The following is a 59,617-nucleotide window of genomic DNA, read 5'->3' as shown; positions in this document are numbered from 1 at the left end:
CTGTAGAGTATGTGCCCCATTGTGCCCTACTGCTGCTCGGCCAATCTGTCTGGCCTTCGCGCTCGGTTTTCAGGTCGTAACCCGACATGGCGCCGGCTTTATTAGGTCACGGCGTGGCACCAGCCTGGCATCGCCCGCACACGCAGGGTTGTCCTGGCAACCATCTGCCCTTTGTCACCACGGCTCCCGCTGGGCATGCCTTGACACGCCAAACCTCCAAAACTGACAAGGTGACAAATATTCAGACTCGAGGAGAGCGACTGAAGCATGCAGATTTCCATCTCTGTTTTGGTTTTGGATTGTGTGCCATGATTTTGCTGTCTCATGATGAAAATCTTTTCATTTAAAAAGTGTATGAACTGATATGCTGAATTCCAATGCTGCACTCTAAAAAATGCTGGGTTAAAAACAACCCAAGTTGGATTAAAATGGACAAACCTAGTGATTGTTTTTTTTTAACCCAGCGATGGGGTTAAATGTTTGCCCAACATGCTGGACAGCTTTATTTAACTCAACTATTCTTTACAAATGACTATATGTCTGGCTTAAAATGAACCCAAAATAGGTTGGAAATTGAAAATCAGACACATCATTACTAGAGGCAACAATAATAATCAAAAGGTGAACATCAATTAATAAGCAATTTTATAAATGTTTATTGTTTAATTATTAGTTGAGTTAAATAAAACTACCTAGCAAGTTGGCCAAACATTTAACCCAACCGCTGGGTAAAACATCCAAACCGCTGGGTAAAACAACCCAAATGCTGGGTTAAAACAACCCAACCGTTGGGTAAAACAACCCAATTGTTGGGTAAAACATCTCAACCGCTGGGTTAAAACAACCCAACCGCTGGGTAAAACATCCAAACCGCTGGGTAAAACCACCCAAATGCTGGGTTAAAACAACCCAACCGTTGGGTAGATGAGAGGAAACTATGACATGACAACCGCTTCAACTCGCTCCAACCTTAATAGCTCAGATGTTTGTGGTTCAATGTTTAATATAACAGTCTTTGATTTGTTCTTTGATTCCAAAACATAATTAAAAGGTATACTGTGTAAATGTGTAAACTGTGTGTTTAAACCGCTGGGTTAAAACAACCCAACCGCTGGGTAAAACAACCCAAATGCTGGGTTAAAACAACCCAACCGTTGGGTAAAACAACCCAATAGCTGGGTTAAAACAACCCAATCGCTGGGTTAAAACAACCCAATCGCTGGGTTAAAACAATACAACTGCTGGGTTAAAACAACCCAACCGCTGGGTAAAACAACCCAATCGCTGGGTTAAAACAACCCAACCGTTGGGTAGATGAGAGGAAACTATGACATGACAACCGCTTCAACTCGCTCCAACCTTAATAGCTCAGATGTTTGTGGTTCAATGTTTAATATAACAGTCTTTGATTTGTTCTTTGATTCCAAAATGTAAATGTGTAAACTGTGTGTTTAAACCGCTGGGTTAAAACAACCCAACCGCTGGGTAAAACAACCCAAATGCTGGGTTAAAACAACCCAACCGTTGGGTAAAACAACCCAAATACTGGGTTAAAACAACCCAACCGCTGGGTTAAAAAAAAACCAACCACTGAGTAAAACAACCCAATCGCTGGGTTAAAACAACCCAACCACTGGGTAAAACAACCCAATCGCTTGGGTAAAACAATTCAATCGCTGGGTTAAAACAACCCAACCGCTGGGTAAAATAACCCAAATGCTGGAATAAAATATCCCAACCGCTGAGTTAAAACATCCAAACTGCTTTAGTATTGTTATTTGCTTTGGTTACTATATCTGCAATAACGAATTTCTACTAAATTAAATTAATATTCATCTTTTTTTCGTTCATAGTCAAAAGTTTTTGGCATAACTGTTGATTAGAAGACAAACAACCATGGAAACTATTTCATGGCTATTGCATCTTTAAAACAAACACAACAAAAACAATATATAAAAATTAACATGGAGCATGAAAGGGTTCAGACAGAATTCATTACAAAATCTTTGCAAATGTCAGATAATTCCCCTGTTTAACTAACAACATGCCATGGAGCACTTGCACATCCCGAAATTCTGGGAAACTGTCCACGAATTTTCTGGTCATCAAGGTCATCTGACTGGATGAGAGTAAACTATGACATGACAACCGCTTCAACTCGCTCCAACCTTAATAGCTCAGATGTTTGTAGTTCAATGTTTATATACAACAGTCTTTGATTTGTTCTTTGATTCCAAAACATAATTAAAAGGTTCACTGTGTAAATTTTGGCTGCATTTTTTGGAAGAACATTGTTTTGGTTGTGCTTCAGCTCTGCATGACTGTGTGGATGAATATGACCCTTCACAATAGATAATAGTTGTGTTTAATACTTTCTAATGCTTTACAATGTACTCTGTTAGATGGCATATGGAAATTTATATGTTCAATAAAATATATCATTCAACTGTTGAGTGATAAATACACCATCTCCGTGTCGCTTTTACAACATTTCAAATCTCTCAGTTCTCGCCATCTCAGAAAAGCCGAGCCTTGTCTTATGTTGATTCTTGTTTTATTATGAACTCTGTCATAAAATTGCAATTGCGACAAAGTCAGAATTGCAAGAAAAAGGTTAGAATTGCAAGATTTAGGGCCCAATTTTAACGATCTAAGCGCATAGTCTAAAGTGCATGTTGCATGTTGCAAGTGCACATAGGGTGTGTCTGAATCTACTTTTGCTAGTTTAAGGGTGGGAAAAATGGTTGGCGCGCCCGGCGCATGGTCTGAAAAGATTGTCCCTGTTATCTTCAGTCATGGTTTTAAGAGAGTCATGGGTGTGTTTTGGGCAAAACGTGCAATTAAACCAATCAGAGTGTCATCTCCCATTCCCGTAAATTTGCTATTGCGAGAAAATGTGAACTCAAAATTGCGAGAATAAAGTCAGAATTGCGAGATAAACTCACAATTGTGAGAGAAAAGGTTGCAATTATCTTTTAAATTGTTTTATTCCATGGCGGAAACAAGCTTCCATTGATGATGTATTGACTTAATTTTAGTTAATTTTGAAAAGAAAAGAAAAGAAAAAAGTTACATGGTGTACCTTTAAAGAACAAAGATATAAGCGTATATAGATATAAACATGAAAATGTTAATCTAATTTCTAATTAACAACTCGTTTGTAAATAGTAGAACATATAATATATAAACATTACAACACCAACATAGGCTAATAATGCTAAACAATACTAAGCCAAAATTTAACTCATGAAAAATAACTAGTTAACTATAAGATACAGTTCACTGAGTGAAAAGTCTCCTGAGCAATACTAGTTTTAGGTGTGCATGTGCATATTTGAAAAATATAGCAATATATACACCATATAGGAAATATTTGTATTATTTCTACAAAATATGTAAATTAAATTTGAGGAATATAATCCACTACCACGAGTTCATCTCCAAACGGCACACAACACTTGACTTATCATCTTACTTAAAAAGCAAAACCCAAATCCTAGTTGTCATGACACTGCTCTCTGGACTCAGAGAACGACAGATTGGAAACCTCTATCATTCCCCCATCCGTCTATCGCTCTCTCATGCCTCCTCTATCATTTCCTCATCTCTCTCTCCCTTCCCCTGGCTAGCGGTGACAGCTTGAAAGGTGTAGACGATCAGAGCATTGGCAGTTCGCTTCCCCACGCTTTGGCACAATGAAACATTACTCTCAGATACATCTTCCGTGTTCAACACTCGGTCCCAGGGCAGCCTTATCGGCTCGGTCCAGAAAACCTCGAGTCAAGCCATGTTATGTTGAGCCTCTCCATGTCCAATGTCTTTTTTAAAATTCAAACACTCCTTTTGTCCGGTGTCTTACAGATGCCTACATTCAACAAAGCGTAATGTGTGAATACGACCTTTTCTTTTTCTCTGTGACCCTGATGGACAAAATTAAAACATTACCATATCAATAAATGACATTTCAAAACCAATACTGTTTAAGGATTATGATAAATGAAAGGAAACTGTTTTTAAACTCAATAAATCCTACTACATGTGATATGCTTTAGTTTGCTAACTCATTTGCTCAATCAATCACTCACTCACTCGTTCACTAGCTCATGCCCGACAGCTGTGGTATTTAGTCATTCTTTTTTAGTTCTTAAGACATGAAGATGTCAACCAGAGGAATTTTCAATGTTTCAATATCGATTAAGAAAAGAGCACTCTCAGCTTCTGGCAGAAACACGAACCTATGGATTGCATTTACGGGAGATTGGGGTAAGTTTAATCAACTCTATCTTTTCTCCTAGTCAGTAATGCAGATATGTGCTAAACATCTAACCAATAACTTTTTTTTTGTAGTCTAAACTTTAAAGTGTTAGTTCACCCAAAAATGAAAATTCACCCTCATGTCATTCCACACACGTAAGACTTTCGTTCATCTTCAGAACACAAATGAAGATCTTTTTGGTGAAATCTGAGAGATTTCTGTCCCTCCATTGACAGTTATGCAACTAGCACACTGATGCTTCAAAAAGTTCATAAAGAGATTGTAAAACTAATCCATATGAATTGAGTGGTTTAGTCCAAATTTTCTGAAGAGACACAATCGCTTTATATGATGAACAAATTGAATTTAGGCTTTTATTCACATATAAACATTGATCAGCGAACATAAACAGAAGCTCAACCAAACCTGAAGCACAAGAATGAACCTCATTGGTTCTTGCTGAATCTCAAATGTGATGCGTAACACGAGAATGAACCTCATTGGTTCTTGCTGAAGCTCAAATGTGATGCGTAACACGAGAATTAACCTCATTGGTTCTTGCTGAAGCTCAAATGTGATGCGTAACACGAGAATGAACCTCATTGGTTCTTGCTGAAGCTCAAATGTGATGCGTAACACGAGAATGAACCTCATTGGTTCTTGCTGAATCTCAAATGTGATGCGTAACACGAGAATGAACCTCATTGGTTCTTGCTGAAGCTCAAACGTGATGCGTAACACGAGAATGAACCTCATTGGTTCTTGCTGAATCTCAAATGTGATGCGTAACACGAGAATGAACCTCATTGGTTCTTACTGAAGCTCAAACGTGATGCGTAACACGAGAATGAACCTCATTGGTTCTTGCCGAAGCCCAAATGTGATGCGTAACACGAGAATAAACCTCATTGGTTCTTGCAGAAGCTCAAACATGATGCGTAACACGAGAATGAACCTCATTGGTTCTTGCAGAAGCTCAAACATGATGCGTAACATGAGAATGAACCTCATTGGTTCTTACTGAAGCTCAAACGTGATGCGTAACACGAGAATGAACCTCATTGGTTATTGCGGAAGCTCAAATGTGATGCGTAGCATGAGAATCAACCTCATTGGTTCTCGCACGTCAAGCAAACATCCTTGAGCTTCGGTTTACCATAACTGATGATGCTGATCAATGTTTATATGTGAATAAAAATTAAATCTGTTTATCATATAAAGCGATTGAGTCTCTTCAGAAAATTTGGACTAAACCGTTCAATTCATATGGATTAGTTTTACAACCTCTTTATGAGATTGTGGTAGTTGCGTATGTAGGGACAGAAATCTCTCAGATGTCATTCAAAAGATCTTTATTTGTGTCAGAAGATGAAAGAAAGTTAATTTTTTAACTTTAAGGTTTGTGTCTAGAAGTTGTTTTTCAGATTTTCAGTGTCCCCATAATCATTTTTTTCTCATTTAGTTTTCATAAGTATGCAGGTTAACACACAATGACAGAAAGCTTAAATCACTGCACAAGTAAATTCACACACAGCCCAGACACTATAGACAAGAATAAAAGTACACAGATGCCAACTCAGAATTAAAAACGGTAAAGGAACCGACAAATAACTGTATGAATTGAACTGCTCTATTGCTTTGTGATCTATCTTAATGTCCAGAACATAATATTGTATAAGCCGACTTAGCTCTTTAATACCACTATGGAAAAACACTTATAAAGGTACAGATTTTAAAGCCAGGTAGAAATGAAAAGATGCAAGAAGGGGGTTAAAAAATAGAAAAAGAGAGAGAGGAAAAAAAAGCAGTCGCCCACAGGAAGAAATTCATTTCCTGTGGAATACGTTGCAAAGAGTATCAGTACGAAAAACCTGGCAAGCCGATAAGAAAGATTCCCTCGTTACATTGATAACCATTTGTTCATTTCCTGACAACAACAAAAAAATTATAAATCTCTGAAAATGAAACGGGGGCCAGTTTTTTCCGCTTCTTTTCTTCCTTCTCTCCTTCACACTGGGTTCATTCCATCCGCAATATGGCAGAGGAATGATAATCGGAGCATCAGTTATCGCTGGGGTATTTGTTCCTTGTGGGAAGAGGCGCGGCGACAGAAGGGGGAGCACGGTTTGACTCCCTCACTTTTGTGTCAGGGCCCTGCACTCTGGACAAGGGTGGATTTGCATTTTAATGGATGCAATTTATAGAGTTCGCCGTCGCATTCGGCACAGCACAAGTGGCATCATTAAGTTAGCTAAGCCGGATTACTCCTGATAGGGGGGGTCAGATAACAGCAGAAGCGAGCCAGCTCCGAGAGAGAGGAGTCATGTTTGAGACGCCAGCAAGTGTGTGTCTGTGTTTGTGTGTGAATGCGAGCATGTATTTCAAAAGCCTTGTTAGACGCATCAAAATATCATTAAAGTGATTCAGGCTGACTTCTTAACTAAAGCTCATAGGGGAGACCGGGGCATGTTGTCACACACGGTCTACTCCAGTGAATGTTTTTAAGGGTGTTTGTAAAAGATGCGAATCTTAAAGCCATGGCTATTACAAAAAAAGCTATTGAACACTTCCAATGCTGTTCAGGAAAAAGGATCCCATGTTGACCTTTTGTGACAACATGCCCCAATAGCTGGTAACATGTCATTAAACAGTCTATTTTAGGCTTTTCAACAACAACGGCAACAAAAACAATTATAACACATAAAACAACTGAAAAAACAGCAAAAATTTAAAAAGTAACTATCAAACTACTGCTTCGGACCAAAAATTGAATTTATTTAGATTTATATATTTTAAATTTATATATATTTATGTTTACATTTCTATATTTCTATATTATATATTTATTACATTTTAAATTATTAGAAAAATGATATTATTCTAAATAATAAAACATTTACGACATCTGCTTTGGACAAAAATATATATATTTATATATATTATATATTTATATATATATAAAAAAAAATTACATAATTATTATAACATATATATGCATGTACGTATGTATGTATATTATATTATATATATATATATATATAAAAAACACAAACATAAAACACATTTTAAATTTTTAGATAATATATAATAATACATTCATAACATTTAAAAAATGTGAGAATATACTTGATTCTGAACGAATGCATGTTATTGTAATTTTATTATGTTCAGGGGTTTTTTTTTTTTTTTACCAAAAAACTAATTTGGTAATTTATAACTTTTTAAATGTAATTTAAAAGAGTTTTGAACTTGATGTTGGAAACCTACATACAAAACCACTACTAAAGAAAACACACATTTGCGTAATTTGTGAACTTTTGACTCAAAACCTTACAGTTACTTAGGTATAACCTTTGTGACAACTAACATCATTCTCCCCTATTTTTCCCTTTAGATTTATATTACATTATCTCCACATGCTGATTATGTTCCCTCCTGTACTATATAGGAGCATAAAGTGTTGTAAGGAGAAAAGAGAGAGGTTAACAGAGGAGACAGCTGCCTGGTCCTGAATTTACCACTGCATTGTGGGTAAAGAGGTGCAGGCTGTCAGTCGAAGAGCAACGGACTGTGGAGGACACACCTCAACAGCCGCGTAAATAAGAGATTATGCATCGGGCAATAAAACTGCAAAGTGCGTCGGCTTCTGTTTGTGCGCCTGTGTTTGTGTGTCAGGCTGAGAGTGTGTATATGTGTATTTGTGCAACTGTGCGTGTACGGCATTATTAGAAATGCAATATTCATGGCTGAGTATGCACTTTCATAGAGGAGCCTCATAATAGTTTGGGTTTACGACTATGTGAGGACTTGGGATGCTTTATTAAACAACTGCGTTTTGTTAGGTGCAGTTTTTCTCAAAAAAAAAAAAAAAGACTATTCAGAAATTAAAGCAAGCCACATATTTAGATTGTTACAATACAAAATCATCTGCCAGCACTGGTGTAACTCCTAATTTGAGAGTACTGGTTGAAAAGTAAAAAAATAAAAAGGCTTCAATTACTAAAGTTAATGCACTAAACACAGAGATTAAAATCAATAATGTTTTTTCACCTTGTACCTGGACATAATAAATCGGATCGTGCATTTAACCCCCATATTTAAAACCTTTCCCCGTTCCCCATTATGATGATACGTGGGCCGGACCCTGACTTCCACCTAATTGTGTGTATTTTAAAAAGCCATTTTCTGTTAGACTGCACAAATCCATTATATCTGTGACTTTCGCCGCAATAATGCGATTGAATTAATGCAGCAAAACAGATTCTGTGGCCTGCAGAGAGAGACAATGACAGATGCCCTTATTGCGAGCACACTACCTCTCTTCCCCGTTATCAATAGTGTTAATAAGGGTGAAGTATTAAAAGCCCTTGTGTGTGTCAGTCAGAGAGGAGAAGTGGAGAGGGCCTCATAGCTGCTGATAAACCCTGACACCTCACAGCAGGGTTAAAGACACAGACAAAGCATGTACAGAGAGACGGGCCAGAGGGGGCCTTATCACTGTGTTAGAGGGGTCCACATTCCCTCCACTTTACTTACAAATAGAGGGTTGCAGTATTTATGTGTTTTGCATGATTTTTGGCCCATTTACACATTAAACAAAAATAGGAGACAAGCCTGCTCGCTTCACAACTATTTACATCTTTTAAAATCTAAATCAGAGTAGAATATGTGTTTTGTTGAAGCAAAATGGTGAGATCTGGAATGTATCAAACACTATAGAAAACTATACAAAAACTATAGTCACTCTGCAACTATATGGTATAATTGGAAAAAGGTGAGACAACTGATACATCACAGCTGTATATATGCAAAGTACTCTGATTTAAATAATGAAATTGTCTCCTTACACTGATAGAACAAAAATAATGCATCTCACGAGCAAGTTATTGAAATCTGTGACACTGATTTCCATTTTCATTGTTATATACATGCCATTATTATTATTTTGTTGCTACATATAGTATTAGCGTTCATCTTAACATGCACACACAGGTACCAACATTATTACATATATCCGTAATGCATTTTTAGTAGTTCATTTTTGATGAATCTATATTTTGTAAATAACCAAATAAAAATATGAAAACAAAAATATTGAAAACTTTGAAACGTTTTAAAGCAGAGGCATCTCAGCAAGGAAAGTGACAAATTTTAATATAAAACTTTTTAATTTAAATGATTGTTGAACTATATATATATATATGTATGTGTGTGTGTGTGTGTGTGTATTCTATACCATATTCTTTCTTTCTATCTATCTATCTATCTATCATATATACAGTATGTATATATATAGGTATGTATATACTTATATATACATACTGTATATACACACATACATATATAGACACACACACAGTATACATGTGTATATATACGAATATAGTGTAATATATATATATTTATATATTATATATATATTTATATATATATTATATATTAGGGCTGTCAAACGATTAATCGCGATTAATCGCATACAAAATAAAAGCTTGAGTTTTCCTAATATATGTGAGTGTACTGTGTGTAATTATTATGTAATTATTATAATAAAAAAACATTCATGTATATATTTGAGAAATATTTACAAGTATATGTATTCATTTATATTTTTACATAATTTATATTATATATAAATAAACATATTTTGTACATAACATATTTCTCGTAAATATACACATTAATTTGTGTGTATTTATATATATACATAATTACACACAGTACTCACACATATATTATGCAAACCAAACTTTTATTTTGTTTGTGATTAATCGTGATTAATCGTTTGACAGCCCTAATTATTTATATATATATATATATATATATATATATATATATATATATATATATATATATATATATATATATATATATATATATATAAACATATATTCTTTTCTTTTTGTTTCCTCAACCACGTTTCCCATTATTGGGTATTTCTAATTATTTTCTATTTCTCTGAACTTGGCAAAACGTAAGCAAAAGAAAAATCTCAAATTAATATTTTTTGTAAAAACTTATTTTGTATATCTTATATTCTGAACACAGTAAAGAGTCTCCGGTCCTGGAAACTTTAGGACGCCTAAACTTTTCTCCCCAAGAAGCCGAATATTTATTAAGTCAGCAGAGTCATTTTCATGCGTGCATATGTTTTGCAGAGGCAAGGGAATTCATTTATGATTGTACCGAATAAATATCAAACATGTTTATTCTAATAGCCAATACTGACTAATAAGATTTGTCATTATGCCTATATGAATATTTAATGAAATTAATATATCTGTGACAGCATATTTCATTTTGCCCATATTACAAATGCGTGCGTTCATGTGTGTGTGTGAGTGTGTGTCCTCTCACAGGACCCTTATCTCCAGGCTAGTGATCACAGAGTTTATCTTTTTAATTATGTGGCAGGTCTCTTCTAAAGACAGACGGGATGCGTGTGTGTGTGTGTGTGTGTGTGTGTGTGTGTGTGTGTGTGTGTGTGTGTGTGTGTGTGTGTGTGTGTGTGTGTGTGTGTTTCCATCCTCAGCAGTAGCGTCCCGGTCGCTTCTCATTCGACATCAAAATCAGCCTATTCCCTCTGCACCCCCTTCACCTTTCTATCAGGACCTCAGTGTTGGGGATTCGAGGTCCCCGTTCGGTCTGAAACGCAGATAAGATTCCTCCTTTTCTCCCCGTCAAGCAGGGTTTACATAATTATTCTCTTTAAAAAAAAAAAAATTGCTGAATTCACCTAAAGATATAATCATTCACATTATGTGTATAACGTCAGTATCTCCTTTAAAAGCTGTATAAGCACTACTGGTTTAGAATAATTACTTTTCTGCTCACAAAGGCTGCATTTATTTGATCAAAAATACAGTAAAAACTGAAATATTGTGAAATATTTTTAAGATTTAAAAGAACTATTTTTTATTTGAATATACTTTAAAATGTAATTTATATTTTGTGATCAAAGCTGAATTTTCAGCATCATTACTCCGGTTTTCAGTGTCACATGATCAGTTTTTCTTTTAAATTGCTATAATTTTTCACAAATAGTACTGTTTTACTGTATTTTGATCAAATAATCATCATAAGAGACTTCTTCCAAAAACAATAATTGTGTTGTAACACAAATCCGAAACCTTAAAGCTGTCATATTTGTGTTTTCCTCACATCAGACTCTATTCTGAATTAGACCGAGGAAACAACAGTGAGTTTCTGTGTGTAACGCAGGAGAAGCTATAAGGAGCATTAATATCAATCATCCTGATATAATGTGTCAAGACTACCTTTAAAATCTTTGCCGCTCAAGGAGGGGTGCTCAGCCGTGCTTTCTGCCCTGACATCCGCTCAATATATTGTCTAAGGTCAGCCTGTACATACTGCGTCGTGGAATGCTAAGACTGTGGATTTCGAAGCCTCTCTCGATTTAGCATTCGGGCTGGAGTTTTAACCTCTTCTGTGAGAGTAATGTCAGGCGTATGCTGCACTTAAGTCACGGGGATCCAGACGGTAGTCAGACACATGGTCCCTCTGTAATCTCCAACATCTCTCACAAACACAGAGGATGCATGTACATGTCAAGACAGGCATCACTACAGAGACATGTTAGACGGGTTATAAATGTCCTTGTTTGCCACATGGACAAAATGTGTCAGGGTTAAAATATTTGTATAAAGATTTGTTTTACTTCATAATTCCACAGGACAAACATTTCCGGACAAATAGTTTTGAAAAATTATATCACAAATAATGCATAAATAAATGTCAAATGTCAACATACTTCTTTAGGAAGAAATATATTCCCACAAAACCGTAAAACTTCGAAAACAACCAGCGGGCCACAGGAAGACATAGAAATTATTAAAATTAATATATTATTAATAATAATTAATATTATTGTTAATATACTAATACTTTCACATTACTTAATGTTTAATATTAATATTTATTTTAAATATAAGACGTAAACTGAAATCATACTTCTATTCAGTTCTGTAACAGTTCTTGAAACTAACAAAATAATTAATTTACCATATATATATATATATATATATATATATATATATATATATATATATATATATATATATAGATATAGATATATATTTTATATATTTTTTATATATTTTCATATATATATATATATATATATATATATATATATATATTTTCATATATATATATATATATATGTGTGTGTGTGAGAGAGCATATACATTTGAATATATACATATATATAAATATACACACATATGTATTCATATGTGTGTGTGTATATATATATATATATATATATATATATATATATATATATATATATATATATATATATATATATATATATATATCAGAACTTATATATATTATAAAATATATATATTATATTTTATAATACAGTTACACTATAAAAAATGCAATAATCACCCATTCTTGCAATGTGATCTCGTATTAAATAAAATTCACAAACAAAATAAATACATTTCAATTGAATTGAATCAAAAACACATATTCAAAGCTATCATTTCAACAATTGCTCCTAGTAGGCAGGAGCGACTCATCTGAATAAATCCATTTTGTGTTCTCTCTAGGAGCTGTCAGCTGACCCTGTGTTGCAGGTTAAGGGTTAAATGGCTGTAAATGGTGACGAGTAAAGCCGTAGGCGGTGGCTTACGGGAGATAACCTCCCTGTGATGCCTACTACCCTCGTATTAACCCTAACATGAGGGGCGCCACCCACCTACAATACACGAAAACAGCCCCGGTGACGACGGAAGGGAATCACGCCATCTGAATAATCAAGCTTTTGGCAAACAGAAAGTCAAAATACAAATTTGAAATCTGTTAAATGTGCAATCAACTGCAACCATAATTGATCATTATAGCAGGATAATGTCAACAACTGACATACAGCAATACAGTCAAAGTTGTAAATTCTACTTTTCTGATCAGATGATGTGTTACGATCTGTGCTTAAACAAAAAAATAAAAGCTCCACTGTAGTCAATTTAGAATATAAAATAGAATTGAAAGACATTTTTGTCTTTGTTTTTACGGTGTCATTGTTACATATGTTACATGCAGTTACTGTAGTGACTATAAATAATGCTTAACCTTAAACCAAACCAATCCCCAACCCTATAGTAAGTGCATGTAGTTACATAATATTACTTGGTACTTAAATATATAATTACACTGCAACAAAGACACCTTAAAATAAAGTTTAACTCCCCCTTTTTAAGGTGTCCTTGTTACAGTCTAACTATAGGGCAACATTTAAGTACTGACAATATTAATTAACAACATGCATGCACTTACATGGTTTGGTTTGGTTTAGGGTTAGTTGCATGTAATGCATAATTTACTGTTATTGCTATAGTAAAAACAAAGACACAAATAAAGTGGGTAACATTTTATAATTGCACTTTATCTTACAGTATGTGCACTTACATGTACTTACACTGTTCTTTCATAAGAAAGTACTGGTTAATATAAAGTAACATGGGTTAAGGTTTTGCAGGTTAAGGTTCAGGGTTATTACCTAGTTAATACCCAGATATTGCAATTATCACTCTAAAAAATGCTGGGTTTGAAACAACCCAAGTTGGGTTGAATATGGACAAACCCAGCGATTGGGTTGTTTTAACCCAGTGGTTGGGTTAAATGTTTGTCCAACATGCTGGGTAGTTTTATTTAACTCAACTGTTGTATAAAAATTACTGTATTGCTTGCTTAAAATGAACCCAAAATATGCTGGAAATTAATATGTTTAATAAATGAGCATTAATTAATAAGATAATGAATAATAAACAATAAACTTTTATTAAATTGCTTATTAATAAATGTACAACTTTTGATTATTATTGTTGCCTCTAGTAATTATGTGTCTGATTTTTAATTTCTCACCTATTTTGGATTAATTTTAAGCCAGACATATAGTCATTTTTAATCAGTAGTTGGGTTAAATAAAACTACCCAGCAGGTTGGGCAAACATTTAACCCAACCACTGGGTTAAAACAACCCAATTGCTGGGTTTGTCCATTTTCAACCCAACTTGGGTTGTTTTTAACCCAGCATTTTTTAGAGTGTATTATTCACTTAACTTGGGTGTTTTTAGCATTTTTACTATAATAGGTACATAGTATGCACATGTGGAACAGTACTGTAAAAACAATGTCCTTCTTACATGTTACGTGTAGTTTCTATAGTAATTACTAATTAATTGTGTATAATTACATGCAACTAACCCTAAACCACACCCTAATCCTAACCCTAGTAAGTACAGGTAGTTAATTCTTATTACTCAGTACTTTAATGTATAATTACACTGTAACACAGACACCTTAGAGTAAAGTTTATCCATAAAGTGTTACCAAATGTTTTCTTGAACTAACTTGTAATACAAAACACAAGCATCTTAAAGCACCTTGACCAGCATCAATCAATTCAATATACTACACACAATGCAACCCACTCTCATTGATATAAGCCCTTATAGACAATCTATTGCAAATACACATTTTTCTTCTAAGAAATTGGCCAGCATAGACCCTTAATGTTCATAGGCATGGGAATTTGGTCAATAAATAAACTTTATCAACAGGTAAAGCTATAGGATTATAATAATCAATCTTTGGACTTGTGCATTCTTGAATTTTTGTCATTTATATGCAGAGTGTATTCTCTATTGGTGCTCAAGAAGACGAATCAGGTGATTGTTCTGAATTTCAGTCACTTCTGAAGTCGTAAAGTCCATGACAAAACTTGAAATGAATGCTTAGGGAGCAGAGCCACAGCACATATTGCATAAAATACAAATAAAAGTTTAATCACTGACATTAACTGAAGTCATCTTAGTGCTTGTACATAATATATTTACAATGGGAATACATATAAATGCCTGAAAGTGCTAAAAACAATCCCTTCAGAGAATCTCCGGACAGATGCTGTACAGTAATACCTCAGAAAGTGATATACACCAAAAGGTTACATTTGGCCCACGGTCTGAAGACTTTAATGATGTTTGAGAAAGTCTGGTAGTGGAGTGGTTCACATTATCCATCCAGGACCTGTGTTTTTGATCTAACTCCCTCACTAGACCTCCATGACTGCAGCATCATAGAGGTTATATGGATGTCAACACTGCAAATCATGCTGTAATGACTATCCCACATGCTTCGCTTGCACTAAATGCTGAATCCATCCATTGTCTTTTAACTGTCCGTTTCCATCTCCCTAACCCCATTAGGATGGATGTGGTCCACATATGATAGAGTTTGGTCACAGCTGTCCTGCTCTGCAATAGTAACCAAAAATATACAACAAAATACACAGAATCCCACCATGAGTGTGGAGACAAGATTAGGGGATTTTCTTAAAAAAAAAAAAAAAACATACTATATTAGTCCACGAGTGCAATGTTGACATCGGCCATAAATAACTATGCGTCTAAGCAAATAATAATGAAACATAACAAGGACTTTGCAGATAGCATTTAGCATTAATCAGCAATTAAGTCTGGGTCACACTTTATATCAGGTGTCTTTAACTACTATGCAATTACAAAATATTTTAGGTACAATTAATGTGTTGAAACACTTTTGCTGCTATTGAGGTGGATACGGGTACACTCGAAAACATGCTGGGTTGATTCAACCCATGTTTGGGTCAAATATGCACAAATCCAGCCACTGGGTTACATTTTTCAAACATTTTTAAAACAATGGTTGGGTTTGTCCATATTTTTATTAAATTGCTTATTAATTAATGTTCACCTTTTGATTATTATTGTTTCTTCTAGTATTTATGTGTCTGATTTTTTATTTCCAACCTATATTTTCCAACCATTTCCAAATATCGGGTTAAAATGTAATTGAAAAATGTAACCCAACAGCTGGAGTTGTCCATATCTGACCCAAACATGGGTTGAAACAACCCAGCATTTTTATTTATTTATTTATTTTTTTGAGTATACCCATATCCCACCTCAATAGCAGCAAAGGTGTTTCAACAATTTTGGGCTCATTTTAAGTGAGCAATACAGTAATTTTTAAACAATAGTTGAGTTAAATAAAACTACCCAGCAGGTTGGTCAAACATTTAACCCAACTGCTGGGTCAAAACAACCCAATCACTGGGTTTGTCCATTTTCAACCCAACTTGGGTTGTTTTTAACCCAGCATTTTTTTTTAGAGTGTACATTTTTAACCCAATGGTTGGGTTTTTCCATATTTGACCCAAACATGAGTTGAAACAACCCAGCATTTTTTTAGAGTGATATGGTTAAGGACAGGTTTAGTGGTGCATTCTAAAAAATGCTGAGTTGAAAACAACCCAATTTGGGTTGAAAATAGACAAACCCAGCAAATGGGTTGTTTTAAGCCAGCGGTTGGGTTAAATGTTAGCTCCAACCTGCTGGGTAGTTTTATTTAACTCAACTATTGTTTAAAAATCACTATTTCCAACATATTTTGGGTTCATTTTAAGCAAGAAATATAGTAATTTTTAAATAATAGTTGAGTTAAATAAAACTACCCAGCAGGTTGGGCAAGCATTTAACCCAACCACTGTGTTTGTCCATTTTCAACCCAACTTGGATTGTTTTTAACCCAGCATTTTTAGATTGTACGGCTAGGTTTAGGGGTGGGTTAAGGGGTAAGAGAAGGGTAAACACTCAACTGTGTAATTATAGATGTAATTACATAAATGTATCACAGCTGTAATTACATGCAGGTTTTTTATTTTTTTAAATACACTCCAAAAAATGCTGGGTTGTTTCAACCCATGTTTGGTGCAAATATGAACAAACCCAACCATTGGGTTTAAATATTTAAATTGAAAATGTAAACTAATGTTGGGTTTGTCTATATTTGACTGAAACATGGGTTGAAACAACCCATCATTTTTTTAGAGTGTACAAGTGCAATGTAAAAACATAGGCCTATATGTAGATTACACAATAAGTGCATTGTATTAAATGATTAATTTAAATAAAGACACTTAATATAATTTTGATTCTCATTAGTGTGATATTTCACAGTTGGATATGAGTCCTTTATTTTAAGGATTTTTATTTGTAACATTTATATTGTTCTAGATTCCCTTCTCTATTTGTACTAACTTAAATCTAAATATCTAGTAAGCATTGTATTTTTTTCCAGAGTGTGTTCTTGTATTTATGCAGCATCTGTGTGTGTGATATCCCAGTGATTCTGAGGCTCTGGGCCTCCCGGTGCACCCATGCTACAGCGATCAGCTTCCTCAAGTGTGACTGCAAGCATTGTTCTGCCAAACAAAGTCCTCACACTGATGTGTAGAACCCGCTTAGCAGACACAACTTTTTTTTTTTCTTTAACTTTATGCTATTAAGCTGCAAAACACAGATATCAAGATTTATGTTACATATGAGAACACAGCAAATGTAGAATTTACTTTGGAACCTGCACCAGCATCTAATGACACAAAATAAAATAAAAAGCCTATATTTTAAGAAATAAATTCACATTCATTCTGTTTACTTTGCATTTTAATTTAAGTGTGTCTTAATATGACAATATTTTCTAAGTATATATGTTCTATTTAAGAACTGATTTAACACATATGAAGATTTATTCTTTTCTTTTTTCTTTCTTTTTTGTGGTGCATAATCACTGGCTAAATTGTAATATGTAATGAGATTGCCATGAACTAGAGCTGAAAACCTCTGTCGGGGGAGAACCTAACATGACTCTTGTATTGTTCTGTAAGACAACATGAGTCATGATCAGATCGTTGACTGACAGGTCCATGGCATTAGGAAGGTTTACAATGGAAATAGGACAGCAATAGGAAGTCCATCTTTCCACCGCCTGTTAATGAGGTATTCTGAGCGCGCTTTTTATATGCCATACAGTGATTTCATTTTCTAGTATTCATTTCTAAATTAAATGCCAAACAGATTCATTAGCATAACAATAAGGGAGACGAGAGATGTAGGTTTTATATTTCCGTGATAGTGTTTATTCTCATTTACTTCAATGCATTTTAAGGAAAGATTATTTAATGTATTTTTATTATATTATAAACATCTTTTACATACTCATATTTGTTTACAAAATGACGCATGCTATTGCACGTTTAATAAATACTAACCCTACTAAACTTATAAGTTAACTAGTTACAGCTTAGTTTGAAAAATATGGTAAAATATAAGCAAAAATGCGCATCTCAAACTCACCATTCCATGCATGACACGAGGCCAAAAAAGAAAGAAAACAAAACGAGCAGAAAATCCAAACACGATTAAACGTAAGTGAATAAGTGAGGACATTTGTAAAATTCTCTGAAGAGGGCGGTGTGTGCCTGAGGCAAGGCCACACAAACACTTCTCTTCTGCTTGATCAGTCTATCTGAGATATAATTAGACCTTAACATGGCCGAGATGGTGTAAACTGAGGTTTGGTTTAAAAGTTTTACACGCGCCCTCTTTTGAAAATTGTGACGCTTAATTTTTTATTGCTTTTGCTACAGAATAATGAAGCGCTTTTTTTTTTTTTTTTAAATATATATAAATATATATATATATAATATATATATATATATATATATATATATATATATATATATATATATTAAGATCCTTGTCTAAGAAAATATGACAGCCTGCCTGAAGAAATACATTTGTCACTTTTCAAGATACGCTAAAAATAGGGGGAAAAAAATACTTGCAAAATATTTTTTTATGTCATTTTAATCAATTATAGAAAAATAGGCTAAAACAAACTTCAATACCTGTGAATTAATAATTTGTACTATATAGGCCCCTATATTCTAACTAATCAGCAATTTATAGCCTACTTAAATTTAGCGTATTTCAAAACTTAATTTGAACCTCTAAAGCTTTGCAAATAAGCCTTTTTTATCTTTCCATTTTGGCATAAAAAAAAAAACTACAATTTTACAATTTATCATTTATAATCAATAGCAAATTTTAATGTCCACATATCTATCAATTTTATTTGTGTTAATCAATGCACAAACTATTAATTTTCAAAAAGTGTTTTTTTTTTTTTTGCGTCAAGTGAGAATATAAGCATGTATAAATCATGTCTTAAATCTTAAACCTAGTAAAAATTAGCAAAGCGATTTTTCAACTCAAATTCATGTTTCTCCTTACACACGCGGTCTATATGCCTGTACGACTGTCTGCTGAATGCAGCATGTTACCTTGTAGTCCTCATGAAGATACAGAAGTGTAGGAAAAATTGTAAATAAGTGACTGTGCGCCACCTCCTGGGGATTTAGAGAAACGTAGAAAACTAAATCACACCGTTCATTTAGAGTCCGTGCCAGAAGATTGCTGATACAGTTCCAGAAAGCTTGCTGTCTTTCTATACACTGTAAAAAACTAAAAGATAGGCACCATTTGGGGTTTACTAAGATTACCACAAGAAGCTTTGGAAAACCTCCAAGTTGGTGCACTCAAAGAATTTCAATGTTGAGCACATGAAAACATTTCCCTGCAAGGTTCTGTTTTGTATCTGAGAATAGTTATTTGGTTGCCTAACAGTTTGACAGTCTAACGGAACCCAAAATGGTGCCTCAATTAAGCATACTTTTTTTTCATTTTACCGGGTTAAGTACCTGTGTTGTGCCGAATTTCGACTCCCTGCCAAATTATGACCCCTCTTGTTGCAGTTGCTACCTGATTGCCTAATCCCAACCTCACCCCTCCCCCACACCTAATCCTAAACCTACCAAGACAAGGGGGGTAATAATTTGGCGAGGGGCAGAATTCGACACAACACCCGCCAACTCATATACGCATATTTAACATAAAATAAGCCAAGTACAAATTATAGGCTAGTAAAATGCATTTCACTTAGGCCTACTAACACCTGCTTAAGGATATTTTGCAGTTAAAACATAACAAAAACATGTCGTAGTACATGAGGCTTTTTCACTAACGCCATCACATCACATGGATGAAGATTGTAGGCTAATTAGCTCGCAGGTAAAGGTGGCATGTTCATTACCACGCCACTACCGCAGCCACTATGCATTTATCTCTTTTTGTAGATCTTTCTCACCGAGGATCGAGGCTCATCGTGCAGGGTTAGGACGAGAGAGAGGGGCTAAAGACGATTCTAGTTACCTTGACACCCTAATAGACCGTCTTTCCTCAACCAGTGCAATCGAGCAAACCAGTGGAGCAAAAATCATTAGGTAAGCAACATAATCACAATCAGATCTCCCGCTTCCATCTGTGTACTTTTGCCCTCTCTCAAGGATACTCTCTGTTTTTATACAACACTTTTTGGGCTTCTGCGTCACTCTTCTCGTCCCTCGTATATTACATTCTCCAGTTAAAAGAGATGCTGACTTCACCGCTGTTTAATCTGCGCGAGGTAAATGACCTCTCGGATGAGCTCGGGTCGCTATCTGCGGCTATAGAAGTATGTTATCACCGTTATTAGAGCACGTTAAACAGTGGCTGAGAGTGTAGAGACACCGGGCGAAATTGGAAGCTTATTGTGATTGATGGGTTCCTATTAGGCGCTCGCTGTTATCGCGGCGGATGGAGGGGAACGGGGCACTGAGTTGTAACACAACAGATTACCTGAGCCTGTAGTCTCCCGAAGGATGTTTAAATAAAACATAGTCTCTCTCCTTTTTTCTCTCCACACCTTCATTTTCACTCACGGGCCACTCCACCTATACCCAACGTCATGTGCAATTTGCCCGAGCCTCTCCACTCAATAAACTGACATCGCGCTCATATTTCCTTTTATTTCCCCGACGATAAAGGAGTGCCGCCGCGAGACTAGTACGGGGAGGGAATCGTATTTTGGTCCGCGCGTTTCCACATACTTTTTTTCATTCCCTTTCTTCCCTTTTTGGCGCACTGTGCCAACATGATTGATTGTGACTCGCAAACCGGGTGTCCAGCTCTGCCCAACAAATGACTTTGGCCCCTACCAGTAGACCTTGACCAGACAGAAATCAATATTTCACCATTAAAATCTATCAAAGAAGAGTTAAGGCTGCAGCTGTCCAAGGCGCCCTTTTGAACATTAAATCCGACACTTGTAGTACACGGGTAATCAATATATAGTGGTTCACAGATCATTTGTGGTCACCTTTTGGTCGTGATGGATACTTGGAGGAGTCGTGATTCATTTTGTCACCCCATTAAAGCGAACTGTGTCAAGTCGTTCCTTCATTTCATCTGGAAGAGATTCCTATTCCTCAAACTATGAGGGAAAGTATATATGGGGGAAAGCAGTGAAGGGGGGTTGTGGTGGTAAATGAAGAGCACCAGCCTCCAGGTTCCCATTTCAATGAGAATCTATAGAGATTTTGTGTCTGGTGGAGTGTGAAAATCCCTTTGAGATAGAACAAACATTCTTGGAGACCAAACCACAAGGCCGATACATACAGAATAGATGGCAGTACATTTACAAGCCATTACAGATTAGGTTTAACCATGGTCAAATAGAATTTCAGATATAAATGGTGCAACTGTGAATATAATCAGGCTGCAATATACTTATTTAGTTGCCTTAAAACCAATTTACAAAACTTGCGTCAGTTATCAGTATGTTTATATATTCTTGATTACTGTTTATGTGTGTGAAGCCTTGATCCACAGCAAGCTTTATTTGGTTTGTTTTTGAGGTAATCCTATGCAGCAAAATGAAAAGGACGAGGTCTGTTATCATCGAGGGAGGGGCATCTTTTCCAGTCAACCTCAAACTGCTGCCTGCATCATGATTACTTGTATTTGTGCTCAAAGACTGTATCCTGCTAACTGTACTGCTTCTCTAAAACCCATCCAGTGGCTGAAGCAATCGTCCCTATAGCTTTCTGAAACCATATGCTACAGCGTACCTGCTGTGGCGAAGATTATTAGTTACAAGCAACTGTCATTAAAAATGGATTTATTCAGCCTCTGCAGGGAACAGGTCTGCCCTCCTGAACATGAGTGTTCCCTTACAGTAGGGGTGGGTGATATGACCAAATACTTATTTCACAATAACAATATATATCACAATATAGTTATTTTATCAAATTTCTGTTATTATGAATTAATAAAAAAAAAATAAAAGGTACAATAGGTTTATTTAACAGTTGGAATTACAGAAATGTAATAATCAAATGTACAAATAAAATATTGCAAAGACTTCACTGTTTGAATATATATAAATTTATTCTTCTTAAGCTAAAAAAGTTATTCAGTCAAGAGCAGTAAGTTATTTTCTCTTTTGTTTGAGCAGCAGTGGATTTATTAGGCTGCTGTCACTTTAAGACCAAAGACAGATCCATTATACTGATACACATCCGGTTTACACCCAACTTTGACTTGAGACAAAACAACTGGATCTCACGGCAATTTGTATGTATTTTACGAGGTGGCTAATTCGAATTCGTAAGTTTTTTGCTAAATCGTACATATTTTACGAGTTGCCAAATTCGTACGAATTACCTCCCTCTTACCCCGCCCCTAAACCTACCCATCACTGAGGTTGAGACAAATGGTATGAATTCATACGAGTGAGTTCATACGAATTCGTAAGAATCAGCCACCTCGTAAAATACGTACGAATTGGTCATGAGATAGCATTGGACAAAACCGGCGTCATGAGAAAGTGAGAAAAAGTTATTGTGATGTCTTGACTATAACATATTTCACTATTGTATGATGTTTATTTTATCAACTGCACAAACAATATGCTTGAAATATAAAATCAATGCCTATGTATTGTATAATAAAACAAACTGGAAACATAACCATGCCTATTTTTTTTTTTTTTTTTTTTTTTTTATAAGGATAAGGATTGTTGCAACATACTATGTTCTGTGAAAGTAATTTAATATTAATTTTACACAATAATAGCAATGTGGTACGGTATATAATATTACTATTAAAAGTTTTAATAAATTAATTATCAAACATCATTAATTTGAAACATGTAATTGGGAACTATATTGGAAGCAAAAAAACACACATAATAAGCTAGCAATTGGGTAGATGTATGTTATGCTAGTATATAAGCTAACTAAAAACAGTAAGAACGAGAAATGCTTGATTTCACAACCTATAGCTTCAGTTATATACTAGTATATGAATCATGCAATTTCATTGTCATAATAACGCATTTTAAACAATAAATTTTGCAGGAATTATAATCAGGCACTGAAAAAAAGGCCATTGAACCAATGTGATCACTCGGGGTCCTAAAGGAGACCCGATTCCTGGGGGGGGGACTTGATTTCTCACCACACTGGTGGTGTTTACATGAATACTGCACACGATGGGCATTTTGACATAATTGCATGTGAATTCGACTATTCAAGTGCAATAAGACGCGAAAGAGAACTGAATATGCGATCGCATGCTGAGAGACGAAGCTTTCTGTGCGCACGCTTGGCTTATTTAATGGCTTTTCAAAATGCAAAAGGTAAAATAATAAAAGCATTAATTAAAATAGCAAGAATAAAATAACAATAAGAAATATCAATATCACTACAGTTTTGGTCAAAAACAAACACTCTCTCACTGGCATGATGACCAATCTAGCATTGACTTTGTAGTTGCCGCCATTTGTCAAAAAAAAACCCATCAAATATGATGTCCACCATGTGCACAGTCGTAACATTATTATTTTCCTTACAGACACTGACCCAAAATCCTTCAGTATCGTTTCCAACTCCCTGATATAAATGAATTCCTGCTTCAAGACATTATGGTTCAAAATGCTTGTGAGATTCATTGCTGCCAAGATAAGGAGATCTTGAAGAGACAATGAATATTTAGTCAGGAAGAGGTAAAACGGAGATGGTACTCCTGTCACATAGAGGAGGAGAAGGAGGAGGAGAAGAAGAGGCTGAAACGATAAGTGATTACGGTCAGACGCTCCATTCATCATCTGCTGCTGTGTGCAGTTTCCAGGGTCTTCACTGTTATCAGCAATATATAGAGCAAATGTCAGTGCCCCTGAATAAATCTCCCTCTCGGCACCTACCTCGGACTGATCCACCATTATAAGACCTTGGTCCTGCTTGATCATCAACCTCTCTTATTGGCTGCTATATGGAAAATAGACATAAAACTTACCTTAATACACATAATATTGGGAAAAAATACCTTTATGCAACTGTCATTAAGTCATCAGATACATAACTCTATATTTTCACTCATTAAGCCATAATAGACCAGGATTGTCTGAATGTCTTTTGATACAACATATTTTGGCTTGTTCAAGGGTACTGGGTTTACATGTGTTGTCTGCAGCCTAGTGGATAAACTAATGAGCTAATGCCAACTATGTCCTGACTTTGTTGCTCATTTTACATGATGGACGATACAGTTTGCAAGCCCATCCATTGCTATAAAGCAGCTTAGTGTCCCTGTCACTCTGTATCAACACCGTTGTGATGATACATGTATAGCATGATGTATTTCTTAACCTCGCAAATTGCCTTCAGAAAGAAAAAAATAGAGCGATAGTAAGAAAAACGTGCACTGAAATGGCTAATATTAGCCTAATATATCAGGGCCAATGAGAAAACAGTGGAGAAGAGATGGACTACTAGAAAGTATGATTTAAATGTTTAGAGAATAAAATATCCTCATAAATGTCAGAATAAGAAGCGAGTGTTTTAACAAATACGTCTGCAATGCATTATTCAGAGACGCCATATTTGATTTTTCAATGATAAAAACGAGCCAGCCTGCACTGTAATTTTTACAACACCTTTTCCAGAGTAGGCTAGCATTTTATCACCAGATATTTTTTTTTATATATAACGTTATATAGGCTATAAAAAGATGTATTTTCAATTTACCTGAATGTAAGTTTAATGATTAGACATTGAACACAGGCTACGTCTTCTCCCTCACCGCCTCGTTTTCATTTGCGAAAAATTAAATATGGCGTCCAGTCGAATCGGGTCCATAACAAGGAGTTCGTTTTGCAGCTGTGTTTGAAAGCTTGGGTATTTTAGTCACTGCAGATTCAGAATAGGGTTCTGCTTGCCTGCGCATCCACTATCTGTTAATTGAGGCGAGGGAGAGAGCAGTTACTAGACCTGTCAGTGTTAATCAAGCCTCATCTCTTAACACAAGCCGCGCTTTGCAACGAGCTGAAGATTAATATTCCGACCGAAACAGATGATAAATCATTTGTACATAATTAGCGCTGGGCAAGGTTATAGCTGACATGAATTTTTATCTTAATTACGGGGGAAATTTGTTCCATTAATTTAATTTGTCGCGCACGGACGCGCCCGCGCCTAACAAAGTTAATCTTACACCTGTCAGTGCTGCTGAGGTAGGTTGTGTCTCCAAAGCTAGTGTCTACTGCGTCCTAAACAGCACTCACCATCATGGAACTTCATAAGTGTCTGATTTGAGATCACAATGTCTGATTCATTAAAGAATCTTTTCGAATTCGAATCTTTTCAATGAATCAAGTGAAACGGCTTGAGGGATTCGCTCATTAGGCTTTTGTAGCCTACTCAATCGGTTCTCGAGTCAACAACTCACTGAACCGAGAACCGACTCGTAATGAGCCGAGAACCGAGTGAACTGATAGTAAAAGCATTTGTAGTGTAGACAGAGGGCTGTAGAGTAACAAAATATTACATAGGCTAGTAAAACATAGGCTAGGCCTACTTAAAAAACAGTGGTGTATAAAGTACTCGAAAACCATACTTGAGTAAAAGTATAGATATCTTACCAGAAAATGACTTTGGTAGAAGTTAAAGTCACTGTTTAGAATGTTACTTGAGTAAAAGTTTTAAAGTATGTGATTTTTTTTTTTGTACTTAAGTACGAAAAGTATTTTTTTTATATATTAAACGTATTTAAGTATTGAAAGTAAGAGTACAAGTAAATGTAAAATACAAAAGATGCAAAAAAATATAAAAAAAAAAATGTTCTATACACAGTTTGAGCAGCAAGATTGTCTTCAGTTCTTTCTTACATTTTGTTTCTTTGAATTAAAATATGGCTAAATGTTTATTGTAATTTTTAAAATACTATAATAATTATGCATTGATCATTTATGTTAATTCATAGTGAATTATAACTAATATAAGAGACAACTTTAAAATGTTAAAATGTAAATGTTAAAATTAAAAATTAACAATACTTTTATTTACCTTATTTAATGTTACAAATGGACTCTTATTTTAGTGTTACCATTTCATCTAAATGCTTAAAAATTGCCATCTTTACACACAAAGGCATAGCATGGGTCTATTATATGCATACTTTCACACATTATTTGCCTCTATTTTAGAAAACGTAATGATTATCTAATGGAAATATGTGTTACAGTGCCGATAAAAAATATCTGAAATCGAATACATTTCTGATTTGTTATGTTTCTGTCACTGCACGATGAGAATACAGTTTAAATATACAACTTCGCTGGATAATGAATGCACAACAGCGAACAAATGGATATAAACTAATGCAAATGAATAATAACAATCATGACATTAAACAATTGGTGTTTTTGCACATTGTTTTAACCGCTTGAGGTAATGTTAGCGTCCTCTCAGCCTCGACGACAAACATACCACTATTCTCCAATAATGCAGCATCTACTCAACAAACTAATTACTTTATAATGATATGAAAACATGTACTGTACTGTACACTGTGCAACATACCGTTTTGTTGTCCGTTTTTGAAGTGTCCCGCTCTGTGCAGCACGCAGCCTCACTTCACGTGTCAAAACAAACTCTACGAAGCATTGGTGATAGTTTTTATTTCGCCTCTAGAGGTCGCTCTTGTACTGTATAATGACAGCGCACTCTTCTCAGCCGCTCCAGCAACAGACACAACCCGGAAAATGAAATCAACCGTGATTGTGCGGCACTTGTTTGCACACGCTTGCTTGCAATCTGTGTTCTTACGCCTATTTTGTGGTAAGTAACGAAAATGCTTTGGGAAAATGTATCGGAGTAAAAGTATACATTTTATTTAGGAATTGTTGTGGAATAAAAGTAAAAGTTGACAGAAATATAAAAACTCAAGTAAAGTACTATAACAAAGTATTATTACTTCGTTACATTACACCACTGCTTAAAAATGACTGTACGATTTAAACGTTTTATTTTTATGTTTTGTTTTTAACAATAACCAAAAATATCAATAAGGAGTTAATTTTAATAAATAGGCTAGCATTTTATTAATACGTAAAGTTTATAAAAACGTTTTAATTATTATTCTGTGTAACTGCAAATCATATTTAGGTTAAATAAATAATTTGGTTCATGACGGCAAATATACAATTAGCTACAACCAAAACCCATGTTAATACAATAGCCTAATTAATTCAATTTTATACACAGTGTCTTCTTCACAAGGCTTGGTAAGTTTCAGCATAACTAGAAATGTCAAAGATGTCACATGGTGGTTTAATTACGCCATAACGTAAGAAAATAGTTGAACGGGTCTTAACTGATTCTTTGAAATGAACTGTTCGAAAGAACCGATTCGCGGAAATGAGTTGTTGACTTCCCATGACTGTCTGCAGAGCATCAAATTAAGTTTTTGCCACCACGTCCCTGTCTCCACATTTCTTTTTATACTCCTAAACTCTAGATCAGTGAATCCAGTAATTGATTCTCGCATTCAGACCAAAGCATCGATGCTATTAGCAATATAAGCTAACAACTGAATCAATATTCCTAAAAGCATTTCCCTCGCTTGAATAACCCTTAAATTCCTCTCAAACTTTGCTTAAGTCTGTTCATAAAGTCTGATATAATGTTCGATATTTCAATTAGGCCTAAAAACAAACGATGCACTTCGTGGCTTGACATTTAAAGTCAAAATCGCCTGAGGTGAAAACGTGGGCCTACCTCAGAGGGGTCAGAAACTTCGACCAAACTGTGGGACAATACTGCCCTCTGCTGGACATAAATTGTTCGTCTTCATTATATTAGCCTACACTTGTAACCCCATAAACAAACAGTGTCTCATGACTTCTGACTTCATATTTGTATCATATTTTTTAAAGCTAATTGAATAGTTGTTTTGCGAAAACAGATGCTCCAGTCTTCCATTTTCAACCTCAGTAGAACTGATTCATGTGCTGTTTTGTCCAACACACCTGCAGTGTTTTGGCGCCCTCTCCTGGTCAATGTTGTAGTCAGCGTTTTCTGTCGCATTAAAATACTCAAGTGGAATTTGACTTCTCAACGTTAATTTAATAGCAAGGTATATTACCATATAAATCTTCCAAATACAAGTTCAACTGAGAAAAAAAATGCATTTATGAAATATTGCAATACAGATTTAGTACAAACATGAAATAATGGAAAAAAAATAAACACTTTTTTTTTTCGGTATTCAAAAACTTGTGCAGTTATGTCCTTTTAAATATAAACAAAGCAGCTTATATTATGAATTCTATGTAGTATATTAACACTTTATCATTTTTAAAGTAATAAATGCTATATATATGCAGTTTGTGAGTTAGTCAACTTAAAGTTGTTGCCATTGTGAGTACTGCTAACATGGGAAACTGAGAATTAAAAAAGAAAGAAAGAGTTGCACCATGAAATGAGGCTCTTGAAATTGGTTTTGTTAAGTGCAATTGTTCAGCATATATAGATATGTTCAACAAGGAAAACATCAAGTATTTGAGCCAAATTTTGTTTACTATCAATTTGAAATAGAGAACCTTTGTTCATGTAGATTTTATCAGAAAAAACTTGAAATTTATGTCTCAAATGTTTTTATCAACCATGAAGGATAAGATATTTTTAATAGTGAGGCCTTTGAAATTGTTTTTGTTTTCTTGAGAAAATTAACCATCTTTAAAAAAAAAAAAGAAAGAAAAACACTTGTCATGTTTCATGTCTGCCATCATAGGAATATTATTTTCTTTCAACAGTACCAGTCAGATCATGTGCACAAATACCTTCCCCTTCAATATTCTTTGACAAAACCAGATTGGCTAAGAGGTAAAGACAGACAGAGGTGTCAAACTGTCGTTCTGAATGAGAAAGAGTGCAGTATTGTACAGGGCTGAGATAGAGAGCTGTCGTCGCTGAGAGGTCCTATAGTGTGCTTGTTCTCTGGTCTCGGAAAGAAGGACTCGCCGTCCTCCTCATATTTCGTTTAGGTAGAGGGTCACACTTGCAGCCTCTCTCTCAGCAGGAAGAGGCACTGATCTTCTCTGATACTTCAAGATCTGATTTGGCGACAAGAAACCGGAGCCGTCCTCCACCCAGACGAATCAGATCCACAGCACTGTGAGAGACGGACACAGCGGGATTCAAATGTCAGGGTTAACAGAACACATTTTTCATTGCCAAGGATCATGCCTGGTGAAAATGTCATGGTATATATTTGATTGCTGATGGTGTTGCTGCCTATATAGAGCCCAAACCTCTGATAGTCTGCTCCAATGAGACTGGTCCCATTCACTGCCAGGATTCTGTCACCAATGCAAAGTCGCCCATCTGCAGCAGCCGGTCCATCTGGAATCAGTGTCCTGATGTAGATTCCAGGAGAGTTCAGAGGGGTGTGCTGTATATACAGAGAAAGAGAAAACCCAGAACCAGTTTTTGCTTCTTTTTAAAACAGAAAATATCAGTTCCATCAGGCTTGTTTTTATTAAAGCTCATGATATGAATCAGAAATTTGTGTTATTGTATGCTCCCTACTGTACGCGTTTATGTGTTTTGAAGGAGGCATAGCTTTGGATACGCTCTGAAGGAGTGGGATCTTAAGCCCAAATATACTTCACTTTTCAAAGCCCGGGTATATTTCATTTTCCATGTTCTGCTCTGTCTCTTGCACAGTTGAGCCTTTCAAAGTATACTAGTAATCACTTGCACATGCGCTGATAGTCCACGCGGCCTCAAAAATTGGGCTGCACGCAGACTAGGTGTGCAAATGTCCGCGGACCCTCCTGATGACGAAAATTACGGCATGCGGACAGTGCGCAGACGTGGTTGGCTGAAGTATGCTTTGGAGTATGCGCATATTGTACGCGGACTGCTGTATTGTTGTAACCGAGCATACTTTTTAAGTCGCACATGCGCATTTAATTTTTTGCATTAATTAGTTTATCCACAAGGTGGCAGCTGTGCTCTGGGGCGTCGATTCACAAGGTAGTCGAAGAAAAACTGCATAAACAGAACAGACTCCCTGCATCCCAATGTGCATACTATCAACCCTATCTGCCCTAAATAGTATTAAAGGTGCCCTCGAATGAAAAATTGAATTTATCTTGGCATAGTCAAATAACGAGTTCAGTACATGGAAATGACATACAGTGAGTCTCAAACTCCATTGTTTCCTTCTTACATAAATCTCATTTGTTTAAAAGACCTCCGAAGAACAGGCGAATCTCAACATAACACTGACTGTTACGTAACAGTCGGGATCATTAATATGTACGCCCCCAATATTTGCATATACCAGCCCATGTTCCCAACATTATGAAAGGCATTAGACAAGGGCAGCCAGTAACGTCTGGATCTGTGCACAGCTGAATCATCAGACTAGGTAAGCAAGCAAGAAGAACAGTGAAAAATGGCAGATGGAGCAATAATAATGGACATGATCCATGATAACATGATATTTTTAGTGATATTTGTAAATTGTCTTTCTAAATGTTTCATTAGCATGTTGCTAATGTACTGTTAAATGTGGTTAAAGTTACCATCATTTCTTACTGTATTCACGGAGACAAGAGCCGTCGCTATTTTCATTTTTAAACACTTGCAGTCTGTATAATGCATAAACACAACTTCATTCTTTATAAATCTTTCCAACAGTGTAGCATTAGCCTTTAGCCACGGAGCACAGCCTCAAATTCATTCAGAATCAAATGTAAACAATATAACAGTATACAGTACTCACATAATCCGACGCATACATGCCGCATGCATGACGAACACTTTGTAAAGATCCATTTGAGGGTTATATTAGCTGTGTAAACTTTGTTTATGCACTGTTCAAGGCAAGTGCGAGCTCCATGGGCGTGGAGCACGAGAATTAAAGGGCCAGCAGCCCTGAATCGGCTCATTTATAATGATGCCCCAAAATAGGCAGTTAAAAATGAATGAAAAAATGAAAAAATCTATGGGGTATTTTGAGCTGAAACTTCACAGACACATTCAGGGACACCTTAGACTTATATTACATCTTTTTAAAAAAAATTCTAGGGCACCTTTAAATATTACTAGCGCCACACAGTATTTAGAATGGATAGTATGCACATTGAGAAGCAGGCACTGGTGTGGTGAGAAATTAAGTCCCCCCTAGGAAAGGGGTAGTATTTTTAATGCCTGATTATAATTCCTGTGTTTATGATTTAATGAGATCGACATTATGATGTATATCACTTAAAATGACTGATTACTGAAAGAGACCTGATTCCTGGAGGACTCGATTTCTCATGACACCGTAACACATGCAAGCTACAGCGACAACAGAGGCCTACACAGATGAGAGATTGTGTGAAGAGGTTAGAAAGTACCCTCATTTGTGCAACTCTACCATGAAAGAATACAAAGATGTTTACATGGGTTGTAACTCGTGGCGAGAGATTGCTCAAAACTGAGCATGCATTGATGCCTATGTACTCATAAGAGTGAAATGAAGTATACTTTGCAAGGGTGTGCGTTCGCCTGTGCACCTTTATGCCGTGGTCTTTATGCTTTCAAAGCTAGCTCGTGCACTATGGTAAAAAAATTTCAGATCATAACATAGTTTTGTAAAAGGAACCTGGCGAAAACATGGCTTTATCCAATCTAAAATCTGCCCCTGTAATGATAATTTGTGTGAAAAGGAATAAAAGTTGTGGCTGTTTGACTACCATTAGTGTTCATTTCAGCTGGAAACTGGAGTGAATTGTAGCCCATGTATAGGTACGTTTTTTATTATTTATTTTTTTTAAGCTTTGAAAAAATGTAGGAGGCACTTTTCCATATGTTGCAACACACTGTCTCGGTTTTTGAATAAATATGTTATGGTTATGGGCATAGAACAGTGACTCACAAGTCCATCGATAAGTCCCATTCCCAGGCCGTACGGTCCTTTATCCAGATCCACTACAAAGACGGAACAGATATCATCAGAGTTTGGGCCCAGATGAGAGACAGGGACAGGGAAAGGAAAACCACAACCACTCAAAGGGCCTGGAGTGGGGCAGGGACAAACAAACAAACACACACAAGACTCAGTGCTCATTTGACAGACACACACATCTACACACAGACTCCGAAGTTGGGCCAATAAACAAAATCAATGTTCACAACGGCCAAATGCATCTGCTGCACATGCGAACAAAGTTATTAAATGATGCAAAGAGTAAACACACGCAATACTGACAGAACTATACACACAGAACTCTGTGCATATGTTTATATGAAATAAACACATGTATTCACACATAAACTCATTCATGTGAAATAAAAGCGATGTACACAAATCAGACATGATTACATGTCTGTTGTTGAATAACCAAAACTTACGTGCAGGCGCCAACAGGCTCATTCCTATTACACAGTACATTTTCATGTCATGTCATTTCATGTCATTGTGTCCCAGTTGGATAAAATATTAAAATAATATTTTTAATATCATATTTGATATTGTTTTAATACTTTAATATAATCTAATCGCAATATCACGATTAGTAAATAGAGGAGTGATATATACACACTTCTAAAAATGCTGGGTTGTTTCAACCCATGTGTAACCCCTCTTGTTCGAACCACCTGCATTAAGAGGGACTCGAACCCGGGTCCGCCGGCATGGGAGTCGGGCGCTCTAACAAGGAAGCTAAAGACTGCAGTCTCTAGCATCAGTCTCTAACGTCAGTCTCTAGCATGCCTCTTGAGTTCTGGAGAGTGAGGTTTACACGCACAGCTCTTACTGGCCAATGTTCGTAACACTCACCCCCTAAACCCTACTCCCATCTGGGTCACGGCACCAATGTAACTCCTCCTGTTCGAACCGCTCGCTCTTAGTGGGACTCAAACCGGGTCCGTTGACATGGGAGTCGGGCGCTCTAACAAGAAAGCTAAAGACCACAGTCTCTACCGTCAGTCGCTAGAGCGCCTTTTAAGATCAGGGGAGTGAGATTTACATGGACAGCTTTTACCGGCCACTACACTCACCCCCTTAACCTCAATCCCATCCGGGTCACGGCACCAATGTAACCCCTCCTGTTCGAATCACACGCACTAAGTGGGACTCAAACCCAGGTACACCGGTATGGGAGTCGGGCGCTCTAACAAGGAAGCTAAAGACCGCAGTCTCTAGCGTGCCTCTTGAGTTCAGCGGAGTGAGGTTTACACGCACAGCTCTTACTGGTCTATGTCCGTAATACTCACCCCCTAAACCTGAATCCCATCCGGGTCACGGCACCAATGTAACCCCTCCTGTTCGAATCGCCTGCTCTAAGTGGGACTCAAACCCGGGTCTGCCGACATGGGAGTCGGGGGCTCTAACAATGTGGCTAAAGACCGCAGTCTCTACCGTCAGTCACTAGTACACCTCTTGAGATCAGGGGAGTGAGGTTTACACACACAGCTTTTACCGGCCAACGTCCGTTACACTCACCCCACTAAACCTGACTCCTATACGGGTCATGGCACCAATGTAACTCCTCCTGTTCGAACCGCTAATTGGGACTCAAACCGGGGTACACTGGTATGGGAGTCAGGCGCTCTAACAAGGAAGCTAAAAACCGCAGTCTCTACCGTCAGTCGCTAGCGTGCCTCTTGAGATCAGGGGAGTGAGGTTTACATATACATATACATATATATATATACGTGTGTGTGTGTTTTATATATATGTTTTGTGGTATTATATCAGTTGAATAGAAACAGAAAGTACTGCATAACAGGAATGACCTAAAAGACAAAATCTAGCAGAAAGAACACACACATCCACGACCCAAAAGGCGTTTCTGACTTGCCTTCAATGCCATTGCTGATGAAGCCATTGATTTTCTTGTGCTCTGGAGTTGAACGCATGCAACCATTGGACTTTGTGTGAGAGTGTGTATGTGTGTGCTCTTGTGAAGCATGCTCAGAGTAGTGGACTGGATTGGACTGTGTGTTGGAGTGTATATACGTGTGTTCCGGATAGAGGGGCGTGTTTGGTGGAGTCAGTATACAGGAAGAGTCTGTCGCTTGGGTTTGGTTGGCGTAACGGATGCTGGTCCCGTTTCTGTGGTGAATGCTGTGTGGTGGCTTGTCTCGGGGTCGTTCCTCAGCTCCCGCTCCCTCTCCTCTTCCTCCGAGCCCCGCGGAGGTGCCCCGTACCTCCCCTTCTCCCTCCCCACGCAAAGGAGGTGCTGGATGTGAATTGGAGTGAGGCTGAGAAGGGTCACGCTGGAGATCAGAATTATCATCATTTATTAATATCAAAAGAGCAAAGCATAAGCTGACAACTCTTAGAAAACAAATCAACAATTTCAAGGTTAAACATGTCAGTTATTCCTTTAAAATCACCAAATGATTTGTCTGTGCACATCATTATTTTTTTAATTCATGTGTCAATTTAATTTTTAATCAAAAAACCTTCACTGATGACCTGTCACGCACATGAGATCGACCAATAGCAAAACACAGCCATCCAACTATCCAATCAAATCCCCATGGACAAAATCAAGCCCCGCCCTACATTTTTTCTTGATCAAGAAGCCATTTAACTCTTAAAAGACTATCTTTACTTTTAAAAGACTATTACAACTTCTGTTTTATGCAGACTTTAAATTAAACTAAAAAGAATTGTTCTTACATATTTTAATTGAATAACTGAATAATCCTTAAATCTTTTTTACATAAAGATTATTCAGTTCAATTTGATGGAATTTTACTATTAACTGAAATAGATAGATCTTTAAAAAAGGCTTAATTTTTTGAGTGTTGCCGTATGTAGATGGAATGTTATGATGAGATGAAGCATATGATTTTAAAAATTATATATTATTTATTTTTTACCTGAACAGGATTAGTGGTGGGCACTAGAAACTACCAACAACCAAACTAAAATCTGACAAAAATCACCAAAAACCTGACCAAAATAATAAAAAAAAACACACAGAAACAAACAAACAAAAAAAAAAACAGATAAAAACAACAAAAAAAACCCACTCAAAACCAAAATCCAGGTGAAAACCAACAAAAAACAGATGAAAAACAATGAAAAAACAGACAAAAACCAAGCAAAACCTATAAAAACCAAACAAAACCAACTAACACTAATTTTTATACTGCTTTGTATAAAATTTTCAGCCAAGATGTATTAATATGGTCACTACCATTTAAATTAATATGATTGGCTGCCCTCTGCTGGAAACCTATAATACATTGTAGAAATTTTATTAACTTATAACCCCTGATGTTATAAAAAGAAAAGTGTCTTGTTAAAAGGTCTGTAATAGGGATGTGCATTTTGCTGATTTCAACTGCTTGAATAATGTCATATGGCAATTAAACTAAACACAAAAGCAAATAAACAATGAAATAAGCCTTGGATAATCGTTAAACAATGTTGCAACACCAGAAAATTTGTAGTGTTTTTGTAGCCTGACTCACACATGGTCCATAATTTAGCCAGCAGCTCGTAATTACACAGCTAATCTTGTAATCAGATTAAGAATGAATCTCATGTCTAGAATTTAAATCTTAGTGTGGTAAGCTCCAGTCCTTAAGCTGTTCATTTTTAAGAATGACTTTGATCGAATATATTATATATATATACTGGTTAAAAGTGACAGTAAAGACATTTATATTGTTACAAAAAGATTTGTTATCACAGGAATAAATTGTATTTTTAAATATATTTTACCTGAGCTTCCTGCCGGTCTGCGCAGCCATTAGAAGGATGGGTCTTGGTGCGAAGACCCCACAGGAAGTGACGAACGTAAAGCAGCTGGCGGTATATACTGTCCTCCACACAATCACTCTCCAGGTCCACCTTAAATCCAGCACTCGGCAGCACAATAGGAGGGTGGTTCTCAAAACTCTCCAGTAGATCAACTTTTGAAAAGACACACATTCACAATGTACACTAGCATACAAAACGTCTCTGGAAATAACATTGTGAGTAACTCCCATTCATATACCTACCTGTTCTGTAGATATAGGCCTCATCTTCACTGCTGGGTTGCCAGATTGGTAAAGGGCCGAGTTCAGCCATGAGCTGGTACTGTGTGAGGATTCTGTGTAGCTGGACAGGCTTCAGGGATGGATGCTCGGCACACAAAGCTTTCCAACTCATCTATAGTCAAAAACACACACAAAAGAGCGTTTAATGTCCTGAGTATGGGGATTTGTGTTGGTGCAAGTATTAGTTTTATAAATTCATGTGCCCCTGTAATCTTTAGTTAGAATATCTTCCCCTCCCTATCGCAGTGACATCTCTTCTCTGATGATGAGGGCGGGGCAACCTGTCACTCACATGAGATCCACCAATAGCAAACCACAACCATCCAATCAATTCCCAACAGACAAAACCAAGCCCCGCCCCTCATTGTCTGAGAAGCATTTCACTCAGATACGCATCACAATAGAGAAGCAAAGACTATCACGACTTTTCATAGGTACACAAAACTTCATCCCAACACACCTGTCTTCCCTGCGTTACCTGTGAAAGCTGTTGTGGAGGCGTGGCCAGGATGCTCACTGCACTACAGAACTTGGCAAAGAATTTCTGTGCGAGATGATTATGCCCCACCCCTTTAGCCCAGTCCAGCAGCATCTTCACACTGGCCTGGATCTGCAGGACACGAGAACGCTGAAACCAGCCGCGTGCGGGGCCTAAGAACATATCACAACAAGCCCTGTTTCAGAATCATGATATAACCTATTGTGGTATAAGACTAAGATTAATTATTGTACATAATTAAAATAAAGAGTTTAAATCTCTCTTCACACTTGTGTGAGTTTAAGTGGGTGTTTGTGTGTAAGACCAGCTCTGATCCTCTGTCTGTTATGACATAAAGAGGATTATGGGTGTCTGGGGAAATAATCTTCTCCTGACCATGAGTAATGCACACATGTACACGTGTCGCACTGCCCTTTAAAAAGGAAAACTGGTGATAGTTTTGCAACATGCAATATAAAAAATGGTCATGAAATATATCAAATTTAAATATTCACTACCGTCCAAAATTTTTTTTTTTTTGTAAAAAACAGCATCGCTTACTCAGCAAGGATGCATTAAATTAATCAAAAGTGATAAAAAAAACACATTTATACTGTTAAAAAAGATTATAATTCAAATGTATGTTGTTCATTTAAACTCTCTATTCATCAAAGAATCCTGAAAAATAAAATGTATCAAGGTTTTTACACAAAAACGTATGAAGCATACAACTATTTTCAACATTGATAATAATCATAAATGTTTCTTGAGCAGCAGATCAGCATATTAGAATGATTTGTGAAGGATCATGTGACACTGAAGACTGGAGTAATTATGCTGAAAATTCAGCTTTGATCACTGGACATAAATTACATTTTACTATATATTCACACAGAAAACAGGTATTTTAAATTGTAATAATATTTCCATTTTTTACTGTATTTTTGATCACATAAATGCAGCCTTGGTGAGCAGGAGACTTCTTATAAACATTTTAAAATATAACCAACCCCAAACTTCTAAATGGTAGTGTACTTACATTTATTTCTGAATGAATATGCTGCATTTTTAAGCTATTTTGAAAATCTTCCCTAGTACATAAATCAAAACATTTATTAACATTGAATAAACTTCAAACTAGGCAAGTTTTTCATTGAAATAAAAAAAGACTTAAAATCTATTTTATAGCTTTAGTGGACTTGGAATATATAGTGCGCAAGTTGTGTTTGAAAAACAAAATTAAGTAAATATTTATTCCCTAAGAACCGATGGAGAACATCCATTGGCTCAGAGTGTCTTCAACACTAGAGGGCAGAAAAAATACTTTTTTCCTATTCATCAGCCTTCGCTCTGATATCTTGTTTCATTCTTTGTTCTTCTGCCTGCAATTGCTGACACACTACCTGCTTAATGAAAATATATGACAGGGAATTTGAGTATATCTCATGTGTGTGTGTGTGTGTGTGTGCTAAACAAACCTTTATCAATGAGTTGATTGAAGAGTGAGACATTGGTGAAGAAGAAGAGGTAGGCGAACATTTGACTCTGAATCTCTGAATGGACCTGGTACTGTTGCAGCAGGTCTGATGTAGTCTGAAACACACTCACCACCCTGCGAACGGCCTCTGGCATCACACACACAGCACACACACACACTCCAGCGGCGCGCCGGCACTGCTCTGATGAAGGCTCCGTCCCAAACGGGTTACAGTCCAACAGGCCCGGCATGACAACGTACAAAGTCTGAAATGTAAACGACAGCCATTTGTTAAGACATGGATATTCAGACACCTACAAACACACATTAATATGGAAGCTTGTTTCTGCCACTGAATAAAAAATAAAAAAGGCAATGACTTTTTCTCTCAGAATTGCGAGAAACACAACTGCCAGAAAAGTCAGAATTGCAAAAAAAAAGTCATAATTGCGAGATATGAAATCACAATTATGAGAAAAAAGACAGAATTGCAAGATATAAACATACAATTGCAGGAAAAGGTTAGAATTGCAAGAAAATAGCCTGAATTGCGTGCGATAAACTTGCAATTGTGAGTTATAAAGTCAGAATTGCCAGATATAAAAAAACGCAATTGTGAGTTATAAAGTAAGAATTGTGAGAAATAAACTGACCATTGTGAAAAAAGTCAGAATTGTGAGATATAAACTCAGCTTTACAGAAAAAAGTCAGAATTGCGAGAAATAAAATCGCAATTGCGAGAAAAAAGTCAGAATTGTGAGATATAAAATCACAATTGCAAGAAAAAATTCAGAATTGTGAGATATAAAATCGCATTTGCAAGAAAAAAGTCAGAATTGTGAGATATAAAATCGCAATTGCAAGAAAAAAGTCAGAATTGTGAGATATAAAATCGCAATTGCAAGAAAAAATTCAGAATTGTGAGATATAAAATCGCATTTGCAAGAAAAAAGTCAGAATTGTGAGATATAAAATCGCAATTGCAAGAAAAAAGTCAGAATTGTAAGATATAAAATCGCAATTGCGATAAAAAAGTCAGAATTGTGAGATATAAAATCGCAATTGCGAGAAAAAAGTCAGAATTGTGAGATATAAAATCGCAATTGCGAGAAAAAAGTCAGAATTGTGAGATAAAATCGCAATTGCGAGAAAAAAGTCAGAATTGTGAGATATAAAATCGCAATTGCGATAAAAAAGTCAGAACTGTGAGATATAAAATCGCAATTGCAAGAAAAAAGTCAGAATTGTGAGATATAAAATCGCATTTGCAAGAAAAAAGTCAGAATTGTGAGATATAAAATCGCAATTGCAAGAAAAAAGTCAGAATTGTGAGATATAAAATCGCAATTGCAAGAAAAAATTCTGAATTGTGAGATATAAAATCGCATTTGCAAGAAAAAAGTCAGAATTGTGAGATATAAAATCGCAATTGCAAGAAAAAAGTCAGAATTGTGAGATATAAAATCACAATTGCAAGAAAAAATTCAGAATTGTGAGATATAAAATCGCATTTGCAAGAAAAAAGTCAGAATTGTGAGATATAAAATCGCAATTGCGATAAAAAAGTCAGAATTGTGAGATATAAAATCGCAATTGCAAGAAAAAAGTCAGAATTGTGAGATATAAAATCGCAATTGCGATAAAAAAGTCAGAATTGTGAGATATAAAATCGCAATTGCGAGAAAAAAGTCAGAATTGTGAGATATAAAATCGCAATTGCGAGAAAAAAGTCAGAATTGTGAGATAAAATCGCAATTGCGAGAAAAAAGTCAGAATTGTGAGATATAAAATCGCAATTGCGATAAAAAAGTCAGAACTGTGAGATATAAAATCGCAATTGCGAGAAAAGTCAGAATTGTGAGATATAAAATCGCAATTGCAAGAAAAAAGTCAGAATTGTGAGATATAAAATCGCAATTGCAAGAAAAAATTCAGAACTGTGAGATATAAAATCGCATTTGCAAGAAAAAAGTCAGAATTGTGAAATATAAAATCGCAATTGCAAGAAAAAAGTCAGAATTGTGAGATATAAAATCGCAATTGCAAGAAAAAATTCTGAATTGTGAGATATAAAATCGCATTTGCAAGAAAAAAGTCAGAATTGTGAGATATAAAATCGCAATTGCAAGAAAAAAGTCAGAATTGTGAGATATAAAATCGCAATTGCAAGAAAAAAGTCAGAATTGTGAGATATAAAATCGCAATTGCAATAAAAAAGTCAGAATTGTGAGATATAAAATCGCAATTGCGAGAAAAAAGTCAGAATTGTGAGATATAAAATCGCAATTGCGAGAAAAAAGTCAGAATTGTGAGATAAAATCGCAATTGCGAGAAAAAAGTCAGAATTGTGAGATATAAAATCGCAATTGCGATAAAAAAGTCAGAACTGTGAGATATAAAATCGCAATTGCAAGAAAAAAGTCAGAATTGTGAGATATAAAATCGCATTTGCAAGAAAAAAGTCAGAATTGTGAGATATAAAATCGCAATTGCAAGAAAAAAGTCAGAATTGTGAGATATAAAATGGCAATTGCAAGAAAAAAGTCAGAATTGTGAGATATAAAATCACAATTGCAAGAAAAAATTCAGAATTGTGAGATATAAAATCGCATTTGCAAGAAAAAAGTCAGAATTGTGAGATATAAAATCGCAATTGCGATAAAAAAGTCAGAATTGTGAGATATAAAATCGCAATTGCAAGAAAAAAGTCAGAATTGTGAGATATAAAATCGCAATTGCGATAAAAAAGTCAGAATTGTGAGATATAAAATCGCAATTGCGAGAAAAAAGTCAGAATTGTGAGATATAAAATCGCAATTGCGAGAAAAAAGTCAGAATTGTGAGATAAAATCGCGATTGCGAGAAAAAAGTCAGAATTGTGAGATATAAAATCGCAATTGCGATAAAAAAGTCAGAACTGTGAGATATAAAATCGCAATTGCGAGAAAAAAGTCAGAATTGTGAGATATAAAATCGCAATTGCGATAAAAAAGTCAGAATTGTGAGATATAAAATCGCAATTGCGATAAAAAAGTCAGAATTGTGAGATATAAAATCGCAATTGCGAGAAAAGTCAGAATTGTGAGATATAAAATCGCAATTGCAAGAAAAAAGTCAGAATTGTGAGATATAAAATCGCAATTGCGATAAAAAAGTCAGAACTGTGAGATATAAAATCGCAATTGCAAGAAAAAATTCAGAATTGTGAGATATAAAATCGCATTTGCAAGAAAAAAGTCAGAATTGTGAAATATAAAATCGCAATTGCAAGAAAAAAGTCAGAATTGTGAGATATAAAATCGCAATTGCAAGAAAAAATTCTGAATTGTGAGATATAAAATCGCATTTGCAAGAAAAAAGTCAGAATTGTGAGATATAAAATCGCAATTGCAAGAGAAAAGTCAGAATTGTGAGATATAAAATCACAATTGCAAGAAAAAATTCAGAATTGTGAGATATAAAATCGCATTTGCAAGAAAAAAGTCAGAATTGTGAGATATAAAATCGCAATTGCGATAAAAAAGTCAGAATTGTGAGATATAAAATCGCAATTGCGAGAAAAAAGTCAGAATTGTGAGATATAAAATCGCAATTGCAATAAAAAAGTCAGAATTGTGAGATATAAAATCGCAATTGCGAGAAAAGTCAGAATTGTGAGATATAAAATTGCAATTGCAAGAAAAAAGTCAGAATTGTGAGATATAAAATCGCAATTGCGAGAAAAAAGTCAGAATTGAGAGATATAAAATATAAAATCATTCTATTATTCTTAGTATTTTTTGTGGCAGCTGTAATAATTTTTAGGATACTTTGATGAATAGAAAGTTCAAAAGAACAGCATATTTGAAATAGAAGGAGTTGGAGGAGAAGAAGACCTACGAGACATTAAAGCAGCCACACACACACACACACACACACACATTAAATAATTAATTCCCAGCAGCCCTGGCAACATCTTACAAGGATGGCGCCACACATATAACGTAATACTACCCTTTACCTTAGTGATGTAGTAGACACACTGCTGAAAGGTGTACATGATCACTTCCTCTAGTATGGTCATCGCCTCTTCGTTTGCTGATATTGTTGCTGAGAGGAGAGATTCTTTAGATCCTGCTGCAATAAGAAACAGAACAAAAAAAATACAATTACACCAAATGCAATATTTTATGTCTTTTATAACCTCTAATCCTCATGTCTAGTTAATCTTGTTTTTAATTTTGTCTATATTGGGCCCCATAGACCCAATTCACAATGACTAGATGCTTAGCAACTGACAACATGCCTCACATTTCCACAGATCATTTATTATACCATGTTGTAAATGAGTGGAAGAAAAAACATCCCGTTTTCGTGCATGTATCTTTAAATGCAAATGAGCTGCTGCTCCCGGTCCCCTATCCAAAAGAGGGCGGAGCCTGTACAGCTTGTGCCTCGAATACTCTGCCAAAAACTAAAACATCTGGTTTTGATAGTCATCTCTATCGTGGCCACGCTCATGTGACATTGCAGTTTTTCGTCATCATAAAAGTTTATTATCTGCATGCATTTTAAAGCCATATCAGTTTAAATTTCTGATATATATGGTTTTCTCTGAAGCACATTTCCGAAGCACTCACACAGAAAGCTGCCTGTCAGACGGCGCGTCCTTTGAGTTCTCTTACTTAAACTGTCAAATACACTCAAGGTTATGTCAAAAACACACAAAGTTCACATAAACACAGTCGGTTATGTCTGTGAATGTAAACAGCTGGGAAATAAATCACATATATGTATACGTAATATACACATGTATATTAGATCTGTGTATTAAAGTGACAGCAGCGTATTATACAGTACCTACTGCTATATATGCTGTTAATATGAATCAAACAACAAAAGAAAAAGAGAAAATCACTCACTGCTCTTGGCTGAATAACTTTAGTGGCTTTAATAAGAATACATTTCTTTCTTAAATGCTCTGGCGAGGAGATAAACATGGCAGACTGTGTACAGCTCACTCAGGGGCGGGGTCTATGCTAATAGGGAGGAGTCTGTCAGCAGTTGTGGGCGGGGCCTTTGCAATGTGACATCGCATTACATAGACACTGCAGATGGCTTATTCTGAGACACTGCTTATGATTTATGGGGATTTTTACCATTATAATGTGGTTGTGTACACACACTCCAACACATTTATGTTCAAACACCACGTAGAAGTGAATTTTGCATAATAGGTCCCCTTTAAAAAAAACTGGTCGTCCAATCAATGACACGGACACCACAAATATGCAAATAAGAACATTCACCCAGGCTTTAGGGCCTTTAACCCTAGGTAAAGTATGAGCAGTGTGAAACGTGAAGCACAAGATTCCACTTACCCTGGGTTTAGAATGACCCAGGATTAACTATTTGAAGTGGGAAAAGCCCTATAGTGTTTCATACCTTTATCGTCCATGAGCTCAATAGTCTGCATGTATGCAGGAGACTTCTGCTGGATAAAATACAGTATTTCGATGGCATTGGACATCCAGAAGAAAATGAACTGGAGATCAGGTACTAGGTCCGAGATGCTGAGCAGAGACAGGGAGGCAGGATCTTGACTGTATAACCATACAAACACACACACATATTTGACTCATTGGCAATGCTTTCAGGACTGGTGACAGTCTATTCAGCGCCGTATGACCTTAGAGTGTCACACATTTAAAGTGCACGCATGTGCGTATTATAAGGCGTAACGTGATACTCACTGCTGAGCTTGCTTCTGTGCCAACTCCTTTGTCTTCTCCTGCGAGACACAGACATGGACGGCAATTAATGTCATCAAATTTTGAATAGCTTCATGTGGGAGGCATAATACCTTGGAATGTTTTTTTTTTTCTTTTTTCAACCTTTCCTTTCTTGCTCTTTTCTTTGGATGGTTAATATTGGGGCGGTTGACCTTCTAAAATTGGATTTTAATAATTCATGAATTCAAAGACAGTCTTCTGGATGGTTTCATTGGGGCTAGATTAAAGGTACATTTACAAATTTCTGTATTGTTTAAATCAACAACGGCACATGCATTTGTCAACAAAGACAAAAGGGCATGTGAGGTGACTTACAGCAGAAAATCAATCAATGGGTCATCTGGGATTGATCCTCCTCATGCATATGCTTTTGCAATGCATTTTTTGAACAAGAAACACACTTGCACTTGGAAATCGAGAACATGCAGGAAACTCTTTCATTTCATTCTGCAAAACTGTAATACAAACACTGGAAAGTCATTTTTCAGATGGAGACTCGCTGCATTTGCCTTTCCGTCATTTTTTCCTCCCATACTGACACACAGTCTCAGTGACATGACATAAACTCGGGTGTAACAGTGGGAGGAGCCAGTGGGAAATGTAGTTTTTTGGGTGACAGACAAATGAGTGGGCTAAATTTGCAAAAACGATGCTGCTTGAAATTAAAAGTTGGCAGCAGCTGTTTACAATAAGTGAAAATAGCATATTTTCTCAGCAACATATTTTCACTGCAATTTGGACCTTCAACCCATTGAAGTCCACTTTATGGAGAAAAATCCTGGAATGCTTTCATCAAAAACCTTAATTTCTTTTTGACTGAAGAAAGAAAGACATGAACATCTTGGATGACATGGGGGTGAGCAAAATTAAAAATTATATTATAAGGAAATTTTAATTCTGAAGTGAACTACTAAGCATTCAATGATGGCAAAGGTCATTTAAAATGAAGAAATATGCATGATTAATTAATAATGCAATATAGACTGATAAATATCCAATACTGACAAATAACAATAAATTAAATATCCAATGCCAATAGGGGATAGGGGAATGATAGGGGAAATAAACCTATTTTTTTTTACTTTTATTTGTCTTTGCACATTAAAGGATTAGTTCACTTTCAAATTAAAATTTACTGATAATTTACTCACCCCCATGTCATCCAAGATGTTCATGTCTTTCTTTCTTCAGTCGAAAAGAAATTAAGGTTTTTGATGAAAACATTCCAGGTTTTTTCTTCATATAGTGGATTCCAAAAATTACAGTTTCAGTGCAGCTTCAAAGAGCTCTACACAATCCCAGACGAGGAATAAGGGTCTTATCTAGAGAAACCATCACTCATTTTCTAAAAAAAAGAATTAAATTATATATGTTTTAACCATAAATGCTCATTTTGAACTAGCTCTCTTCTTCTTCTTCTTCTTCTCTATTAAAATTCCGGCATTGTATACACTGCTAAGTGTATTACTGCCCTCCACAGGTTAAAGTTTGAACTAATTGTTATATACTTGCACTAGCATATTGTATATGACAATTTAGTTCAAACTTTGACCTGTGGAGGGCAGGAATACACTTAGAATTCCGGCAGTGTAGACACTGCTAATAGAGAAGAAGAAGAAGAGAGCTAGTTCAAGATGAGCATTTATGGTTAAAATATATAAAAAAAAAATTTTTTTTTTTTTTAAGAAAATAAGTGATGGTTTCTCTAGATAAAACCCGTATTCCTCGTCTGGGATCGTTTAAAGCTCTTTGAAGCTGCACTGAAACTAATTTTGACCTTCAACTGTTTAGAGGCCATTGAAGTCCACTATATGGAGAAAAATCCTGGAACGTTTTCATCAAAAACCTTAATTTCTTTTCGACTGAAGACAGAAAGACATAAACATCTTGGATGACATGGAGGTGAGTAAATTATCAGGAAATTTTAATTTGAAAGTGAACTAATCCTTTAAATTGGTATAGAAGTATTTGAACATGAAAAAAATAACATATTTCAGCTTTAAACACATCTAAACTGTTGACTTGAGTACTGACCCATGCTATGGTCTGAATCCTCTTGGCAATTTTCAGCAGTAGTTTACCGAAGCTGCCAGGTGGAAATGTATTAGCTGAGTGCTTGATGCATAGACAAAGCAAATATGCTGGTGTCAGCTTGTGGTCATCCCCGCTCGGCTCAATAAGCGTCAGCACCCGGTTCACCAGCGCGTCCTCTTGAGCCCGCTCAAATTCCAATGCAAGCTTTCGTTTCTGTGCACCTCGCGCCGGAGCCTTAGAGCTGCGCCGAGACACCACTGGTTCATGTAATACGGCCCCGCACATACGACATGCCTCTCCTTTCTCAGGCACACCCCCCGACTCGCTGTCGCAGAGTCGTGCCAGCGCCCGGAGTCGAGTGAGAGTCTGGGCAGGAAGAGGTTTCGCACTCAGCGGGTCTTTGTACAGGAAGATGTAATGAGCACCAAAGGACAGCAAATCCCCATGACGTAGTGGAGTGGGCCGCTCAATACGCATGAAGTTAACCAGAACATTGCCATGGGTGACAGGTTCCAGGAGTAACCGCTGGTCCGAGGAAGAACGCCGTTGCACAGCACGACGTATTCGGCAGTGAAGTGGAAGCACATCCGGAGATGACAGGCAGATATTTGGCCGTGCTGATGCTGTTTCCTGACCAACTGTGTGTTGCTCTCGATTCAACAGGTAAACCAGGCAATCCTGACCAAAAAAAAGCAGATCAAACAGTAAACACTACTCCAGATGGGAGTAATAAAAATATAAAAAGTATATGTGATTTTTCTCACCTGTTGGTTGTACCCTTGAAGGAGCAGCAAGTGTGGAGATTGGTAGAGAGAGTGTTTAACTCCACCACCATCTTTACGGATCTCAGTGTCCCGTGCGGAGCGTGTTCTGATTGGCCCTGGGAGGGTGGAGTAGTACCGTTTAGGTTCCTCACCAGGCAATCCCACCAAGTTAAGGCTGGTTTCACTGAGGCTGCGGCAAAATGAGGAGCCGTGCTGAAGTGTCATTGTTCCTTTAGCACGGTTTCTTTGCAGCTTCCTCGCTTGAGCATTGATATCTGTCGTAGAGAGAAAACCACTTAGGTAACTGTCACTCATTGTCCTCAGCTACAAACTAACCTTATGGGGGGCAAAATAAATGGACTCAAAGTTGTACTTATTTCAAGCATTAAAAGTCAATAACACCCCAAATTTGAAGTGGATATGGAGGTGAAATGCAAAGCATAATAAACATAATGCCATGCTTAGTAACCTCAATTTAAGTTCAAACAAAGCAACTGGGAATATAACGAATAAGTCATATTGACTAATTTTATGGTACTTTTAGTAATCTTTCGAGCTCAACGGCCTGCATCCCCATCCACTGTATGGAAAAGAACAGTTTAAGCATAATGCAAAAACATCTTAACTTGTGATTCAAGGAAGAAAAGAACAAAGTAAAGAGGTGTGATAAAATAAGGGTAATATTCTTGTGGGATGAGGGACAATGACTACTATAGGGGTAGTACATGGGTATAGGAAGTCAACACTTGACTGGTGCATGGAGGAATACAGTAAATTATGGGTTTGCAAAACAATGGTACTGTATATGGAGGTGGGGCTGGTGGTCGACACCATACCTGAGGACAGTCCCCACCTTTTACAATAGTTGTACAGGGCTGTATCAAACGCCAGCCCCGGGGGGAGCTCCGATGGCATCTACCATGCCCGCTTCTACTCAAGGTTGAAGATAGCACAGGGGAGTTTGTGTGGGTCCCTGCATGGCATGGGTAAACACCACAACAAATATAAATCACCAAACAAACCATGAAAATACACACAGTAATTCTAGTTATTTACTCATTCAAGTAAGCTGTTCACGAACCTATGTAGGTTTGCAACAAATTTGCATAATTGCCAGCCGGTCTGCCGGCGAACAACGTCTACTTTGACCCTCCTTCAAATGTTGTAGTTGTAGCTGAGACTGGAAGAGTTTGGTTTGTGTTGTCGACATACACATCCAAAGGATAAGGGCTTGAATTGACACCGTAAAACCGACACCATTGTTACTGTTCATATCACAGTGTATCAAGTGCTGAGGAAGCCTCCGAAATTCAGACATGGTAGTGGCCCTTTCATTTCTGACACACACTGTAAGCGGCTGACCAATCAGAATAGACTAGGGGTTGGACAGACTAGTCGACTTTAAAGGGGACCTATAATGCTACTTTTATATCAGTCTCTGGTGTCTCCAGAATGTTTCTGTGAAGATTCAGCTCAAAACACCCCACAGATCATTTATTATAGCTTGTCAAATTTGCCCCTATTTGGGTGTGAGCAAAAACACGCCGTTTCTGTGTGTGTCCCTTTAAATGCGAATGAGCTGCTGCTCCCGCCCCGTTTCCAGAAGAGGGCGGAGCTTTAACAGCTCAACAACAACAACAAAGCTGTAGAATCTCACACAGCCAAAATGAAGATTGTCAGGAGTACAAACAAAATGGTGGCGCCGTGGGTGGAAATGTGCAGATTAAGGGCCGGTTATATTATAAGATTCCCTTTCTACGTCACTAGGGGAGCGAAATCTGAGCAGCTCGTTTTTTCATAAGCTTGCAGAGAAAGGCTTACCAAAACAAAGTTACTGGATTGTCCTTTTCTCACGTTTTCTGGGTTGGTAGAGGCACCCAATTATAGCACTTAAACACGGAAAAATTTAGATTTTCAAATACATTTGAGTGTGTTGAAAGTTATGTTTTAACATTAGTCTGTGCATTCGCTCAGTGTCTGGTATAAGAAACTTGTTGCACTATTAGATATTAGAATGTCATATCAATAAAAACTGGATGACCTGTGTTGCTAAATGACATGCAGTTAATTAAAAAATATATTTTATGATGGAAAAAGCTCTATCTGATTATGCTATGTTAGCCACTTGACAAAATAGTGTTGTCTCTAAGGCATGGTGAAAACATGGTGCTTGTGGTAAATCAAGAAAACAAACAATTCAAACATTAAGACTAACCGTGTTGAACTATATATATATATATATATATATATATATATATATATATATATATATATATATATATATATATATATACACAGTACAGTCCAAAAGTTTGGAACCACTAAGATTTTTAATGTTTTTAAAAGAAGTTTCGTCTGCTCACCAAGGCTACATTTATTTAATTAAAAATACAGTAAAAACAGTAATATTGTGAAATATTATTACAATTTAAAATAACTGTTTTCTATTTGAATATGTTTCACAAAGTAATTTATTCCTGTGATCAGATCTGAATTTTCAGCATCGTTACTCCAGTCTTCAGTGTCACATGATCCTTCAGAAATCATTCTAATATGCTGATCTGCTGCTCCAGAAACATTTAATGTGTACAATTGTACAAAATATTTGTGTACAATATTGTTTTTCAGGATTTTTTGATGAATAGAAAGTTCAAAAGAACAGTGTTTATCTGAAATCTAATCTTTTGTAACATTATAAATGTCTTTACTGCCACTTTTGATTGATTTAATGCATCGTTGCTGAATAAAAGTATTCATTTCTTTAATTTCTTTTTAAAAAAATAAAAATAAAATAAAATAAAATAAAATAAAATAAAAATTCTTACTGACCCCAAACTTTTGAACGGTAGTGTATAATGCTACAGAAGCTTTGTATTTCAGATAAATGCTGTTCTTTTGAACTTTCTATTCATCAAGGAATCCTGAAAAAAAAAACTGTTTTCAACATTGAAAATAATCATAAATGTTTCTTGAGCAGCAAATCAGCATATTAGAATGATTTCTGAAGGATCATGTGACACTGAAGACTGGAGTAACGATGCTGAAAATTCAGCTTTGCATCATAGGAATAAATTACTTTGTCACATATATTTAAATAGTACACAGTTATTTTAAATTGTAATAATATTTCACAATATTACTGTTTTTTACTGTATTTTTAATTAAATAAATGTAGCCTTGGTGAGCAGACAAAACTTCTTTTAAAAACATTAAAAATCTTAGTGGTTCCAAAATTTTGGACTGTACTGTATATATATATACAACAATGATTAGTTAATGTATCCAAACAGTTGCTCACCTGTCTAATAAAACACATATTATATTAAAGCATCTTTGGTGTTTCCATGGTTCTACGAAAGTAAAACTGGAAATCGAGGGTAACACGGATATGATGTCATTGACAGCCGACAAATTGACAAAAGCCATGTCCTGGTTAAAATGTCTGGTTTAAACATTGTTGGAAATGTTTGGGATAATGCAAGTACACAATTAAATATATAACATTTTTTTAGTGGTTTTTGGATATTTTAATCTAAAAATCTTATATATTGTTCCTTTAAGAGAAAATTAAATTGTTTTTTTTAGATGCATGTAAACCTATTGTAGAAAACTTCCAAAACAAAATTAGGAACTTTTAAAATAGCATACAACATGCACTTTAACTAGCATTTTATTTGTTTTTTGGTTGTATAATAGATTCTACAATGATTTTTACAGGTTATTCAAGAAATTGTTGATATAGGAATGAACTGGGAAGAGTTAAAAATTCAGACATGGTGATCACGCAGACATAACTGCCAATTCCGAACCTGTTATAAAACGTGCTTGTGTTGGTAAATACCTTGACACTATCCATGAAGCCCCCGAGCATCTGTTGCGGAGAAATATGTGTGTGTGCAGATGGTGGCAGTGGCTTGCAAATGTAATCCCCCAACCCTTCTTCACCTTTACTCGTCCGTGACCTTCCAAAACCCTTGATCTATGTATATGCCTTCACCTTCTTAACCATCATTGCCCTTTAGATTGACTGTGAAAAGCACACGTGAACAGTCCCAATGTGAGGAGAAGCATGAATAAACCCATGAATAAACAGCAGGACGCTAAGCCAAGTTTAAGAAGACCACATTAAACAAGCTTAAGGACTAAGATCCTCTGATAAGCCTGCAACATTTTCATTAATTAAAATGCAATCACATGTAGACAAGAACAATTGTGCACTGAGAAATTATGCACTAAATAGCACAGTAGCAAGCTCACAGAAAAATGACTAAGATTCCATAATGCATTACTTGAGAATATGATTTTTCCAATAAGGAAGATTAACCGTAAATTCTAGTTACACAAACCAGACTAACTGGGTGTAGAGTTAAGAAGTAAAGCTACACTTGTAAGAACAAATTTTTGTAGCAATCTAAATAAGGATATTTCATTTTTATTTAAATATAATTATAAATAGTACTAAATAATACATCTCGTTTTAGAATAAAAACAATAGTTTTTTTTTTTTTTTTTTCATTTGAGGACCATATGGAACCTTGTTTGCGCCATGGAATAAAACAATTTAAAAGATAATTGCAATTAATTTTCATCTCACCTTTCTGACACTTTTTCTGACACAATTGGAGGTTACATCACACAATTCTGACTTTATATCACGCAATTCTAACTTTATATCACATAATTCTGACTTTATATCACACAATTCTAACTTTATATCACGCAATTCTGACTTTATATCACATAATTCTGACTTTATATCACACAATTCTAACTTTATATCACGCAACTGTGACTATATCATGCAATTGTGACATTATATCTCGCATTTGTGACTTTGTATCATGCGATTGCGACTATAACATGTAATTCTGACTTTATAATTCGCAATTGCGACTTTATATTACATAATTATGACTTTATATCACGCAACTGTGACTATATCATGCAATTCTGACTTTATATCTCGCATTTGTGACTTTGTATCATGCGATTGCGACTATAACATGTAATTCTGACTTTATAATTCGCAATTGCGACTTTATATCACATAATTCTGACTTTATATCACACAATTCTAACTTTATATCACGCAATTCTGACTTTATATCACATAATTCTGACTTTATATCACAAAATTCTAACTTTATATCTCACAATTCTGACTTTATAATTCGCAATTGTGACTTTATATTACATAATTATGACTTTATATCACGCAACTGTGACTATATCATGCAATTCTGACTTTATATCTCGCATTTGTGACTTTGTATCATGCGATTGCGACTATAACATGTAATTCTGACTTTATAATTCGCAATTGCGACTTTATATCTCATAATTCTGACTTTATATCACACAATTCTAACTTTATATCATGCAACTGTGACTATATCTTGCAATTGTGACTTTATATCTCGCATTTGTGACTTTGTATCATGCGATTGCGACTATAACATGTAATTCTGACTTTATAATTCGCAATTGCGACTTTATATCACATAATTCTGACTTTATATCACACAATTCTAACTTTATATCACGCAACTGTGACTATATCATGCAATTGTGACATTATATCTCGCATTTGTGACTTTGTATCATGCGATTGCGACTATAACATGTAATTCTGACTTTATAATTCGCAATTGCGACTTTATATTACATAATTATGACTTTATATCACGCAACTGTGACTATATCATGCAATTCTGACTTTATATCTCGCATTTGTGACTTTGTATCATGCGATTGCGACTATAACATGTAATTCTGACTTTATAATTCGCAATTGCGACTTTATATCACATAATTCTGACTTTATATCACACAATTCTAACTTTATATCACGCAATTCTGACTTTATATCACATAATTCTGACTTTATATCACAAAATTCTAACTTTATATCTCACAATTCTGACTTTATAATTCGCAATTGTGACTTTATATTACATAATTATGACTTTATATCACGCAACTGTGACTATATCATGCAATTCTGACTTTATATCTCGCATTTGTGACTTTGTATCATGCGATTGCGACTATAACATGTAATTCTGACTTTATAATTCGCAATTGCGACTTTATATCACATAATTCTGACTTTATATCACACAATTCTAACTTTATATCATGCAACTGTGACTATATCTTGCAATTGTGACTTTATATCTCGCATTTGTGACTTTGTATCATGCGATTGCGACTATAACATGTAATTCTGACTTTATAATTCGCAATTGCGACTTTATATCACATAATTCTGACTTTATATCACACAATTCTAACTTTATATCACGCAACTGTGACTATATCATGCAATTGTGACATTATATCTCGCATTTGTGACTTTGTATCATGCGATTGCGACTATAACATGTAATTCTGACTTTATAATTCGCAATTGCGACTTTATATTACATAATTATGACTTTATATCACGCAACTGTGACTATATCATGCAATTCTGACTTTATATCTCGCATTTGTGACTTTGTATCATGCGATTGCGACTATAACATGTAATTCTGACTTTATAATTCGCAATTGCGACTTTATATCACATAATTCTGACTTTATATCACACAATTCTAACTTTATATCACGCAATTCTGACTTTATATCACATAATTCTGACTTTATATCACAAAATTCTAACTTTATATCTCACAATTCTGACTTTATAATTCGCAATTGTGACTTTATATTACATAATTATGACTTTATATCACGCAACTGTGACTATATCATGCAATTCTGACTTTATATCTCGCATTTGTGACTTTGTATCATGCGATTGCGACTATAACATGTAATTCTGACTTTATAATTCGCAATTGCGACTTTATATCACATAATTCTGACTTTATATCACACAATTCTAACTTTATATCATGCAACTGTGACTATATCTTGCAATTGTGACTTTATATCTCGCATTTGTGACTTTGTATCATGCGATTGCGACTATAACATGTAATTCTGACTTTATAATTCGCAACTGCGACTTTATATCACATAATTATGACTTTATATCATGCAATTGTGACTTTATTTCACGCATTTGTGACTTTACATTATGCATTTGTGACTTTATATCACGCAATTGTGACTTTATAACTCGCAATTGTGACTTTATAACTCGCAATTACGAATTTGTGTCTTGCAATTCTCAGAAAAAAGTCCAAATTGTGAGATAGAAAGTCGCAATTACCTATTTTATTTTTCATTCAGTGGTGGAAACAAGCTCCCATAGGACCACCCAAAGGAAGGTTTTGTCATATTTAGCACACTTCTGGGGATCATTTTCCCCTTCAAAGTACAGCTACACATAGAATCCAATACACACATGAATTCTCTCTATCCCACCAGGAAGAAAAGCTGTTCAACTTGAGGATAAATTATCCTGAGTAATGTGCCTGAAGTTATTGATTTAACTTCCACCCTGTGTTTTGGCTCAATAGCCACCTTGTTGAATTTGTAATTTAGTACAACAGCATCCAGGCACAAACAGAAAGAGAGAGACAGTGAGAGAGAGATGTTATGACTAGTCTGCAATAAAAGAGCACAAATATTTAATAGTGAAACTGAGACCTCAGGTCAGTTACTGGAGGTCGGCCATATAACAGACCCTGTGGTGCATTTATCCCTGACATCTGTGTGTCGGCATTAGCGAACCTGAGCAGCTCTGAACGACAAAGAACAATTAAGATCTATTGGCAGTTATCACAACATCTATACCACTGTGTTGATAGCAGCGATATGTTCAGCACAACTTTTATCTACAGCTAGAAGCACTTGAAAAGAGTGATAGCTCATTTTAAGCTTCTGTTTCGCAAATGTGGGCAAACAAATGTTTAAAAACCTATAATTTAAAACAAGAAAGGCAATATTTCATTATTATGTAATTGCACTGTCCAAAATTGCATACTGTATAGTAGGCTAGTGTTGTCAAGAATATTGAAAGTTCGATCTGTATTGATACTGAAATATCTGAAATGGTTCCAATACTCCTTTTCCGCAGTATATACAGTATCTCACTCTCTCTTCTCAACCAACGGCGAATTTACACACACCCGCCTCCTGTCACTCACTCGTCATTCGCTCTGGTTGAATAGCGTTGGGTGTTAGGCGCTAAAATTCAGCGCAGGGTTGCAGGTATTGCTCATAATTTTACTCATTCACGCAGGTTTCGCGCTTACACTATTGATCTATATAAGCCACCTGCATAAAAAGCCGCCTTTCAAACAGCAAATTGCACTCTTTTTCATGACTTATTGCGCTTAAACGATCAAATACACACAAAATTATGTCAAAATGCATGTCTTGGCGATTATTCAGGTGAACACAGTCAGTCAGTTTTGGAACGTAATGGTTGAAAAAGAAATCAAATGTTGTTGTAACAGTATATTGGATCTGTGCATCAGCTCTTAAAGTGACAGCAGCCTAATAAACCTGCTGTCTTTCATGTTGATCAATGAACAAAAGACAAAGAGAAAATCACTCTCTACTCTTGACTGAATAACTTTTGTAACTTAAATTGTAAGAATTAATCTGAATTTAATTTTTACAATGAAGACTATCCATGTTATTTTACATTTGATTACTTTAATTTCTGTAGTATAATAGTATAGCTTCAAATAAAGCTGCGTGTAAGCTATTGCAAAAAAAATTACCCAAATTATCAAAGAATTATGAGATAATAATAAAAATATCTATATTGCAGTTTTCCCCATGGTACCGAAAATCGATATTTTTCAAGGTATCGTATTGAAGTTGGAAATTCCAATATCATGACAACACTACTGTATAGTATGTACTACAATTGTTTTGAAACTTGCTTTGTGACCATTAAAAATGTACACTATATAATGTGAATATTCGTATGAATGAAATTCGGACATACTTCGCTTCACTGCCTTTCACAAATCCTCTCCTGTGGCCTTATGGGATAGTAAAGTGTCCATTGGTTGCACACTACCAAATCTTGCTTATGAATACTATAAATGCTCACATACAAACTATATGGTATAGGCATATTCGGACACAGGGAATGTGATAATAATTAGCTTCACAACAGTTATGCATAACAACTTTTGAATTTCATAGTTAAAAATAATGACTGGAGCGATGCTCAAAGTCGGATATCTGTTAAACTCCGATCTCAGAGAGAAGCGTCAATCGACAATTTCAAAGATGGTGGCGACTAAAGGGCATCGTACTACATTAACTTTGTAACATAATATGTAACGATACCTTATTTTTTTGGCTTTTTAGGCTGTTTTTAAAACAAATGCATGCATTTTTGCATTTATAACTTCTGTAGTTGACATAATTGCTGTAATAACACAATATGATGGCACCATCTTGTGGTGTAGGAGGTCAGATTTCAAATTTCGCACTTTTTGCATTTTCCGGAATGTACTTTTAGGGTAAACATTTTCTGAATAAATTTGCCAAATGTTTTATAAGAGAAACTATGCTTGAAGTCAGACATTAGAATTTTTTATTAAATTAAAATTATTATTCTTACTTATATTGTTTTACTTTTATAATTTATTTTTTATTGTAAAACATCTATAAACACATTCCATATAACATCACTTTCACTCCTTTTTTGCCCTGTTGTATGGGATTTTCCTGTTTCAATACAATCACATGACAAGAACATCCTCTCCTGAGCATTTGTTTCTCAGTGAATGCATTTGTGCGTTACCTGCAGTGACTGTGTCCTTCTCTTTTGCTGCCAGTTCCTCGACCTCAACCCTTCGTCTGAGCTCAAAGCGACGAGAGTAACCCTCCTTTGGCTTCCAGAGGTCCTGCAAAAGGAGGGGCTTTTCGTTGTTCCCGAGCGCCCGAAGGCACTCAGTCCGCCACCGTCGCTCCGAGCCCTCGAACCGTCCAATCACGTCACATAACACATAGCTACAGGCCGAGGCCTTATTTAGAGAGTAGCGCTCAAGCGCTTCTTTGATCAGCTCTTGGGCGCTGGAACGAGGTGTGGCAAGGACGCTTTTGTAGTTAGCGCCAGCACTGATTTCATCACCAAATATCTTCAGCACACCTGGTGCAGATGACTGGGTGGAAAGCTCAGCTGGATCGTCCCGTACCTGCTCAGGTAGGTCGGTCACAGAGCGACGATCCCGATAACTCAGTGTCCGGTACAGAACCTGCGTAAAAGTGCGACTCTGACGCTTCAGGCGGTTCTTGGATGGCAGAGACATGCTGGCAGATGAGGAACCGTAGAACATGGTGCCGGAAAGTGCATTGATTAAAAAAACCCTAGAACTGAGAAAACAATAAATTGTAACAACTGGCAGCAGTGTTACTATTCACAACCATATATATATATATATATATATTAAAAATAAAATATGTACATTTATATATTATAAATTTTTTTGTTTATAAATACATTACAGATAGATAAGCAATAAGATATAGTGAGCTTGTCATCTAATTTCAACTAATATATTATATTATTCACATGGCAGTACTGTACAAGCAGAGATACAGATAAGAGACAGACAGTCACAGGATGGGCAAGGCTGATTTTTTGTGAGGCAAACAGGAATGTTGCCAAGTATGTCATGGAAAATACAGCTTGATGGAAACTATGAGAATAGTTCTGGACCGTAAGTTACAATAATTTACAATATTCAATAACCCAATAAAGAACAACAGCAAACAAAACTAAAATAGCTCATCATCAAACAGTGATTAGAGACGGATGGATGGATGGATGGATAGAATGGTAAATATAGATAGATAGATAGATAGATAGATAGATAGATAGATAGATAGATAGATAGATAGATAGATAGATAGATAGATAGACTGATCTATGAAGATAGATAGAACAACAAAGATAGATAGATAGATATATAGACAAATACATATAGATAGACAGATCTATGAAGATAGATAGATAGATAGATAGATAGATAGATCTATGAAGATAGATAGATAGATAGATAGATAGATAGAACGACAAAGATAGATAGATAGATAAAATGACTAATACAGATAGATAGATAGATAGATAGATAGATAGATAGATAGATAGATAGATCTATGAAGATAGATAGATAGATAGATAGATAGATAGATAGATAGATAGATAGATAGATAGATAGAACAACAAAGATAGATAGACAGATAGATAAAATGACTAATACAGATAGATAGATAGATAGATAGATAGATAGATAGATAGATAGATAGATAGATAGATAGATCTATGAAGATAGATAGATAGATAGATAGATAGATAGATAGATAGATAGATAGATAGATAGATAGATAGATAGATAGATAGATAGAACGACAAAGATAGATAGATAGATAAAATGACTAATACAGATAGATAGATAGATAGATAGATAGATAGATAGATAGATAGATAGATAGACAGATCTATGAAGATAGATAGATAGATAGATAGATAGATAGATAGATAGATAGATAGATAGATAGATAGATAGATAGATATAGATAGATAGACTGCAGAGATGTCTCTCCAATGCTGCAGACATGAGAAACACCTTCTAACAGTGTGTGTGTGTGTGTGTGTGTGTGTGTGTGTGTGTGTGTGTGTGTGTGTGTGAGAGAGAGAGAGAGAGAGAGAGAGAGAGAGAGAGAGAGAGACTGCATCAGCTAAAATCCTCACTACTCGGCAGTCTAAACGGAGACCATCTGCTCGTGCGTGAAAATACTTCACCGTCCGCTCGTGAAGCCTATTCACAAACTGATGCGGCTGACATGCTGAGCCTCATTTAAATCATCTATCAGTCTACAGGTACACTGCGAACATCTAAAATCTTCATCTGTCCCTTCTTGCGTCCTGTTCTGCGCACAATTATTTAAACAAAACGTTATATATGATTCTTAAAGGCACAGGACATTACACGAGAGTGAATAATTTAACCTTCATAAACATTTCACACTATATACTGTAGCCTACTGTAACTGCGCGTGCTTAAGATCAGCACTTTATAACTGACGCACAAGTTTCTTGAAAAGACTTGCGAAAAGCGTCAAACACAAGCTTGCACAATAGTTCTTACCTGTCAATCGCGCGTTATTCCCCGTGTGCTGAAGAGACGCTCATTTGGAGGCATTAATTTTAAAGAAGCGCGTCGGGATACTGCGGGTCTCCACTAGCAACGGCGCGAGCCAACAAAGGCACCTGCTCGCGAGTCCTAATCCGCTTGTGCGTCTTAACGGGGCTCCGCCAGCCAGTCTCAGAGCTCTGATCCCTCACAAGCCGCTCGCTTGACTCCTGTTATTGACGTTTGCCAGTATTTCCTCTTGTGCATATGTTAAATTAGCTCTAGGGGCCGGTGGGATACAGTTTAGGTCCGCCCAGTCACTGTCATGGAATGCGACAACGTCTACCTGTACAGTAATAGTGAGGTGTCAAACATACATCAGTGTACAGAAATCTATGGCTGGTATGCTCGGAATGCCTTACCTGCTGGCTTTATTTTGTCGGCGCTGCTCATGGGTAGTCGTTGGGGCTGATTATCCCTTTCCCCTTCTTTTATTTGCCCGTCTCCACTGACTACACTGTAGTCTGCATGCTTCGGCGTCTGCATTCCCTCAGCCGACTGCAGCCGGAAAGAGCCGAACCGAGAAATTGAAGCTCTCGCGTATTGTTTAGGCAGGGTGTATGCATGCCGTGCCATATGCCAATTTTCGCGAATTAA

At 36.0% G+C, this 59,617-nt stretch overlaps 1 protein-coding gene across 1 annotated transcript; it reads right to left on the bottom strand.

Annotated features, from left to right (window-relative positions):
* Window positions 1–28,486: 28,486 nt before the first annotated feature.
* radil (Ras association and DIL domains) lies at window positions 28,487–59,012 on the bottom strand. Its single transcript, XM_067404431.1, has 16 exons — window positions 58,976–59,012; window positions 56,626–57,197; window positions 47,758–47,877; window positions 46,905–47,179; window positions 46,141–46,818; window positions 44,068–44,105; window positions 43,760–43,917; window positions 42,336–42,451; window positions 38,337–38,601; window positions 36,859–37,031; window positions 36,342–36,492; window positions 36,061–36,251; window positions 34,181–34,598; window positions 32,254–32,393; window positions 29,633–29,772; window positions 28,487–29,493 (listed from the first exon to the last, which is right to left on the bottom strand). The coding sequence occupies exons 2-16, from the start codon at window positions 57,158–57,160 to the stop codon at window positions 29,394–29,396; spliced, it is 3,498 nt and encodes a 1,165-aa protein (XP_067260532.1). The 5' UTR covers window positions 57,161–57,197; window positions 58,976–59,012; the 3' UTR covers window positions 28,487–29,393.
* Window positions 59,013–59,617: the final 605 nt, after the last annotated feature.

Source organism: Chanodichthys erythropterus, chromosome 12 (genome assembly GCF_024489055.1).
Source record: "Chanodichthys erythropterus isolate Z2021 chromosome 12, ASM2448905v1, whole genome shotgun sequence".
Taxonomy (NCBI): domain Eukaryota; kingdom Metazoa; phylum Chordata; class Actinopteri; order Cypriniformes; family Xenocyprididae; genus Chanodichthys; species Chanodichthys erythropterus.
This window is presented reverse-complemented; position numbering and strand designations above follow the sequence as displayed.

Excerpts from the sequence above, each read along its gene's own strand:
- radil (XM_067404431.1), bottom strand. The coding sequence starts at position 57,160 with ATGTTCTACGGTTCCTCATCTGCCAGCATGTCTCTGCCATCCAAGAAC. Across the intron at positions 44,106-46,140 it reads GGATTCAGACCATAGCATGG|GAGAAGACAAAGGAGTTGGC; the intron begins GTCAGTACTCAA and ends TGTGTCTCGCAG. Across the intron at positions 42,452-43,759 it reads TGAGCTCATGGACGATAAAG|CAGGATCTAAAGAATCTCTC; the intron begins GTATGAAACACT and ends TTCTTATTGCAG.